The 72,089-nt window shown below is 40.8% G+C and overlaps 1 protein-coding gene across 1 annotated transcript; it reads left to right on the top strand.

Annotated features, from left to right (window-relative positions):
- Window positions 1–46,980: 46,980 nt before the first annotated feature.
- On the top strand, window positions 46,981–56,778 carry LOC127542638 (non-histone chromosomal protein HMG-14A-like). The gene is made up of 6 exons (XM_051968378.1): window positions 46,981–47,202; window positions 48,942–48,971; window positions 51,385–51,414; window positions 51,676–51,729; window positions 54,204–54,329; window positions 56,117–56,778. The coding sequence occupies exons 1-6, from the start codon at window positions 47,188–47,190 to the stop codon at window positions 56,162–56,164; spliced, it is 303 nt and encodes a 100-aa protein (XP_051824338.1). The 5' UTR covers window positions 46,981–47,187; the 3' UTR covers window positions 56,165–56,778.
- Window positions 56,779–72,089: the final 15,311 nt, after the last annotated feature.

Raw genomic sequence — 72,089 nt, 5'->3', positions numbered from 1 at the left:
TGTTTGATAAAGCCAAAGACCCCAGCTTTTGGGATCAGAACTCACTATTTGACAAAAACTGCTGGGAAAATTGGAAACGCGTATGGAAGAAACTAGGAATTGGATAACATCTAACACCTTATACCAAGATAAAGTCAAAATGGGTTCATGATTTAGACAAAGAGTGATACTATAAGCAGATTAGAAGAACAAAGGCTAATTTACCTCTCAGACCTATGAAGAAGGAAGGAATCTGTGGCCCAAGAAGAACTAGAGTACATTATGAAATGCAAAATGGATAATTTTGATTATATTAAGTTAAAAAGATTTTGTATAAACAAAACCAATACAGACAAGATTAGAAGGAAAGCAGAAAACTGGCTAAAATGTTTTATAAACAAGGCTTCTGATAAAAGCTTCATTTCTAAAATATGTAGAGAACTGACTCAGATTTATAAGACTCATCGACAAATGGTCAAGGAACACGAACAATTTTCAGACAAAGAAATTAAAACTATTTCTAGTCACATGAAAAAAATGTTCTGAATCACTATTGATCAGAGAAATGTAAATTAAAACAACTCTGAGATACCACTACACACCTGTCAGATTGGCTAAGATGACAGAAAAAAATAATGACAAATGTTGGAAGGGATGAGGGAAAACTGGGACACTGATACATTGTTGGTGAAGTTGTGAACAGACCAAACATTCTGGAGAGCGATTTGGAACTATGCTCAAAAAGTTATCAAACTGTGCATCCCCTTTGATCCAGCAGTGTTTCTACTGGGCCTGTATCCCAAAGAGATCTTGAAGGAGGGAAAGGTTCCCACATGTGCAAAAATGTTTGTGGCAGCTCTTTGTGTAGTGGCAAGAAACTGAAAACTGAGTGGATGCCCAACAATTGGAGAATGGCTGAATAAATTGTGGTGTATGAATGTTATGGAATATGATTGTTCTGTAAGAAACGACCAGCAGGATGATTTCAGAGCGGTCTGGAGAGATTGACATGAACTGATGCTGAGTGAAGTGAGTAGAACCAGGAGATCCTTGTACACGGCAACAACAAGACTATGGCATGATCAATTTTGATGTATGTGGCTTTTTTTTAACAATGAGGTGATTCAGGCCAATTTCTATACACTTGTGATGGAGAGAGCCGTCTGCATACAGAAAGAGGACTGCGGGGGTTGAGTATGGATCACAACATAGTATTTTCACCTTTTTTGTTGTTGTTTGCTTGCTTTTTGTTTTCTTTTTCATTTCTTCCTTCCTAATCTGATTTTTCTTGTGCAACATGTTGAATATGGAATATGTATAGAAGAACTGCACATGTTTAACCAATATTGGATTACTTGCTGTCTAGGGGAGGGGGAGGGGAAAAGAAGGAGAAAAAATTTGGAACACGAGGTTTTGTAAGGGTGAAGGTTGAACGCTATCTTTGTATATATTTTGAAAATAAAAAGCTATTGTTTTTTAAAAGAATAAAAGCAAATTTATTTAATTTTTATTTAATTTATTATTATAAGTATTATAATATTGCCTATAATATATTAATAAATTATAACTAATATAATAATATGGTAAAATTGATAATTATTACAATTATTATAAATTACAAAATAATTTATTTAATTATTAACAACTATTTTTAAAAGAATAAATGTCTAAATTATTTGTAATTTATATTATAATTATATATTATACATAAAATATAATATTAGTGTATTGTTTACCTTATATAATATAATAAATATATTACATTACAACATTATAATAAAAATTCTAAGGAAAAAAACCTATTATTTAAAAAAGAATAAATGGAAACTTATTTAATTATGTATATTGTTACGTGATTATTATAATAGTTATATTGTATTATATATAATAATGTAATTATTAAGTATAATCAAGATAACAACATAATAAATATGATAATTATTACAATTATTATAAACCATAAAATAATTTATTTGATTATTATTCATTTTTTTAAAAAATTAAGATGTCTAAATAAATTATTTATAATTTAGATTATGTTGTTAGTTGTATTATAATATATGTTATATATAAATTATAATATTAATATATTATGTATTATATAATAAACATATATCAGTATAATAAAAAATGTCTAAGGGGAAAAAACTATTATTTTGAAAAAACAATAAATGGGAATTTAATTCTTTATATTATTATTTTTATATTTATAATATTATATTACATATAATATAATTCAAACATATAATATCCTAATAGAGCATATAATTAATTATTAATATAAGAAATATAACACTGATTGTTATAGTAATTATTAATTATATGATAATTTATTTAATTATTAATAATTTTTTAAAAAAAAGATTAAATAAATGTCTATGGGGAAAAGATATCCTTGGACAAAAAAAGAACCAGTTTGGAAACAGTAAGGGTCACAAGAGCTAAGAAGATCTGGAATGTAATCAAAATGTGAAGCTTTGTCTTTTGAGTGATAAATTAAGTGACTGTGTCACAGAAATCCAAACCATGCCGAGATAGCTTATTTGAATGCTTTCCATCAAAAATGATTTAAAAGAAAAAGAAAAAGAAAAAGAAAAGTATCCATTGATGGTTGTGTTAGAGCCATTATAGCTCCAGGTAATTACCTAATGACCCTTCCTTGGTGGAGGCGATTCAGAATGTGAAATATTGAGTGAACCTCAACCAATTTGAAGCAGACTGGCTTCAGGGAATAAAAAAATTAAAAAAACAAGAGAACAAGTAATAAGCAGACTCAGGCAGCTTGTTTTTGTAGACCACCTGAAGCCCATACTGAGGATTTTCACAACTAAAATCCAAGAACCTCATCCTAGAAATGGCCAATCAACTTAGAAACCAAAGATCCAAGCTCACTTGACCAAGATTTGGCGCTTTCTCTTTCATGTAAGTCTCTGAAGGCCTTTCTGAAATCATCCTGCTGGTCATTTCTTACAGAACAATAATATTCCATAACATTTATATACCACAGTTTATTCAGCCATTCTCCCATTGATGGGCATCCACTCAGTTTCTAGTTTCTGGCCACTACAAACAGGGCTGCCACAAACAGTTTTACACATGTGGGTTTCTTTCCCTTCTTTAAGATCTCTTTGGGATATAAGCCCAGTAGTAACACTGCTGGATCAAAGGGTATGCACAGTTTGATAACTTTTTGAGCATAATCCCAGACTGGTCTCCAGAATGGCTGGATGTATTCACAATTCCACCAACCAATGCATCAGTGTCCCAGTTTTCCTGCATCCCTTCCAACATTCAGCATTATCTTTCCCTCTCCTTCTAGCCAATCTGACTGGTGTGTAGTGGTCTCTCAGAGTCTTAACTTGCATTTCTCTGATCAAGTCAGATGCTCTGACTTAGAGCATCTTTTCATATGGCTAGTGATACTTTCAAAGGGAGTGGAACATTTTTGTAATTTTTTCTTTGTTCTATTTTCTCAGTAAGATTGAGAATCATTGACATTAACTGGTTAACTGATAGCGAATTAAGATCAAATGATTAACTTGCAGTTGATAATGGGGACAACATACTGGACATGAGTTTATGAACAACAGAATGAGAAAAATCCCTCAATCCCTCAGGATTACCCCTGGACCCCTAAGGAGAGATATAAGAACTAGATATGCCAGTGTGACTGGGGAGTTAGGAAGGTGATTCGGAGCTCATGTGCTACACTTGTGTCCCGTTATTACGAACATTTGACTTATGGAGGCTGAGGCAAAAAGACAGGGTTGCTAGTTACGCTCTTCCCTATCCAAAACAGAGCCAAGAGACCATGCCCTGTGGTAATGCCGATCGCTTCCAGGACAAAAGAGTTAACATTGATTCCAGATGAATGCCCTAATGGAAAGAACTATAAGAGGCTTAGCTGAGACTCTGAGGTCTATTATTATCTAAACTTTGGAACAATCATTTGTACTTACTGGTATGTACTTTTGCCAGCCACTTCCTATCTCAGTGGCCACAAATATATTTTTTAATAAGGTATTTCATAAGTGTGTATGCTAGGAGACAATAGGTCTGCAATGATTGACATATGCATTGTACCACGATGACCACACTCTTGTTTACACTTATATCACTTACTACATTTTGTAAGTTAATAGATATAGCCACAATTCCTGATATTGGTGATTTCAGGGAAAACAGGACCATATATCTCTGATTACAGAATTGAAATTTGGGAAAGGTAGATGGCTATAAATACTATGAGAAGGGTGATTAAAAATGACCTTTTTAAAAAATAACAAACCTGTTTCATTTGGTTCAGTGAGAAGAAAGAGAGGCTCTTCTGGAAGAACTGTCATGATGGCTGTGAAAGAGAGCCCCAAGTTCAATTCAAATTTGTAGTAGTTGGTGATGGAGATACTAAGAAAATCACATTTTTAAAATACCACTTGATTGGCAGATTTAAGAAGTATGCAGCCACCTTAGTGTTGAAGTCCATCCCTGTGTGTTCCCTACTAGCACAATCTCTCTTAAATTCAACATATGGGATACAGTTGGCCAAAAGAATTTTGATGATCCAAGAGTTGGTTACTACATCAAGCTCAACATGCCATTATTATGTATGAGGTAACATTGAATTACTTACAAGAATGAGCCTAACTGGCAGAGACAAGGTATGAGCATGTGAAAATAACTCGAGTATTTGTGTCACACTACAGTGGATATTAAGGACAAGGGCAAAATCATCCAGATGAAATCTATCATCTTTCATAGGGGCTTCAGTCAAAAACAATCTCTACTTTGTGAAACCCTTCCTTTGACCTGCTAGAAAACTTCTTGGAGCCCCGAATTTGGAGCTTGTTGTTGCATCTGCTCTTATACCCTCCAGAGATTATCGGCACCATGCAAGCAGAACTTCAAAATTGCTCTGGTAACTGAGATCCCTCATGAAGATGGGAGCCTTTAAGGGGATGAAGCCGGAGTCTGGATTGAGTGTTACAGGTGACTCTCCTACGATGCTGGTGGCGCAGCAGGTTGATTACTTTATTCTAGGGCTGAACAGAGCATGTGCTTCATCTTTGGGATTCAGAACACAATGGGCCTCAGAATGGATGTGGCAGTTTTCAAAATATACACATAGGTATATTTTTAGGCAATCTATAGCATCCCTGTTTTGGACCCCAAATATGTCCCCTTGACCTTTAATTATAAGACTCTTACAGTGTCAAGACTGTAGAACTTATCAGTCCTTCATTATGAGTCTGAGATCTAGATTTCATGATTCATTATAAGTTTTAGTGCCAAATCTTGTTGGTTACATCATTATCGAGAAAGTGCCATTTCAAATATTTTTAAAAATACACAACAACTTATTAGTTCTCAATACTCTCACTGACAGGGATTCTTAATCTATGGTCAATGAATTACTTTTTTGATATTTGGATGACTGCATTACGATACAGTTGGTTTTCTTGCAGATCCTCAATGTTTTGTTTTATGCTTTTACAAACATCACTCTGAGAAGGGTTCCACTGGTTTCATCAGGACACGAAAGGGAGCAGAGACACAACAGAGAATTTTCACTCGCGGCTGAGTATCCTTGGCGCCTAGGAGGCGCAAGCAAGATCGGATTGTATCCTTTTGGGATGAGCCAACTCTGCTGTTTCTGTATGGAAGGAAGGTCAGGTTTGGAAAAGAGAGCACCAGATAACAGAGTTAGAAAAGCCAATTTCCTTCTGACAGGATGCTAAGTGATTCAGCACCAGGTGTGTTAGAGAGACTAGTTTATACCCTATCATTCTTTGGCTTCATCTGATAGAGTGAAAATGGAACACAGAAGAACTTTCCGTTTGGGACCCATGAGAGTAATATATCGCATTATTTATTAGCAGGTACAAATTGAGATCATATTATTAATGAACATAGATTTTGCTTCAGAGAACTTTGTGCTGAACACAAAAGGCCCAATAAGCCCCCACCCTTTTTTTTAATACAAGAAAGCATTTTTTTCAGACTTTGAAGTCTTCAAACTAATCTGAGTGAGAAATCTTATCAGTTCTTTATCAATTCCAAAACAATGCCCTGCCCTAAATCTTTTTTCCTCTCTTACCAAGGACCTTTGACATTGACACTGTTAGCATTGACATACTGAGTGAACATTCCAGGAGAAGTTATGCTCTCCCAGAGGATGGTAGTTGTCCTTGGGGCTCAAAGAGGAGGTCCCAAAGTGACATCACTATATCGGGGTCAAGGTCCAGTGTGTTCAAATGTGGTCGGTTGAGCAGACCAGTGTGAGCTCAGAAGGTTCTACCACAATTCAGACACAATTCTCTCCCAGATGATAAAATAAGAGTGGTAACAGGGCAAGGGCAAGCAGATAAAGCCTTTGATCTGCATAACAGCAACATCCTCTTGTTCATTGGTTACCTTCATTTGTCCTGATTATATCTTGATTATAAAGAATTATTTGTTATCTCCCCCAATTGGATGGTGAGTTCCATGAGTGCAGAGACTCTTTTCGCCTTTTGTTATATCCCCAGCACTTTAGCACAGTGCCTTGCATACAGTAAGTGCATAATAAATGCTTACTGCATGGACACACTGATCCATATCTTCACTGGAGTAGGGTTGAAATCAGACTACAAATAGGAACAAGTCTTTTATGAGTTCAGTTAACAGAAATATCTCTTGCATTACCTGAAGAATCCTTCAGGGCAGTAAATAGTTTTAAGAAAAGTATGTCTTATACACAAGTAGCCATTGCTTCTTGTAAGGAAGCCCACTTCTTCCTCAGCTGAATCACAACATTTGACCTCACTGGAATTTTGCCTTCTGTTTGAATATATCATAAATCCCAACTTCAAAAACAGCTTGTGTTACAGAGAAATTTTCAAAGGCACAGGGTGACAGACCATTCTTGGACTTCTCTATCCTTACAGATTGAAATGTTTTGAATTCATTTAATTCAAATGAATAAGCATTATTTCTTACAGGCTTGTATCAAAATGGATAATAACGATAAGCTAAAATTTATATAGTACATACTATGTACCAGTTACGATGCTATTATAATCCCCATTTTACAGATGAGAAAACTGAGGCAAACAGAGGTAAAGTGATTTGCCCAGGATCACACAGCTCATCCGTGTCTGAGATTGCATTTGAATTCAGGTCTTCCTAACTCCAGGGTGAGTGCTCTATCTATCTACTAGCAGTGCCACCTGGTTACCTCAGCTCAGAATTTTCTTCCTTATAACTCGTATGTACCATCTTATCCTGTATGATTCTTGTCCATGTGCTTCAGTAGAACCCCCACAGAAAGTCTACTCAATCTGCTAGAGGCTTTTCTCTGGGTTGTTTTTTTTTTAATTTTTTATTTTTGTGAGTACCAGGGGAGTACTCATGTTGTCCGACTATTATCTCTGACTTCTACCACATAACTGAGCCATTGCTTTTCTTGTCATATGAATATATCTTCAGTGTTCTTCCTCACACCACCTGTTGAATGTGTCATAATTACAGCTATGTTACATCTTACTTTACTTAGATTCAACTAAACCTAACACTCATTTATTAAACACCTCTGTATTCTTGCCAATATGGTAGATGCTAGGCATATAATGACAAAAATGAAATAATCCTAGCCTTCAAGAAATTTGCGTTGGCTTTTGTCTACCACGTAGATGTTTCCCAACCTCCTCTGAAAAATCATGAATTATATTGTAGATGCCTTGAAATGTTGAAAGGTTCAACATAATCACCACAGCATCATCTGCAAACCAAGGCCTCTAAAGGATTTGATCACTTATAAGAAAACCATTCACTGAGATCTTGAATAAAACATACTTCATGAGAGAGAGGACATCTTTGGTGAACATACATCTTCCTATTTTAAGATTCTTTTGATAGTAACAATTAGAAGGTCAATGAAAGTTATTCCCTTGCAAATCATACTCCACGTGAAAGACTAATACTGGCCACTTTCTATGAGCAAACGCTTAATTTTCAATGGGTTAGTATTTTATTTTTTCAAAGTAACATCTTTTTCATTCCAGGGACTAAAGACAATGATATGAATTTTACTCACATGTAATATAGTTAAGCCATTATTTCTATTTCTATTATAATTTATTTTTCTTTCTAGTTCTATTTTTCTTTCTATTATTATAGTGATACCTTAAGTATTTTTCTGAAAAGACAACAATTAAAAAATAAACATTTTTCAAGGTACTACCAGATCATTAGGTCTAGAGTCAGAAAGACCTGAGTTCAAATCCAGCCTCAGACACTTAGTAGCTGTGTGACTCTGGGTAAGACACTTAATTGGTGTCTGCTTCAATTTCCTTATCTGTAAATTGGGGATCACAACATCTATTTCCCAGAGTTGTTGTAAAGATCAAATGACTTAATATCTGTAAAGTGCTTTACAATCCTTACAATACTGCATAAATGCTAGCTATGACTGTTACTGTTATTATTTAAGCTCTCCCAGGTCCTTGGGACACAAAATTCCTAGTCTCAAGGATCTTGCATTCTCCTAAAAGAGCCAATAAATCTACACAGATGGTATAATATGCTGTACGATAAGGATAAAGGAAAGCACCAAACAAATGGAAACCTGGATGATCCAGGGGAACACTTTCAACTGTGAGGCTAAGGAGCCGCTACATGGAAAAGCTACATTTAGACCTGAAGGAAGAAGATCTCAGTAGGTACCAATGAGGAAGGAGTACATTCCAGGCATGGTGGACAACCTATGAAAATTTAGGGCAGTTGGAGATTGCTTATCAAAATGAGGGCCAGATAGTAGTCCAATCTGTCTGCGAAAAGTGAAAATTCACCTATAAGGTGAAATCAGATGAGAAAATCTGGGGTGAGATTATAAGGGACCTTAAATTGCAGGTTAAGGAAAGAGTTGCATTTTTATCCTATAGACCATTGAGAATTCCTTGTTGAGAAAGGGAGTGACATGAATAAATATAATTTTTGTCATGTAATGTAACAGAGCTCATTATAGAATCTGACTTTATATCATACAGTCACAACTCAGGGCACTTTCAAACACTTCAGCATGGGTTTAACTAGCTAACATGAGGACACACCAGAGGAAATCTCAGCTCTTGGCTCCTGTCCACCAACAACATACGTGTATCACTGGTTGAATTGTGCTATCTGATCCGGGGGAAATATGGAATTAACTGTCTCTTCATACCAACTTTCACCTCTGAAAGTTTGTAAAGTGTTAGAGCTCACCCAGGACAATGAACAAGTACCAGCATGGCCGATTTGAAAAGGGAAAGAAATCAATCAGTGAGTATTTATTAAGCACCTACCATGTGCCAGGAAGCATATAAGGTGTTGGGAATACAAAGACAAAAATAAAAGTCCCTGTGCCAAAGCAGCTTTCATTCAGCTGATGGGTGTTGGAAGAATATGTACACATAAAAGTAACTACAAAGCGACTCTTTCATCAATCCCCAATCCTCTCTCTTTCCACACATAGAGCAGCAGGCAAAATTCTCTAGGCTTAGTGGAAGTCCACATAACACAAAGACACAGAGGCAGGAGATGGCATATTGTCTTTGTGGAATGGCAAATTGGCCAATTTGTCAAAAGAGACTGCACAGAGCATGAAGAGGAATTAGGTGTAATGCAATTAGGCTGAAAATGGCTTATAAAAGTCCTAAAATGCCCAGTAGAGAAATTTACACCTGATCCTAAAGGCGTCAAGGAACAGCTGGAGTTTTCTGAGTAAAGATGAACATGTTCAGATCTGTGCTCTAGGAATATCATTTTGGTAGCTGAATAGAAGATGGATTGGAGGGGGAGAGCCAAAGTAGGGAATACCTGCTGCAATAGTCTAGGTGAGAAGAAGGATTCAGGGTACTTACTGGTGTTGAATTCATCATCAACCTCATCTCCAATTTCAACCTTTGTCTTCGTTGCTATCCTGTATCCCCATCCAGCTTTACTGCAAACCCTTAGAATGTTTGGGAGATAAAGGAAATAGCAGATCTAGAACACACACCACACACACCACACACACACACACACACACACACACACACACACACACACACACACACTCCTCACAGATTCCCTTATCCCAGGAGAAGGAGAAGTTTTAGGACATTTTATTAACTAACAAAATGGGAATGCAGAATGAGGCATATATTGTCTATGGTCAGGCCTGGCCAATGTGCAGATTTGCATATTTGTTACAAGAGCTTTATTTATCTTCTTTTTGTTTTTCTCAATCTGGGCAAAAGAGTGGGGGAGAGCTACCAAATATCAATATGTCAAATAACCAAATAGCAATATCCAAATAGCAATATGTCAAAAAAGAAGAAGAAAGGAAAGAAAAAAGCTTCTTGAAGTATTTTCAAATGCACAGAAACAAAGAGAAGGCAGTTCGGAAGGAAACATGAGAAGGACACTTTTGAAAGTAACTTTGAATTTATTATATACTTAAAAAGAAAACAAGTTGGATATGATATTCATGACTTCGTATGCAATCCTAATTATTGGCTCCACTTGGAATACGGAAGTGCATGTTTTATTTAATATTTCTAAGTTGAGAATTTTTAGAAATAAAAAATAAACAAGTTTTGGTTTTTTTTTAAGGTGATTGGCTTTGGAATTATGTAATATGTACATGTATTGGAATATGTATATGAATACATATATCTCTACACAAGGAATAGACCTAACTTGGCTTACTGCAGACCCAGTAGTAGGCTTCCAAGAAATAAACTTGAGTTTGCTGAAATATCCACTAATCTGTGAACTTTTTTTCCTTTTATGGCCCGATGATCTCACAGAATATGAGTTGGAAGAGATTTAGTAAAGGCACCGTCTTTTTAGGCAGCCGGATTTACCTTTAGACAGCTTTTTCTGAGATCAAGTCTGAGAGCAAGTAACTCATCACTCCACTGCCTCCATTCCACTGCTCCTGGTTCAGGCTTCTGAGGTCAGAGTTCAAGTAGAATTTGTAAATATGTGAAGACAGTTAACATGTCTCCTTAAGTTTTCTCTTCTTCAAGTTAACTAGACCCAATTCCTTCACTGAGTCTTCCTGACCTCCAGATCCTGTCCTATCCCCCAGACAATATCCAGCTTATCAATATCTTTCCTAAACTAATATCCAGATGTGAACCCAACAGTTAAGCTGTGGTCTGACTGAGGCAAAGGGCAGTGGAACCATCCCTTTCCTAGTCCCAGGAGCTACAAACTTAGACTTTGGAAACTTGACTGGAACAAATTAACCCAAACAGATAACATGTATTTTTCACCTTTATAAAATGTTACTTCAAATGCATTTCTTTTTTTTTTTATCCCACAAATAGCCTCACTTAAAAGGCCCCGCTGTCTCTGCCTGGTGAGAGCTTAATTCTCTGATAGTTACTGTCCATTTGTACCATTCCATTACCCGCTGAGTAATCTCCAAAGTACATTTTATCAACCACTTAATAGTTATTAAATGAGATTTACTGTTAAGTGTAAAGCGTTTTCCCAAACTTTTCTGTTCTCAAACTTCATCATTTCTCCTCTCTCTCAGAGGATGACCCCACCTCCTACTTTACTGGGATAATTTAAGGCCATCAACCTCCTGTTATCTTACTCAGAATTCTCAGCCATCCTCTCCTCTTTCATTCTAATCTCTTAAGGACACAAGTTCTTAGGAAGGCAGATTCTAACTTCATCCTGGATTCCATCCCCTAGAAGAAGTGTGGTATAGTAGCCAAAACTTCCCCTGCTTCCAGGCTTCTCTATTACTGTCAAGAGCACTGCCATCCTCCTACTTACCCAGGATGGGCCACCTTATCATCCTCAGTGATTCATTTATCCCCCATATTCGGTCTGTTGCCAATCCCGTGTCCATTCACAACATCTCTTTCTGTCCTCTGAATTGTCACTGGCCTGGTGTACACGCCCTCATCTCTTCATGTGTAGACTATGAAAAAAGCCTGCTGGTTGGTCTCCCTGCCTCAAGTCTCTCTCTGCTCAATGATTCAAGTGAACTTCCTAAAGTGTAGATCTAACCATTTCAAGCCCCTGCTAAACAAACTTCAGCATTACTTTGAGAATCAAAGAGAAAAGCTTTTGTTTAACAGCATTCAAAATTCTTCACAAACCGGTCATTTCCCACTTTTCCAAGTTCTTATATTTCACTCCCCACCACGAGCTCTTTGATCCCACTATACTGGCCTTCCTGGAGTTCTTCCATACAACACTCTATCTCTGGATTCCGTGCCTTGATCCCAGCACACCTTATACCATAATCCTAGGCATCTCCTCCCCTTCGGTGCCCAACTAGAGAAAGTGAGCTAAGTTCACTGCTTCCACTTCATCACCCAAGTCCACAAGTTTTTATTAAATACTACCAGTGTGCCAGGCACAGTTGTACAACAAAGACAAGCACATAGAAAGGAGGTAAAGTAACTTTCTCATCAGCATCAGATAGCTCATAAATGTATGAGGTTGAATTTGAACTCAGGTCTTCCAGGGCTGTATCCACTGCCCCATCTAGCTGCCTCTCAAGCCTTGGCTAGGATACAGCTCTCTCCTCTCTGCTGCCAAACGCTCACATTCCTGATCTGTAATTAGCTCAGTGCTTTTCTGTAAGCCTCGCAGGACATGTCTCTGATTGATTCAATCCAAGAAGTCTTGGTTCTTAGTAATTACTGAGTTGGGGGGGATGGAATCCCCTTCTTATAGTACATGTTTCACAGTTTCTATTTTCATCCCGTTCTCTCCTCTCCCTAGGCCTCGTCCATGATGCCCATATCGCTTATTTGGGTACCGCTTACTTGGACCGGACCGCTCCCCTCGCCCCAGCCCTGCCAATCTCCTTCATCCCTTGGTTCCATCTCACTCTCCTTTGTCTCCTACCTCTGTAGATGTGTGATATCCCTCCATTAGATCTGAGCTCCTTGAGGACGTTTCCCATCATCTTTCTCCAGAACCTAGCGTGGCAGCACTCGAGAAAGATTCCGTGGAACTGAATCCCAAATACAACATGTTTGTACAACCAAGGCACCATGCCAGTAAGAGTCGTGCTTGTTTTCCATTCCTATTTTCCACATTTAGAGACACTGTATTGTGGTCCAATGGGCCTAAAGTTAAGAAACATAGGTTCGAGTCCTAGCTTTCATTCTGTCTGTCACCAGGGGCTGGTCATCTTCTCTAAGCCTCAATTTCCTTATCTGCAAAGTGAGGATAATACTTTCACCACCTATCTTGCGGGCTTGTTGTGAGGAAAGGAGTACAGAAATGTGAGCTGCTATCATTATACTTGGGGCAGCCACGTGGCACTGCAGTGGATACAGCCTTAGACTTGGAATCAAGAAAACATGAATTCACATCTGACCATACCACATTTCTAAGATGCATGCTCCTGAGAAAATCACTTCACCCTGTCTGCCTCAGTTTCCTCATCTGAAAAATGGGCTGGAAAAGGAAATGGCCAACTACTCTAGTGTCCAAGAAAACTCCACGTAACTTCACAAAGAATCAGACAGACAGCTGAAATGACTTGACAACAATGCTCATTACACTTAATGAAAAGTATCGTTTGAGTAATAGGGTCAATGGAGCTCAGTGAAAAGACCCTTATTTTCCTAAAGCACCAATTTAGCAAACTGAGTACTTGACCAACTGGAGAGAATCACCGTAGTGACTTGTCTATGACACTGGCTGTGGCAATTGGGGTTAAGTGACTTGCCCAGGGTCACATAGCCAGGAAGTGTTAAGTGTCTGAGACCAGATTTGAACTCAAGTCCTCCTTAATTCAGGGCTGGTGCTCTATCCACTATGCCACTTAGCTGCCATCTCACGTATTTCTAATAGTAGATTTCACTAGAATTCAGATATTTGGCCTTTACCTAGTCAATGTATTGCTAATTGGTTGACAGCTCTCTAGGACACGGTAGACTGCAAGTCCAAGAAACCCAAATTTGTATACTGGCTTGTCTACTGATACAGCTGTGTGACCCTGGATGAGTCACTCAATGTCTCCAAGTCAAAGTTTTCTCATCTATAAAATGAGAATAATGGTATTTTCTCTGTCTATCTCCCATGGTTGTGGTACGAAGAGAATTTAGGAAACCTAAAAGAGATTAAGAGATAGGAGCTATTCTTGGGACTCTACTACTCAAGGGAACACAGCTTAAACTGTCCATATCTCTAGTCCTTCCTTCCACCTGTTGATTTTTCTATCAGGGAGCGAGTCTCATTAGACAATGGCAGGAATCGTCTTTAATTCTGGGACACCTTCCTGACAAGCTGGTTTTTAGCAATCTTCATATCTTTCCTCAATCTCTAATTTAAATGTGCCTCATTTGGCTAACAAATATTCAGCATTCAAATATACCAATAACTTTTATTTAGATTTCAAAGCTCAGAGGTAAATAACGTGTCAGGATTGAGCTTTCAGGCAAAGTAGAGATTTTCATTTTGCCGTTCACATATGAAAATCTATGCCTTTCAGACTGATCGGCTTTTTTTAATGAGGAAAATAAGGTTGATACGAATGATAGCCAAGAAAAATATTCATAGCAGCATTTTTTGGTAGCAGCAAAGAATTGTAAAAGTGGGGCCACACCGAGGGGAGAATTGCTGCCTACATTTTGTGTTGTAAATATAATAGAATATTATCATGCTGTAAGAAATGATGAATAGAAAGGATTTAAAGAAATTGGGAATATTTGTAGAAGCAGGAGGATAGTGATCAGACTTCTGAGACTGGACTCAATCAGATGTAGGTTCAAGTCACGCCCCTGATACTTATTGACCGTAATTATGGCGACTCACATGACCCCTCTTGAGCCTCAGTTTCCTTATTTGGAAAACAAGAGCGTTAGACTCTGTGGTCCCTTCCAGATCAAAATGCATCATGTGATGATGTGGAATGAAGTAAACAGAAGCATCAGAGCATGTGATCCGATGGTCCTGAAAATGCAGAAGAACACAGCCCAGGATGAGTCTAGGATTCAAAGCCATGCCATGACCAGTCTCGAGGTCAGAAGAATGATGATAGGTAAAGCGTGGAGAAGGGGGGTGGGGGTACGGAGCAAAATGAAGCACACACTGTCCAAAACAGCCAATGCCCTAACTCCATTCCTTTGTCCGAAAGAGGGTTCTGTTGGGTGTCTTGGTTGGTGAGAGGTCGATCGTTGGGAAGTGATTCTCTCTCTCTCTCTCTCTCTCTCTCTCTCTCTCTCTCTCTCTCTCACACACACACACACACACACACACACACACACACACACTATCATCAAGAAACCATTTCATAAATGAAAAGCACATGAGCTCAAAGTAGTATGCTTCCATATAAAGTCACTAACAACAAGGAACAAACTTCGAATCACAGGATTGGGGATAAAGAAAAGCCCTTGAGGAAACCCTCTAGCCCATGGCCACAGAGGACTAACCCTATCCACCATTCCCACAGCTGATGGAACAATCCCAAGCTCCCTGACGTCTCAGGCCATGATTCCTCAGGTCAGGGATCTCCTTGTGGCCCAACTGGTGGCTAGTGGTGATCTATGAGACAATGTGGCCAGTTTTTTAGTGTGCTGGCCCTGGAGTCAGGAAATCTCGAGTTCGGATCTCTATCTGTGTCTCAGATTTTTCATCTGTAAATTGGCAGATTTGGACTCAATGGCCTCCTAAGGTCCTTTCCTGCTCTAAATCTATGATTCTCTGACCCTAGGCCAGTCACTTTACCTCTATAAAATGGGGGGGGGGGTGTTATAAAAACTAGAGTGTCCCCCTCACGGAGCTATAGAGAGGCTCAAATGAGATAACCTACATAAGATGTTTTGCACATTTTAAAGTCTTCTATAATTGCCAGCTATTATTTCAGAGAGCCGAGCATCTATGCTATTTGTTAAGGTCTCAAGGGGTAAGAGCGGAGTGTGTTTGATTAGAACAGTCATTGTCAGAAGTCCTTTCATTCTAACATGGATCTGTTCTTGAGTTGTACTTTAAGCCTATTTCGGCTTCTATTCTTGAGTGAAGAGAAACGAGTTCAACACCATCCTTTCTATAATTGTCTTTCAGATGTTGAATCCTATTAAATCATTGTACGGGCCTGTCTAAGCCATCCAGATTCTTTTAACTATTCCCCATCGGTCTCAGTTTCCAACCCTTTCATCGCCCCCAACACTCTCTTCAGAATCTAGTTAGAAGTACTCAAGACAGGGAGTGGGAAAATGGCTTGTCAGCTGGATGCTGCTTGAACATCTTGCACCTGCTCTGGGTGACAATGAGAACAAGGCCTGTAATGAGCCAGATGTCACCACCTTGGAAGCCACGACCCTCGTGGGAGCCGACTTCTGACAGCATGCTGAGACCAGGGGTCCGGCTTCCCTCCAAAGAGCGATACTCTGTGGTATGGAAACTAACAAGATAACCAAAAGGACAGGAGAATGAAGAAACCAATGCAAGATGGTCTCCCAGAAAGATTACAGGCAAATCAGAAGAAATGAGTGAGGGAGAGAGGGGCTCAGATACAGTCCACAAACGCACCCGGGAAAAAAAAAACAGATCCCCCCAAAAGAGAAAGGAAACTCCCAAAAGAAGGAAGAAGAATGGGGTCAACATCAGCCACTGCCCCAGTGGGCATCCAATTGGATGGGCCTGCTCTCTTGGGAAGGAGAAACGGGGCACACTCAGCCTGCTGCTGCTCCAGTCTCCCACTAGCATGAGAGCTTACCCAGCCTGCTTTGAAAGGGGAATGTAACCTGGCTGGATAGCTGCAGAAACCACATGAAGTCTTTCAATAAGTAAGGAAACTACTATTTATTATAATCAAGTCCTCAGGTGGGCAGAGGGGAGATAGCTCCATATAGAAAATAGTGTAACTTTTTCTTAGAAAGAAAATTCTTAACTTGAGAGGATTTAAGCTGCTAGTATCTTTTGGTACAGCACCTGTGTGGCACTGCAGTGGATAATTCCTTAGGCCTGAAGTCAGGAAGACTCATGTTGAATTCAAAACCAGCCTCAGACACTTCCCAGCTGTGTGACCCTGGGCATATCACTTCACTCTGTTTGCCTCAGTTTCCTTATCTGTAAAATAAACTGGAGAAGGAAATGGCAAAGCATGCCAGAATCTCTGCCAAGAAAACTCACTCTCTCTCTCTCTCTCTCTCTCTCTCTCTCTCTCTCTCTCTCTCTCTCTCTGTTCTTTCTTTCTTTCTCTTTCTCTCTCCCTCTCGCTTTCTCTCTCTCTTTCTCTCTCTCTCTCATACATGTGCACACATACACACACACACATACACAGCTCTAAGAATCATCCACATAGGAATGATAACTGAATCTGTGGGAGTTGATGAGATCACCAAACAAAAGATATAAAAGAAGACTAGAAGAGGGCTTAGGTCAGAGTCCTAGAGAGTATGAAGGAGGTTCTAGCAAAGGAGTCTGGAAAGGTGGGGACAAGTTGGAGCAGAACCAGGAAAGACCAGTGTCATGAAACATAGAGAGGACAGAATGTCTGGGGAAAGGTTGTAATTGACAGCGTCAAAGGCTAGGAACTGAGGAAGAGGCAATTAGGTTTAGCATTCAAGAGACCATAACTTTAGAGGGGGCAGCTTCAGGTAGCTGAAGAGGCCAGAAGTCAGACCGGCAGATGGTTCAGAAGAGAGTGAAAAGAGAGGAAGTGGAGACCCCAGTTGTAGACTGCCTTCTCAAGAAGTTTAGTTACAAAAGAAGAGAGATGTGGGGTGATAGCTAGCAGGCCAGATCAAGTGAGAGTTTAAGGATGGGAAAGATATGGGCATGTTTGTAAGCAATAGAGAGGCCAGCAATAAATAAGAAGATATTGAAGATGAGTGAGAAAATGGAGATGACGCGTGACTTCCCTACTGGAGAACATAAAATGGGACGAGATCAGTCGTACACGTTTTTGCCTTGGCAGGGAGAAGAGACACCTTTCATGTGGGAGGTAAAGGTGGAGGCAGTAGGGAAAGACATCTGAGCGACATAACATGACGAGGAGAAGAAAAGGAGTTCTCAGGAAATGACCTGAATTGTTTTTCATAGGAGAAGGCAGAGACAGAGGTGCCATGTGAAGACTCCATTATTTTATTACTTACTCCGATGTTTGGGTTGATTGATTTGAGGTGTTTTTTTAATTGACATGTTGTGGGCGGGGAACAATCAGCAGTCTGTATTCTTGACAAAATCTTTAGAGAGACATTTATTAATGTATAGAATATTCTACATGTCCGACTGCTTTTTCTCAGTGTCCTTCACTGGTTCCTCACCCAGGTCGTGCCCCTTAATTGCAGGTGTTCCCCAAGTGATGAGGCGGGACTCCTGAATGGAGTTTTGTCACCCCAACTTGGGGCCTCTAGAAAATAGGACACAACAGTTTCTACCCCATACTCTTTCTCGGTATCCTATTCCTTTCTCTAGATAAGAGCTTTTTTAAGTTTTTCCACTCATGACCCCTTTTTGCCCAAGAAATTTTTACACGACCCTGGGCATATTGGTACATAAAATAGGTATACAAATCAAATGCTATCTGATAATAAATCATAATTTTACAACCTCCACATTTAGTTATGAGACCCCATATGGGGTTGCAAACCCACAGTTTCAGAAACTGGGTTCTAGGTCATCTCTCCGTGTGACCCACGGGTTAACCATCATACCTAGGACTCCCAGATCTATGTATCTAAACACCCCAATCTCTCTTCAGAGAGCACATCGAACATGTACAAAATGGAACTCATCATCTTTTCCCCCCTCCATTCTCCCCTTTTACAAATTCCACTATTTCTGCTGACAACATCACCATGCCTCTACTCTCCAAGGTTCATAATTTTGACATCAATTCTTCATGTTCCCTCACCCCACATATGCGATCTGTTGATAAACCTTATTGTTTCTTGTTGTGTCCTGCTTTCTAGAGCCCCCAAGTTGGGGTGACAAAACACCCCCCATACCGGGGTGATTAAAATATACCATCCTAGTGGAGAAGTGATAAAGTGGGACTCCTGAATGGAGTTTTGTCACCCCAACTTGGGCCTCTAGAAAATAGGACACAACAGTTTCTACCTCTCTAACATCTGTTCCGTCTCTCTTCTTCTCTCTTCTCACCCCGATACCACTTGGGTTCAGGCTCTCATCAGTTTTTGCCTAGATTATTAGAATAGCCTTCAAATCAATTTCCCAGCTTTGTTTCTCCCTGCTTCTGTCTATCCCCCATACTGCTGCCAAACTGATTTTCCTGAAGCACAGACCACATCGCTCTTCTCCTCAATAAACTCCAATGGCTTCCTATTGTCTCCAGAATCAAATACAATTTCTTATGTTTTAGCTTTTAAAGCTTTTCACAACCTTGACCCCAAACCATCTTTCCAGTCTCATTGTATATTAATCCTCCTCTCATATTCTGCAATTTGGTCGACCTGACCTGCTCTCTGTTTCTCACAAATAACACTCCATCTCCATCTCCATTTTCATCCCCATCCCCTTGTCTTTTCACCGGCTGCCCCCATACCTGGAATGCATTCTTTCATCACCTTTGCCCCATAGAATCTCTCTCTGCCTTTAATATATTCCTCAAGCACCACTTACCCATTATCCCTTTCTTGGTCAACTGCTAGGGCCTTCCTTTTCAAAATGCTTTGCAATTATCTACACTGTACTTATCTGTACCTATTTTCTTTACATCTGTTCTGCACATACTCATACACATCCTTATTGTCTTCTCTTTTAAGATACGAGCTGTTTGCAAGCAGACCATTTCATTCTTTGTACCTGTATTCCTAGGGCCTAGCCACTGTATCTCTCACACAGTAAATGCTTAATAAATATTTGTTCATTGATTTGTCGATTGAGATGATGGCCAGTTCAGTTCCCTCCACCGATCCTAGAACCCTTGGACTCAAGAGATGTGATCTGTTTGTCTTGTTTTCCAAAAGGACCAATGACATCATGGTGTGATGTCTTGACTTGCTCAAGAATTCAATTTAAGTGAGGCTGAGTTGCACAGGGAGTCCAGAGGAAAGACAAAAGTCAGGAGAACTAGCAAAGGCCTAGAAGGCATTGGATGGCCTTGGCATTTTCCATGCCAAGCTCCAAGGGCTACACGACCCCTGCTTCAGACCTTCTCAGCCATCGGAAAAAATTGGTCCTCGACTAACATTGTGCTGGGGGAATTCTTCATATGCTTAGGGTAGACACCCCCCCAACTCACCAACAGGTTTGAGACCTGTGATTACCCTAGACCTGGTTTTGCCCGGTTTTGACCAGGTTGTGATCATTATGCATGCTACAGCTTCTTGAAGTCACAGGTAAAAAGTTGGATGAACCAGGAATACCCCAAAGACGGGGGAACATCCCTAAAATGGGCTCGGCAAGCTCTTACACCAGAGGTTCTAGTCCTCCTGAAGATCTCATATACCCCAACTCAAGTAGTCATCAATTCACACTTTATAGCAACTACGGAACAAAGATAAAGAAATGTCACAACGATGAAAGAACAAAGGGGCATCTTTTCTTTATGGTTTTTAGATTAGAAGTCACTAGCTGTCGTTTCTCATTGGATTTCTTGATCGTTATTAGGTCCTGTAAAATTGGGTCAGATTTTTGTTGGAGGAGGTATATGGCAACTGGATAGACTGCTTTTGTTTAGGCAGTCTCTAGTTATTTGGTAGTCTGTAGTCATTATCCTGGCCAGAAATCTAAGATTATTTCTCTCTAAAACACTGTTAGAACCTGGAGGTGTTGGTCATTTTTTCTTAACTGGTAGTTTTAATGATATTTAATTCAAAAATTGGTCATCATAGCTCATTCAATACATTCTTCAACTATAGGCTTCAAGTGCTAATGAAGAGCAGGGTACCTCTATTCTCCCAGTTGCCCAGGCTCTAAATCTCAGTATCCTGAACTCCTCATCTGACATCACCACATATATCCTATCCATTACCAAAAATTGTTATTTCTACCTTTGCAATATCTCTTATACTTGTCTTCTTTCTACTCATAATGTTGCCACCCTGGCATTGGTCCTCATCCCTTGTATTCTCACGAGAGTAATTTAAATAATCAAATCTTATCCCACTGCAATCTATCCTCACCCAGCTGCTAAAATGATTTTCCTAAAGCCACTCCCCTCCTCAATAAGCTCTAGTGGCTCCACATTACCTCCAGAACAAAACATAAAATTCCCCATTTGCCATTTAGATTTCCTTCCAACCTGGCCCCCTTCCTACCTTTCCAGTTTTCTTAAAATTTTATTCCCCGCTCCTCCTCCTCATAATCAGTGAGCCATTCCTGTCATTTCTCACACATCCTCCTCCCGTCCCTGTACCTGCTAGGCTTTCCCTCTTCACGTGGCATCCCTGGCTTCCTTCAAGACCCAGCTCAAATCCCACTTTTTGTAGAAGCCATTTCCTGGTCTTCTCTACCATTCTCTACCACTAATACCTTTCCTCTGAGATTGTTTTTGATTTAATCGGTATGTTCCTTGTATCTACCTGATTATTTACATATTATTTCCCCCATTGAAATGTCACCTCCCAGAGGACAGGAACAGTGAGTTTTTTGGTATGTTTCTTTATATTTTTAGTGCTTAACCACTATCTGCCTCAATTTCCACATCTGTAAAATGGTGATGATAATAATACTTTCTTGTTGTGAGAATAATATGGGATAATATTTATAAAGTGTTTTGTAAATCTTACAGCATTATATAAATGCTAGCTGATATTATTTTTACTATTATTATTATCAAAGTTTCTGGAACATCGTAAGCATTTAATAAATACTTATTGGTTGATTGATTGCTTCAAGGGACTTCAAGGACTTTAGTATCGCATTAATCCTAGTGTAAGGGGAGTAAGTGTTATGTACAGACTCAATATAATTAACAAGATGGTTTATTAGAATGATTATCTTTATCACACCTTTATCGATTGGGTTAGAAAACTAACCAATCATCAGACATGTAAAAGAGATGTGAACAATTCCTAGTCACTGCCCCTGAATCCATCAACTAAAGGTAGAAAGATGCGAACAACCAAGTTAATTCACTTGAGATAAAAAGTGCTTGAAAGCTCCTGGATGAGATCAGATGGCAAGATGTATTGAAATGATTATACTCGCCTCTGAGACTATATGTATCGGAAAAGGACATTCCAGCAGGAACTTTCGGGCGATTTCTTTGAGAAGAAAGCTTGAGGAAAGGGGGGTGATGGAATGGTAACAATGTCCCCGGAAGAGCAGTGGCTGATGGCAGCATCCGCATGGGGAGCCAAGGATTAACTAAGGACAAACCAAGGATAGGCAGCCTCGACACTCTACAAAGATGCTACTTTTTGGTGCCCAAGAAAGAGCTATACACTGAAGGGGAACTTCTTGAGGCCTCCACCGAGGGAGAAAGGGCTTCTAACTGCACTTGTTCTCAAAGTTTGAGCTCACTTTCCCATGCACTCTTGCATATTTTATGGGAGAGCATGCCCTAGATTCTTGAGGGGAACAATTTTATATCAATTCTGTTTACTATACCACCTCGTAAATACCCCTTTCTAAAAGCAAATTAACTCGGAAAGGCTAATTGGAAATCGATGGGGAGCACACTAGTGGGGGCTCTGATGGAACACTACTAAAAGACCTCTCTAGGTTACTCCTAGAATGCCCTTTGGGCATCCCTGCTTGCCTATAGAAAGGAGAATTGAGAAAGTACACCCAGAGAGAATTTAATTGAATTTAATTTTTGAAACATGAGAATCTGGTACTATAGGTTTCCATATTTATATATAAATATATAACATGTATATTTATATATATATATATATATATATATACACACACATGTATGTATATATATATATATTATATATATAATCAAAATATATGTGTGTATATATGAGTGTTACATATATATATACCTAAATACACACAAATCTACATATATGTTGATAGATGGGTGTTACATATATATACCTAAATATACACAAATCTACAGATACGTAGATATATGAGTGTTCCATATATATATATACCTAAATACGCCATATCTACATATATGTAGGTATATGGGTGTTATTTATATATACCTAAATACACACACATCTACATATATGCATAAACATGTGTATTTCTCAAAATAAGGCAAAATCAGACCAAAGCCAGATGAAATAAAACCAAAACCCCAAACTTCATTATGTACAACAGTTTGAAATGACCTAAAGTTTTCCTGGATTGGCCTCAATTCCAAAGGTGACCTGAAGACAAGCTAAATAAATACAATTAAGAAGGACTGAGAACAAAGCTCTCTGTTTGGTCTCCCAGACCGTATTTAAATGATGTATACAACAAACTCTGGCGACTAATTAATTAATTAAATGCTGGGAAAATTTGCAGTCCAGAAAAACAATTACCAGGTGTTCCCAAGAGTCTTCCAGTGTTTTAGCAGAAATAACTACAGTATCTGCTTGTACAGCACCTGACCAACAACCCCAAAGCCGGCAAATCTTTTTCTTCCTTGAGCTTCAGATTTTCCCGGGGAAATGAAGAATCCTGAGTTGGCTTGCTTTTTCTTCCTTCCCTGGCCCAAGGCCTCAGGGATACTAATTCTAATACTAATCACTTCCAGCTTTCAAAACCCCATCATATATATTATCTCAGCTTAGGCTCACTCAAGAGGCAAGTGGAAATGGAAGTCCCACTGGCTTATTTGCATTGAGAAGCAGTGCTAGAGTTGCTGTGTTTGTGCTGGATTTGGAATCCAGAAGATAAGGGTTCCAGTTCTTTCTAACACTAACTGTATAACCCTGGACCAGTCATTTGGCATGTCTGAGCCTCCATTACCTCAAAGGGTTGTCTAGATTATAGTTATAAGGGACCTTTAAGGGCTATTGAGTAGAATTCCTTCGTTTAATAGATGAGGAATGTGAGGCACAGAGCAGTTACATGATTATTTGTTTTTGATCACGTAGTTAATAAGTGTCTGAAGTGGAATTTGAACTCAAGTCCATCCAGTGCCATAGCCACCACACCATTATGAGGATCAAATGACATGAAATACATAAAGCACTTTAACCCTTTAAAGAACTATATAAATGTGAGGTGTTATTTCAGAAATTGAGACTGTATTTGTAACCAAGAAAAAGCCAGTAAAACAGAGAAATTAAATTGACTTGGTTTTGTCTGTTATTTTGTTGTTACGTCATTTTTTGACTGTTTGTGACCTCATTTGGGGTTTTCTTGGCTAAGATACTGGAGTCATTTGCCATTTCCTCCTCCAATTCATTTTACAGATGAGGAAACAGGCAGAGTTAAGTGACTTGACCAAAGTCACCCGGCTAATCTGAGACCAGATTTGAACTCCAGAAGATGAGTCTTTCTGACTCCAGGCCCAGCACCACAGGCCCACTGTACCACCTAGCTGGTTCATCTACCACAATGCTAAAGAAAATGTATTTAAGTGACTTTTTTGTATCGAACAATAAAAGAAAAACACTTACTAAGCTTTTACAATCCGACCAAGCATTGTGCTAAGTGCTGGGGACACAAATACAAAAACAAGACACTGCCTGCCCTCAGGAGGCTGGCTTTCTAATGGTGCGAGACTACATTTACAGGGGAGCAGTGGCAAGGAAAGAGTTCTGGTCTATAGAGTTCAGGGATGGGCAGAGCATTGACACACTCTTTTCAAAGGCAGCAGTAGTGGTGATTTAATTACAGTTGTAGTGAGGCCGTAAAGTGGAAATGATGTCTTTTGTTTTTGCTGCCCATTTTCCAACATCTGCCTCACCAGTGCATGTCTGGCAAAACCAATCTAAACAGTCACTGGCTCTGCCATCACTCTTCCCACTTACCCATTATCCTTCGCCTCTCTACCCAGAAGAGGGAAACCTTTCTCATCTACTCTCGTGGACCAAGCTTATAATTAATTTGCTGGCAGTGCAGATCCTTGGATTTAGTAGGTGTTTAATAAATGCTTGCTGAACTAAATTATCCCGAGTCCGACTGAGTCTTAATGTTGGTTTTCTTTGCGTCACTATAATCACTGTAGACTTTTTGTCCGGTTCCCTTTCCTTTGGCCTTCGGGTACTTCTGTGCTTCTCTGGATTCTTTACATCCACTTTTTCTCAGTGCACAGTCATGTTTCACTTCATCTGGGTCAGTCAATAACCATTTATCAAGTGCCTACTACGCGCCAGGCACTGGGAACACACGTACCACAATTTGTCCAGCCCTTCCTAAATCAGCCGGCACTCACACTGTTTCCCCATTTTTGTCACTATGTCTAGTTTGGCATTTTGGAGGCCTTTCTTTGACTTTTTCAAGATCTGTACCCAAGAGCGGGATCGCCAGGCCAAAGGCTATGAATGATTTCCTGATTCTTCTATAATTCCAAATTGTTTCAAGGTGTCAGTCGGACCAATTGATTTGACTGACTGAAAAAAAAAAAAAACCAGTAACTGAATAAGCTACTTTGTCAACTAAGGTCATACCGACATGTTTAAACATAATCTTTAGTTTAAAAGCAGTATGGGGTTCAAAGGGAACCTAAAGGTGAACTGAAGTCTATAGGATGAGTGGAAGTGGGCTGTTGGGTATTTCTAATGATGACACCCATGGAAATGGGTCATGAGGGAGAGTAACATCAAGGATGCAAATGAATGACTGGGGTTAGGTGGGGAGAACATAGTGAGAAGACCGGTACTCACTGGTCTACACCACTGTTCATGAAATTGGGCAGGGAGGCAGTCAGGTGATCGGTAGATAGAGTGCTGGAGTTGAAACCAAAAAGATTCAGATCATACCTCAGACATTTCCAAACTGTGTGATCTGGAAAAAGTTACCTAATTTCTCTATGCCTCCATTTTCTCATTTCTGAAATGGGGGGTAATAATAATAGCCTCTACCTCACAGAGTATTTTGGTGAGGATTACATCAGGTACTGTGCATAAAAGGCTTCCCAACTATATAACGTTAGCTATTAGCTATTATTACCACCCTATAAAAGGGATTTATGGACATATTTAAAAATCATGTCTAACAGATGGGCTGCGATCTATACGGGTGAAGAGAATATCCATACCAGTGATGTCTCAGAGCTACTCAAATATGAAACTATAATTTAAGGCACAAGCTCTCTAGGTAAGGGCCTGGTGAAATTTATCTTTATAGTTCAATGAAACTTAGGACATTAATGACATGACAGCTACTGTCAGAAAAATTAATTATCCTTGAAATGTAGCAAGATACGAGGTAAGGATAAGGTAGCAGTAAGTAATCTAGACATTAGTTACTTTCACTTTCTAGTCGACATAACCTTGGTCTTAGTCAGTGATTTCCAGCCATACAAATTACTCAGACTGCATGTCTTTTCAGCATTATATGAGTACTAAATGCCCCTTACACTCTGCCTACTATCGTCTACGTACATCTTTGGGACGGCTGGGTGGTGCAGTGGATACAGCACTAGGCCTGGAGTCAGGGGGACTTGAGTTGAAACCTGGCTTCAGATACTCACTGGCTACGTGGCTCTGGACAGACCACTTAATTCTATTTGCCTCGGTTTCCTCGTCTGTAAAATGAGCCGGAGGAAAAAACGGCAAACCACTCCAGTATCTTTACTAAGAAAATCCCAACTGGAGTGAGGAAGAGCTCGAAATGACTGAACAATAAAACGTTTACACCCCATCAATGGTCTTTCCTGGGAAGTAAGCTGGACACACCACTCCATCTCGTGATTCCATAATTTATGGGCCAAAGGCAATTTGTTCTCACAGATACAGATTGAACCTGATCCTGATTGCAATCCTTTCCCCAGGGAATTTTCCCTCCTCATGTGGTATACTATCCACCATCTCACCTTCCTCACTGTCCCTTTTTTGACCCTTTCTTTCATTGTCCAAATACTTTTAGGTCCAGTAAACATTTAATAAGCATTGACTATATGCAGAGGCCCCTGCTAGGGCCTGGGGGAGATCGAAAGGAAGCCTGGTTCAGTCCCTTCCATCATGGAGCTTGTCATACTATAACAGGTGACTGATAGCATGGGAGAATTTGCTTTGCTCTTTTGGGGTGGTAATAGGGCGCATTTTGTTACTGGTCTATGGCCCAGCTTCTTAAAACCGTAGTTCCCAATCCCATATAGGGTCTCATAACTGAATGTGGGAGCCATGAAATTATGACTTCTTATCAGTAAGTGATTTGTATAACTATTTTATATACCTATATACCAAGGGTCACGTAAAAATTTCTTAGGCAAAAAGGGGTCACAAGTGGAAAAAGTTTCTAAAGACCTGGTCTGGGAAATTGCTGCATAAAGAAACTGTCTCTGCCTACACACAAAAGTCCTCACCTCCTCAGGAACTTAATCTTAGAGAACTGTCTAGGGCACTGAGAGGCTAAGTGAATTATCTGAGGTCACACGGCCAATACACGTTGAACCTAGATCTCCCTGACTCTGAGGCCAGCTTTCTATCCAATAGGTCACTCTGCCTCGCCTGGCCCTTTCGTCCCTCTAAATTATATTCTCCCCTGAGTCTGGAAAGAAAGTGACTGGAGAAAAAAGTTGGCAGGACTGTTTCTGGTGATCCTGGCACAGGAGAGTGGTTACTTCTGCCCATTCATCTGGGTGTTGAGGACCACCGTCATATACTATGGGGTGGCTGGTATGCTAGCTGGCCCTATGTTTCTTAGCTTCCCCTCCCATTCCAATTCAGATTGTCAAGAGGAAGACCGGAGGGACTAGGGATGACTGGGGAAACGCATGATCAGTGTCAGTCAGAAGACTCGGCGTCATGAGGAGAGCTCCAAAGCCCGACGGGACAGAAACGGTCCATCTGGAGCCTCACCAATCCATGATCCTGATAGTGAGTCCGACGCCACTGCCCCTCTTCCATCTCCAGCAGCAGTGGGTAGTTGTGCTTAGGGTTCCTCCGGGATGTACCCGGAAGGAGGAAAGAAAATGAAAGGGCAACTGGGAAAGGCAGAAGGTCTACATTTCCATGTGGGAGTGTTGGCGTAGTTTTGATTTCACTTAATTCTATATACCATAAACTATGTGTTCATCGCTTACAAAGTCCCTGAATACTCACCAGTGGGTGATTGAGTGGATACCAAATAGGGGGAGAACTAGATGCAGACAGCATATGCCCTAATTTCATATTTTAAAATTTCAACAATACTTCGTTGCATCTGCTAGACTAATTTGGGGGCCAGCAAGACGTTAATTGAAGTTGTTTGAAACCAGTACGATACAGGAGAGTGATGGATTGCGAATTAGTGGACCTGGATTCAAAACCCACCTCTGTTTGGGAACACCTTATCGTCTTGGGGAAATCACCAAATGAGGGGAAGACTAAAACGTGAGGGCTGGAGAAGATAAGTCGGCCTATAAAGGTCTGTTCCATCTCGAAATCCATGATTCGAAATCGGAGGCCCCCCTTTTGGAGGAATGGCTAGAGGGGTACCCACACGAAAAGCAGCTTAGGCATTAGCTCAGTGCCTTCTAGTGAGCAGGCTCCCAGGAGGTTATTTAGTATAATACAGTCCGCGAGCCAGACAACTAACAAGGAGCTACAAGTAGAATGCCTCCTGGTGGTTAAGTGTGATATTGTACCCAGGCTTGATCATTTAAGCAACACCCTGACTTTCTGTAGTATTAAGGATCTCGGGACCATCGATTTGGAGCTAGACAAGATCTGTTAGGTCAGTATCATAGATTTCCCTCTTCCTTTCGTGGCTGAAGGCCACTTACACCAGGGGCCTCCCTTTCCTCCCTTCCCATTCTTTTCTAAACCCCGTGGATTCTGGCTTTGAATCTCATCACTCAACTGAAATGGTCCCCTTGGAAGTTATCCAAGACCCCTTGATTTCTCCATCTAATGGCTTTTTCTCATTGCTCACCTTTCCTGATCTCTCCACAGCCTTTGATTCTGCTGATCACCTTCTTTTTCTCGGATCCCCTCTCTTCTCCTTTCTGTCATACCAGCAAATCTGCCTTGCTGGTTCTTCATCCATACCATCCATGCCCACTAAGGATGGGTGTCCCCAAGGCCCTCTGCTCTTTTTCAAATTCACTTTCTCATTAGATGATCTCACTGGCTCTCATGGTGATCATCTCTATGCTGATGGTCTCATATCCAGCTCTAATTTGTCTCCTGAGCTATAATCAGGAATCATCAACGTCTTACAGATCACCAACTGTATGTCCTCTAGGCACCTCAAACTCAGCGTGCCCAAAACAAAACTCACTGATCTTCCTTTCCCCTGAGCCAGATCTAATCCAAATTTCCCCGTTACTATGAAGAGCACTACCTCCAATACCATCCTGGCATGCTCCCAGTTGCCTAGGCTCATAACCCGAGGGTCATCCTCAACTTCTCACTGGAAATCATCCAACAAAGCTAACCTGTGGCCAAATCTGGTCATTCTCAGTCATAGATATTCCATGCTCTCTACTCACATAGTTACCGCCCTACTTCAGGCCCTTTTCACCTCTCACCTGGATTATGACAATAGTCTTCTTTCCTCAGATCTTTCCTCATACAAATCTACTCCCTGCTCAGGAGCTAAAGAGATTTTCTGTGACCATGTCACTCTCCTACTCAATAAACTCTAATGGCTCCTTCTGATCACCAAGATCAAACAGAAACCCTCTTTTTGGCATTTTAACCCCTTCATAGCATGACCCCTTCACACTTTCTAGCTTATACTATATTCCCCTCTATGCGCTGGGTGAACCAGCCACTCTGACCTACTGGCTCTTCCTCATATATAACACTCCATCTCTCATCTCCATTCCTTTATAACAGCTATCCTCCAAGATGGGAATGCTCTGCCTCCACCTTAATTTCTCAGAATTCCTTTAAGTCTCAACTCAAAGTTCGACTTATCCAGGAAGTCTTTCCTTATTCTCTCTACCCTTTACTGTAAGGGCCTTCTCTCGGAAATCATTTTCCATTTACCCTGGATACATTTGGGACGGGCATAATTCTTTGCATGTCACCTCCCGCGTGAGAATGAAAGCTCCTTGGGGACAGGGACTATGTTTTTCTTCCTTTCTCTGTGTCCTCGGGACACAGATTCTGGCAAAAAATAGGTGCTTAATAAATACTCTTTGATCAACTGATCTAGCATCACCCTTTCATTTTATGAAGGTACCCTTCAAACCATACGGTTAAAGGCATGTCAGGGGAAGGGGCCAATACCACGATAAAATACATGAGATTTGATTTAAAATGCGTCAGCAATATTATAATGCTAATCGATTGTCAAAGACTTAGCTACTCTGATCGAGACAATGATTCAAGAGAATTTCAAAGGACTTGTGATGAAAAATGCCATCCACTTCCAGAGAGAGAACCAATAAACTCTGAACACAAATTAAACCATAACTTTTTCTACTTTTTTTTTTGCTTTTTCTCCTGCAACATGGCTAATTTAGAAATGTGGCTTTTTCATGAATTCATCTGTATAATGGATATTGTATTTCCTGCCTTCTCAATGGGTGGGAAAGGGGCTGAAGGAAAAGGGAGAATTTGGAATTAAAGTACATGTTTGTTTAAAATTTTTAAAAATAAAATATACTTCATTTTTTTTTAAAATACATGTTATATAGAGCTGTAAAAAAAAAGTATGAAGTGAGGCCAGAAGTGAGGGAGTTATTGCAAACATATAACATGAGGGAAAGCTTCATGAAGGAAGTAGCATTTGGGTTGGATTTTAGGGGAATGATGGAAATTCAACAGGTGGAAAAGGGCAGGGAAAAGAAGACCATCCCAGGAACAGGGAATACGTTCAGCAAAGATAAGGAGGTGGATAAATTCAGGAAGTAGCACAGTTTGGCCGGGGCTTCGAGGGTACAGAAGAGAAAAACATGGAATAAGATCATAAGCACAGCATGTCAGAATTAGGATGGACCCACCCTCAGGGGGCATCTGCTCCACCCTGTACTTGAACAGGATCCCACTGAACCTGAGCCTGACCCATGATCATTCAGCCTTGGCCTGAAGATCTCCAGTAATGGGGAAGCTAACCCACCTACCAAAGCAACCCGTTCTGATTCTGAACGGCTCGTATGATCCGAAGATTGTGTCTGATGTCACCCAGAAATCTGAAAGGCAGAGTCACTAGATTGTGAGGGGCCTTTAGCTAGGGGGCAAAGGAGAGCCAATGGCAATGTCTGAGCAGTCACTCAACACACATTTAGTAGGAGTGACAGAAGCAGTTCCATTCATAAGGAATACTAGTTTGTTCACTAATAGGAAAGATGAACTGGAGGGGGGAGGCAGTGAAGGCCCAGTACAGGTAGCAGGATTCAAGAGGATCTGGGTTCAAGTCTTAGTTCTGCTGTTCATGTGACTTTACTAAATCCCTTTATCTCAGGTCTTGGTGAGGGCCTAAATCTATGATTCCATGTCCTGTCAATGCGCTGACCTCCTACTACCTCAGACATCTCAGAGGGATGGGTAATATGCGTGTTAAACTCACCATGTCCAAAATGGGGCTCAGAAGCTTTCTCCCTAATTGTCCCCCATTCCTCCCTTCCCTGTTATCATCCTCCCAGTTCCTCGGGCTTGAAACCTAGGAGTTAGCCTCAGTCTCTCTCACCAGCTCCTCCATATCTAAGCTATTGCCAATGCCTGATGATTACCCTTTAGGAACATCTCTCTGCCACTGCCACCACTCAAGGACGAGCTTTCAGCACCTCAGACCTGGACAGTTGCAACAGCCTGCCACTGGATCTACCTGTCTTAATTAAGTCTCTCCTCACTCCAATCCAGCCTCCAGTCAGCCACCGAAGTGACTTCTCTACAGTGCAGTTGTGATCATGTCGCTACATACATACACATGCATACACACATGCAGTGGTACAAGCTACACTGCCCAAGGTGGTAATACACACGCAATGCCTACACACATGCATGTAATACATCTATACATAAATGCAGTCATATGCTTGGGCACATGCGCACACACATACATGTACATAACACACATAGACACAACACACATGCACTGTACCCATGAATATCTATATGCACATGTATGCTTATATACATATGCACATACACATACATAGATACACACTCACTCACTAAACCCTCATGGCTCTTTATTGACTTCCAATACAAAATCTTCTTGACATTCAAAGGCTCTCTAACTTAGCACTTCCTACTTTCTTAGTCTTCCTTCACCTTATTCTCCAATCCATACCTTTGATCCAGTGACTCTGGGCTGCGTTGTTTCCTGACCAAGATTCGCCCCCTCTTGGATGGAAGCATGTTCTCTGGCAGTCCTTGGAGCTGGGAATGCTTTCCCTCCTCATCTCAAGCTCCTGGCTTCCTTTGAAGTTCCAACTCAAATACTCTCTTATCAAGGAAACCTTTCCCAACTCTCAGAATTCCAGGACTTTCCTTCTGTTCATTGTTCCTGTTTATTCTGTACACGCCTTGTTTGTATATATCTGTTTACTATTGTTTCTACCAGAGGGCTGTGAGTTCCTACAGGGCAGAAACCATCTTTTACCTCTTTTTGTTTCCCCAGCATTTGGCACAGTACTTGGCATTTTCTAGGTGTTTAATAAATGTTGATTGATTATTTCATTGGTTGCTTTCTTCTCATTGAATAAAAGGATCGTACATTCAGAGTTGGAAGAGACCTTGGAAACTCCTTATTTTACACAGGTTAAGGGACTTGCCCAGAGTCACACAGCTAGTTAGTGTCTCGGGGAGATTTGAACCTTGATTCCAAGTACCAACTCCTAGAGTTGGTGTAAATGTCATTTTCCTAAAACAAACAAAAAAAATGCTCAGTTCTTTTCTACTGAATTAGAAAGCAAATATTTAATAAAAAAAAAATTCTTCAAGGTGTATACTATGTGAAAAGCACTACACTGGGTTCTAGGAATATAAAGATGAAGTGAAACAGCATATCTGCCCTCAAGAAGCTCCCAGTCCAGTAGTGTGCATTCAGCTTGAATATTCTTTAGGTTGAAATAGTCAAGAACTGGAGCGGTTGACTTGACTCTTAACAACTTTTAAATGTTGTTACAGCAAATGCCTCGTGTAAAGATCAAATTAAAAAGCATATACACAAAAAGCAGTTCTTTCTGACTAAAGATGGAAATCTATACAAATATAATCCAAAATTTTCACTAATAAAATTGACTGTATCTCTGCTGGTGTTGACATAAACTAGGGGAGGAAGTCTATGTTTGCATGAGATAAGATAAGGTCAGAGTCAAAGAGTAGGGGAAAAGTCAGCCAGAGAAAATTTGATAATCGATTTTGAGCTAGAGATAGGAATTACAATGAAATATGCATTTAATAGCTATAATCTAATCATTTATGTTAAACAGAGTTCTACCTACCGAGTTTGGAACCTTCGAAACTCTTTACTGGTAAATGGTGACACCTACTGGCACGGTTAGAAATCTCCAAATGACGTGCAGCCAGATGAGGTCATTAACCAGTAGGTCCAGCTGAAGGTTAGACTCTAGGAAATAGAAGAAGAGAATGGAGACAATCATTGGGGTACTTCGAGGCCTAATCATCACTTTCCCCTTTAGACAACAAATGGGGTTACTCAGATGAAGGTTCTCAGTCTCCCCCCCACAAACACCACCAATTTTCAAGTAGTAGAAATATGTTTATATTTATTGGGGTTCTAGATAAAAGTATACAAGTTTGGCCAGACCAGCAAGAGAGATAGCTCCAGATTGAATAAGGGAGAATAAAAATAGAATAAATTTCTTTCAGAGACACTAACAAAACTGAATGGGCTTAGAGGAGGTGAGGGGACTCAAAACTATAGGACTGATTCATTGTTGGTGGAGCTATACAAAGATCAACCCATTCTAGAGTTCAATTTGAATGCTGCAAGAATGGCTAATCTGTTTCCTCTGCCCTTGAAATCCCAAGACAGGGTAGTTCCTTCTCCAAGGAAGTCAAAGATAGCCATAAAGGTTCAACATATACCAAAATATTCATAAGAGCACTCTTTGTGGTAGCAAAGAATTGGAAACAAAGTAGGGGCCTGCTGATTAGAGAATGGTTGAAAAAGCTAAATGAATGTAATAGAATGTTATGTGTGATGAATATGAAGAATTTAGAGAAAAGTCTGAAGATTTATTATATCACCTGATTCAAAGTAAATTCCACGAGAATAAAGCACATGGAAACTACAATAATGTAAATGAAAACATCTCTAAAAGGAAACTGAAGTCTGAGTAATAAAAAACACATGAAGACCCTAGAGAAGAGATAGCAAAACATACTTCCCTCCTCATGGCAGGTGAACGATGAACTACTGGACAGCATACCCATACGTTGTCTGAAACAGTCTTTGTATCAGATGCTTTGGCTTAATTGCTTTTCTTAGTGACAAGGGAAGCTTAAGTCCAGGTAAAAGGGTTGGGAAATGAATGTGATAGAAAGATAAAAGGCTCCAATAAAGCAAAAATTTTAAAAGGCACCTAAAAATGGCTAAGGGACCTTAAAGAAAAAAAGTAAAAGAAAACAGGGGAAAAGTGAGGTGGACATGATAGTTTTCTTCATATATACGAGGGTCATCTGGAAAAGGGATTAGATTTATTGGCATGAATCCAGAGGCTAATCACTCACTCAATAAACATTTATTGAGCATCTTCTAGGTACCAAGATAAGTTTTAAGGATACAAAGAGAGGCAAACACTATAGTCCCTACCCTCCAAGAGTTCACACTCTAATGGAAGAGACAAGATGCAAACAACCATCTACAAACAAACTAGATATAAAATAAATGAGAAATAACCAACAGAGGCAAGGCACTCGAATTAAGAAAGAATGGAAAAAGGCTTCTTCTAGAAGATGGAATTTTAGCTGAGATTTGAAGTAAGCCAGGGAAGCCAGGAGACAGAACTAGAACCTATGGTTGAAGATAGAGGGAAGGGAGATGGCTGTCCAGTACTTATAAGATAAAACTTTCCAACAATTAGAGATTTTTTAAAAGGATATCCAATGGACTGTTGGTAGAACTGTGAATTGATCCAGCAACTGTAGAAAGTAATTTGGATCTATGTCCTCAAAGTCACTAAATTATGACCAAATCACATGCCAGACTCCAAAGAAATCCAAGAAAAACCCACAGGTACATATATCTTTACAGTGGCTCTTTTTGTAGTGGCAAAGAAGTGGAAACCAAGGGGCTACCCTTCAGTTGGGGAATGACTCAGTAAATCATGGTGTGAATAGAATGGAATATTGTTGTATCATAAGAAATTATCAAAGGGACAGTTTCTGAGAAACCTGAGGAAACTTGTATGAACTGATAGAGTGGGAAATGAGTAGAACCAGGAGACTCATTTATACAATAACAACACTGTAAAGACAAATGACTTTGAAAGACTTAACAGTTACGATCTATACAATGACCAAATTGTGGTTGGTCTGACGCATGCTACTCAACTGCTGACAGAGAGATGACAGACATCAAGGTGCAGAATGAGACACACATTTCTGGACATGACCAACATGGGAATTTGTTTTGTTTGACCACGCATTTGTTGCAAGGGTTTTGATTTTTTTCCCCAGTGGGGAAAGGAGACATGAGGGAGAGAAAACCGTGTCTGTAAAGTGCGCCTGTCATTGAAAAGGCTCAAGTGAATGCTGCAAGATTGAAGCTCAGAGATGTCACAGAGGTGAGACCTGCTTGTGGTAAAGAGTCACACCAGATCACCTTTCTGAGATCTTTTCTGGGCGTGGGCTCCTAGCATTCCATCTCTTCACTACAAATGAGGCAACCTTATAGGTTTGGTATAAGAATATCTCAGGGCTTCTTCATACAGAAAATGGCCTTGACTAGATGGTCCCGAAGGGTCCTCCTTAACATTATACTGAAGATTTGGTTATCTGATGAGATTTTGTCTATGAGAAAATAACAATGTGATGCAAATGCAAAACTTTAAATGCAGTAAGCATTTATTAAGCAGAGAGCATCATACTAAGGCCCAGAGGAAGTGTGAGTTGAACATAATCATTATGATAGCTAACATTTATGTAGCATTTTTTAAATTTGCAAAATTCTTTATGAAGATTTTCTTAATTTATACTCTGGGAAGTATTTGCTGTTACCAACCCTTCTACAGATGAGGAAACTGAGACTGAGAGTGTGGTCCAAGGACTTGTTCAGAATTATACAGCCACTGTCTGAGGCCAAATTTGAACATGGGTCTTCCCAACTCCAAGTCCAGTGTTCTAGCTATTGAGTCACCTAGATAAGAACTAATTTGGCCCTCATGGTTCGTACATTCTAGGAGGGGCACTTGACATATACACAGAGACTTATCCTCTAATACTTTCAGAATGTGTGGCTTTACAGGTACAAGCATTGTTTACCCAGATGCAAATTACTCCTCCTCTGGCAATGCCATTGGCGTTGCCATCGGCATTGGCGTTGGCCTTGGTGGTCAAGCTTTATGAGTTCCCGTTTCTGAAAAAAAATCACCAGCTTGAGGTCAGCCCGGTGATAAGTCTCTGGAATTCCACTAGGCTGGTCTTTGCAACAGATACCTAAGCCACTGCTGGGAAGAGGAGAATAAGACCATCTGCATCCAGCAGGCCCTGTGCTGAACTCAGACCCAGGCCTGGCCACCAACAACGGCCCCTAGGGACCAACACATCCCACCCCAAAGCCTTGCCTCACTCCCCCAGCCACACAGATGAAGGAACAGACACAGATCTGGCCGTGTTCTTTCACCAATACCCCTTGGAGAGAGTGCGCTTCTCTCCTCATATTCTACCCACTATATTGCTTTATGGCTTCTTTTGTTTCTCTCCCTATTCTCATAATAATTGATCAGCTTCCATTTAAGAGAAAATGGTTCCCAGCTCCCTGTCTCATCCCTATAGTCCCATCAACCTGACCCCTTTCATGTCCTATATACGCATGTCTTCCCATGTGTCCTCTGGAGTTCTGGCTTCAAAGCAAACAAACACCTCCTCCACCTCCTCCATCTAGGACTTCTTTCTCTAATACTCTTTCCATCTATTAATCCATGATCTGGCTCCCTGCAGATAATGCTCTATCTCCAGCTACTCTGTACTTTCTCTCACGCCCCCATCACACTGGTCTGAAAAGGAAAGTCACAGCACCCCTTGCTCCCCATTATCATGCCTATATTTTCACTTAGAAACATTTTCCACAAGGATATAGTTTTCCTGTGCCATGCCAATTATGCCAGTTAACTTCAGCATACCAGTCCCCCGGGCATTTTCCTTCTTCCCCCAAGTAGTTGGGTACCATGTCCCTCTCCGTTCCAACTCATGCCTTTAAGCCAAGAGACTTTTAACAACCCCAGTGGCACTTGCTCAAATTCCCTAATGTCCCATTTCCTCAACCTCCCTGAGTTGCATGACCTACTCCCTCATATCCCTTCAACCACACATAGGGACAGATGGGCACACACTTGATTTTATCATTACCTATTAATGTTCTCCTTCCCTATTTAGAAATTCTTCATGCACTTACCTGACCATAATTTCTTATCCTTCCACTTTCTCCCAGACTTTCCTTCTTCTAAACCTCTTCTTCCCCTTGACTGAGATCTCCAGTCCCTGTGCTCAGTACTTTCTCAGACCCTTACCTCTGTTTGACTGCACTTTTCTCCTCAATATTCACCTCAACCCAATGGCTAGCCATTTCAATTCTATACAGTTTTCTTCTCTCAAATCCCTTGCCCCATTCTGTTGCCACGATTCACCTCTTTCCGAATTTCAGTCCCGGATTATCCCCACCATTCACTTCTTCAATTCACACTCACAAACAGTTGAACAAAGTCTGAGCAAGTCTCACTACTGTGCTGGCTAGATGTTGTTCTGTCATTCAAGTCATGTCCGATTCTCCGTGACCCATGTGGGGTTTTCTCAGCAAACATGCTGGAGCGCTTTGCCGTTTTCTTCTCCGGCTCATTTTACGGGTGAGGAAACTGAGGCAAGCAGGGTAAAGTGACTTGCCCAAGGTCACATAGCTAATAAGTGCCACAGCCTGAACTGAAACTCATGACTTTGACTCCAGGTTCTATTCACCACATCACCTAGCTGCTCACTAGATATAAACAATTTCTGTTCCTAACCCAACTGGGCCTTCACTTCAACAAGACTATCCTTTCATTCTTCTGTAACAAATTTTCTATCTCACTCCTTTCAGAAACTATTCCAAACTCTCTTATGTCATAAATCCCCCAGCACCTCCTCCATTTTTCTTTCTCATGAAGATCTTTTCTTCTCACTTTACTTAAAAAAAAAAAACAAAACACAAGGCCATTCAACATGTATTCCCCTCCCCTCATCTCTTCATGTCAAACCTCCTTATCATTATCTGCTATTGTCTCCCCACTTCTTAGTCTCCCTCAAGGACTCAATACACCCCAACTAAGGAATATTCCCCAAGGTTCCATCCTGAGCTAGTTTCCTTAAACACTCAATACCAAGGGCTCTTAGCTTTTTTATTGTCATTCAGTCATTCAGTCATGTCAGACTCTTTGCAATCCCATGGACCATAGCACACCAGGCCCTTCTATCTTCCACTACCTCTCGAAGTCTGTCCCAGCTCATATTCATTGGTTTTGTGACACTATCATCTCCTACCACCCCTTCTCCTTTTGCTTTCTGTCTTTCTCAAAATCAGGGTCTCTTCCATTGAGTCCCATCTTCTCATTATGTAGCCAAAGTATTAAAGCTTCAGACCTTCCAGTAAATAGTTTGAATTGTTTTCTTTAAGGATTGATTGATATGATCTCCTTGCAGTTCAAGGAACTCTTAATGTCTTCTCCAGCACCACAATTTGAAAGGGTCAATTCTGTAGTACTCAGGTCCCTCGCTCTCTTTCTCACAGCTGTACATTGTTACTGGAAAAACCATAGCTTTGACTATATGGATCTTTGTTGGCAAGGTGACGTCTCTACTTTTTAGTATGTTGTCCAGATTTGCTATAGATTTCCTTCCAAAGAAGCAAGCATCTTCATTTTATGGCCACAGTCATTGTCTGCAGTGATTCTTGAGCCCAAGAATATAAAATCTGACACTACTTCCATTTCTCTCCTTCTATTTGCCAGGAATTGATGGGACTAGTTGCCAAGATCTACATTTTTTAATGTTAAGTTTCAAGCCAGCTTGCACACTCACCTCTTTCACCCTTATTAAAAAAGCTTCTTAATTCTTTACTTTCTGCCATCAGAGTGGTATCAACTACATATCTGAGATTGTTGATATTTTTCCCAGCAACCTGATTTCCAGATTTTGAATCATCCATTCTCGCATTTCACAAGATATACTCTGTGTATAAGTTAAATAAATAAGGTGGCGTTATGCAATCTTGTACTAATTTTCCAATCTTGAACAAATCAATTGTTTCGTGTACAGTTCTGACTCTTAGTTATCTTTTTTTCATAAGAAAAAATATTCTAAATCACTGTTGATTACTGTTATTGGGAAGTCATTTTTCAGTCATGTCTGATTCTTTGTGACCCATTTGGAATTTTCTTGGCAAAGATACTGGAGTAGTTCGCCATTGCCTTCTCCAGATCATTTTATTTTTAATAGTATTTTATTTTTCCCAATTATATGTCAAAACAATTTTTAGCATTCATTTTTACAAGATTTTGTGTTCCAAAATTTTCCCTCTCTCCTCCCCTCTTCCTAAAATGCTAGGCAATTTGATTAATACACGTTAGCACGTAAAACATTTCCATACTAGTCACAGTGACAGATCAAAAGAAAAAAACCACAAAAGTGAATAAGTGAAAAAGCATGCTTCAGTCTGCATTCAGAGTACATCAGTTCTTCTTCTTCTTCTTCTTCTTCTTCTTCTTCTTCTTCTTCTTCTTCTTCTTCTGCTGCTGCTGCTGCTGCTGCTGCTGCTGCTGCTGCTGCGGCAACTGGGATTAAGTGGTTTGCTCAGGGTCACACAGCTAGGAAATGTTTGAGGCCATATTTGAAGTCAGGTCCTCCTGACTTCAGGGCTGGTGCTCTATCCATTGTGAAGTCCATCAGTTCTTTCTCTAGATCAGTTCTTTGTGAGTTCTTTGTACTTGTCTTAAATCAGCGTGTGGCTGAGAAGAGCTGAGTCATCCATAGTTGATCATCACACGATATTGTTGATACTGTGTACAATATTTTCTTGATTCTGCTCATTCCACTTTGCATCAGTTCATACAAATCATTCCAGGTTTTGTTGAAATCTGCCTGTCCATCATTTCTTATTGCACAATGGTATTCCACTATATGTTCAGTCATTCTCCAATTGATGGGTATCCCCTCAATTTCCAATATTCTGCCACTACAAAAATTTCTGCACATGTCGGGACTTTTCTTTTTTGTAATCTCTCTGGAATACAAATCTAGTTGTGGTATTGCTGGATCAAAGGGTATGCATGGGATTGATTGCCTTTTGGGCATAGCTACAAATTGCTCTCCAGAATAGTTAGATCAATTTACAATCCCACCAACAGTGCATCAATGTCCCAATTTTCCCACATCCTCCCCAATGTTTATCATTTTTCTTTTTTTTATCATATTAGCCAATCTGGTGGATGTGAGGAGGTATTTTAGAGTTATTTTAATTTGCATTTATCTAACCAAAAGTGATTTAGAGCACTTCTTCAAATGCCTATAAATAGCTTTGATTTCTTCATATGAAACCTGCCTGTCCATATCCTTTGACCATTGCTCAAATGGGGAATGACTTGTATTCTTATAAATTTGATTCTGTTTTTTATGTATTTGAAAAATGAAGTCTTTATTAGAGATACTTGCTATAAAGGTGGTTTCCCAGCTTTCCTCTTTTAATCTCGGTTGCACAATGGCTTTGTTGGTGCAAAAGCTTTTTAATTTAGTATAATCAAAATTATCTGTCTTACATTTCACAATACTTTCTATCTCTTGTTTGGTCATGAACCCGTGGCTCATTTAACTTCTCCTTTAAGAATTTGGATGCTTATTTAACATGTATTAGTCAACTTGCCATCTGGGGGAAGGGGTGGGGGGAAGGAGGGGAAAAGTTGGAACAAAAGGTTTTGCAATTGTCAGTACTGAAAAAAAAATATTACCCATGCATATATCTTGTAAATAAAAAGCTATAATAAAAAAAAAGAATTTGGATGCTTTACCATTTAGTGCATATATATTTAGTATTGCTATTACTTCATTTTCTATGGAACCTTTTAGCAAGATTTCATTTCCTTCCTTATCTCTTTTAATTAGATCTATTTTTGCTTTGCTTTGTCTGAAATCAAGATTGCTACCCCTGCCTTTTTTTTAACTTCAGCTGAAGCATAATAGATTCTGCTCCAGTTTCTCTGTTTCAAATGTGTTTTTTTGTAAACATATTGTAAGATTCTGGTTTTTGATCTGCTCTGCTATCCACTTCCTTCTTATGGGAGAATTCATCCCATTCACATTCACAGTAACTAGATGATGTAAATGAAGACAACTCAGAAGGGCCACAGGATTCATCAGACAAAGAGGACAATATTGTACCCAAATTGTTCAGGTTGAAACCCTCATTCTACAATAATGGAAAACCACAAAGTGGGGACTATGGGTGGGCAGAGGAATAACTCTAGATGGCTGTTCTTCACCAGTGTTTTCAGGGAATGTTCTTTAGGGTGGGATCGTGTCGTTTCTTGGGATATCTGTGCTATATCATTGAGAAAGACTTGTATCATATTTAACATGTATTGGACTACCTGCTGTCTAGGGGTGGGGGGAAGGAGGGGAAAATTTGAAACAGAAGGTTTTGCAAGGGTCAATGTTGAAAAAACGATACATGCATATGCTTTGTAAATAAAAAGATATAATTTTTTTAAAATTTAAAAGAAAAAAAAAGAAAGCATTGTATCCCCGTGTACTACATTTCACTGGTCTACTTTCATGAGACTTGCTGTACAAAAAAGAATACCTAGTTGCCATGAAAAATGGGGAAGAAAAGGGAAAACTCTGCTATTGATGGCAACAATTCACATCTCTATAGCACTTTAGGGTTTATAGAAAACTTTCTTCACTAAAAACCTTATAAGGTGGTTGGTTCAAATATTATTATTGCCATTTTACAAATGAGGACTCTTGGAGTCAGTAGAGCTAAGAGGAAAAGCTAGTAAGCAGCATACTTGAATCTGAACTCAAGTCTTCTGCCTTGCAATTCTGCATTCCTGCCACTGTACCATACACTGGCTCTCAAGTATTAGTGAATGGATGGATAAACAGATGGATGGATGGGTGACTAGATGGATGGATGAACAAATGAACAAAATGTTTCAAGGCTCCTCCTGCTCTTTACCGATTTTAGCCAATTCCAACTCTGAGCCCAATTTTACCCAGATGTTCTCTACTCCTTCCACTTAAAAAATAAATCCCCATATTGAATTACACGTATCTTGGTTCAAACAACATGGTCTTCTTCATCAAATGGGAGAAAAGTCAAAAAAGGACTGCTGAATACTAGTTTCAATACCTATACACAGATTTATCTCTTGGAATTTGTCCGTGTGTGTGTGTGTGTGTGTGTGTGTGTGTGTGTGTGTGTGTGTTTTAATGAAATAGAAGCTCTCAATGTAAAATTCAGAGCAGTAAAGTCCAATATCCTTGGGAGGTGGGGAAGGGAGAAGCTGATAGGAAGTAGGAGGCAAGAGAAGAGGTTTGGGTTGCAGTAAGAAGGTTTTACCCTAATCAGTTCTATCCCATAAGGTAGATACACAGGAAATCACTGAGCTGAAGAACAACAGTCACGTATCCAGGGGGCTTGATTAGACCCTATTTTAGTTGGATGGGATGATAATGAATATAGCACGAAGTTTTCTATTCTGTAGTGCTCATGGACATTTCTCTGAACTGATAAGAAATCCTATTTCTGAATCACTGGAGTGAAGCTGGAAGTCTTTTCAACACGATTAGCTTTTCCAATAGCTGATGCAAAACATGTAGGATGATAGACTATGGGCACCTATATCTCTCCTATAAGCTCCACAATTCCAACTGCCTACTGGGCATCTCCATTGGAGTGTCCCATAGGCATCTCCAATTCAACATACTTCAATGACAGACAGAACTCTAGCCTTCCAACCACTTCTCCCTCCTTACTTCCTTACTTCTCTTGAGATTACCACCATTTTGATAGTGACCCAGTTCTGCCATCTCAGAGTCCTCCCCCTCACTCATCCCCAAAGCCAAACTGTGGATGATTGGTGATTGATTCTACCTCTTCATCATCTTTTAGGTCTGTCCCTTTCTCTCTACTCACATCACAATCAACCTAATCCTCATCATCTCTCACCTGTACTATTGCAATAGCTTCCCTATTGTTCTCCATGAATTTAGTCTGTGCACTCTCCAATCAATTTTTCATATAGCTGCCAAATAGATATTTCTAAAATGTAGGTCTGGTGATGTCACTCACCAGAATTTTGTTGAATTTTTTTGTTCAGTTTGAATTAATAAACTTTGTTATTCTATCACTCTCATCTACAAAAATACACACACACACACACACACACACACACACACACACACACACATCCCGTCTCCCCGTCCAGTGAAATGAATGAATGGTGAAAAAGAAAAAAGAAAGTGGACAAAATAAAAACAGTATATTGACAGAGTCAAGCAGTAGATGCAATATTCTGTACCCATAGTCAGTCAATAAGCAATTGTTAAGTTCTTACTCTATGCCAGACACTGTGTTAATCGCTGAGGATATAAAAAAAATCAAATACATGATTCTTAACCTCAAGGAGCTCACCTTCTAATGGAGTGGCAACATACAAATAACTATGTACCTACAAGACAGAAACAGTGTCAACAGAAAGTAATCTCAGAAGAAAGGGATTAAATATGATAACAGGAAAAGCTTCTTCAAGTAGAAGAAACCATCTCCCACCTCAAAGAAAAGAGGAAAAGAGAAGACAAAGAGGTATATTTTCTTGTTGTTTTTTTTCTGGAACCAACTTTAAAGTCTTCATAATTACACAACATTCCATTTTGATTTGCTGTTCTTTCCATTCGTTGTAGTCAATATATATGCCGTTTTCTGTTTCACTCTGCATCAGCAAACATAAGTCCTCTTATACTTCTCTGAATTCTTCATATTCATCATCAGCTAGTTGTTTTATGAGTCAGTTATGAACAATTTATCCATTGAGAAATGGCTCTTTGATCTCCTCATTTTAAAGATGAGGAACTCAAGGCCTGAGACTTTCTGAAGAACTAAGTAGCATAAGCAGAATTTGAACTCAGGTCCTTTTGACTACATAATGCTTTCTGATAATCAAAGATCCTAGATCTAGACCTGGAAGGCACTTCATCAGGCATTTAATATGACATTTAACAGATGAGGTTGAGGAGGAAGATGATGTTATTATATTATCATGTACAGATGAAGAAACTGAAGCAGAGATCAAGCAACTTACCGCCTAAGGGGGAAGTCGAGGCTGAGCGGCGAGAGGGAAGGGGCCAGGCCCCGTGTCCATTCACTGCACCATCCACCTGGTGACACAGCTAGTAAATGTCTAAAGCTGGATTTGAATTCAGGTTTTCCTTACTTAAAGTTCAGCATCCCATGTGCTCTGTCACCCAGCTACCTCTATGTTTCCTAATTCTCCTTCCATTTCCATCCCCATGTTGTCTCAGGAAGCAGATTCAGAAGACGACTAAGCCCCAAACAAAGCAGATTAGATTTACAGAAGTTTGGTTCTTCCCCAGCCAAGAAAGTTAAGGCTTGCTCCCCGAAACCTCCTAAAGGAGAGCTAACGGGCTGTCCGAAGCAAGCTTCAGGAAGTTCCATACTATGGTCTATCCTGAAGTCATTCCAATGTAAGGATTGTCTTGAATCTCTCTGGAGAGGGGGGAGGGACTTGAGAAGCTAGTTAATAGAATATAGCTTCTTTGAAGGCAAGATCTGTTTCATTTTCCTCTCTGTGAGCAGATAATACCTGATTTAACATAAAAGACTGTTAGATTAGTTTAAACCCTTTCCTTTTACAGATGAAGAGAGATCCAGAGAATGACAGCAATATCTTAGCCCCAAGTCACACAACTAGTTAGGTACTACACAGAGTTGAGGCTCATAGACTCAGGACACGTCAAAGAACACGGAAGAGAGAAAATCATCGTTGGAAGAGATTTTAGGACAAAGACTGTCAAAGCTGAATATGGGACCTGAAAAGAGAATGTATGTCTAAGAGGCACAGGACCTTGGAAGGTGGAATGATAGAAACTGCTAGAAACTCAATGTCCCAGTGGGAAGGGTCCTTTGAAAATAGGATTTGAGAGCTGAAAGGGATCTTCAAGTGGAGAATACCAGGACTGGAAGGGAATTTAGACCATAGGATGATCTAGTTGGAAAGGACGTGAGAAGAATGTCAGAGCTCAACGGGATCTGAGGTGAAAGTATCACAGTTGGAAAGCAACAGAAAACAAAAGATGTTGGGACCAGAAGGCATCAGAAGAAAGAACACCAAAGACTAGAACTTGGAATGCTAGAACTAGCTAGAAGGAGCCTTTGATCATAGACCATCTGAATTGGAAGGGTCTTTAGAACATGAAATGTTGGAGTTGGAAGGGGCTGCAGGACAGAGAACGTCAGAAGCGGAAGGGTGTGAAAAAAAAAGGAGAACCTCAGAACCGGAGAAGATCTGAATCCAAAGAACTGGATTGGAGCTGCCAGGGACTACCAACAGAGAATGTCACGACTGGAAGTGACTGAGAATCTAGACTTATCTAGAAGAGAGGATCTGAGACCACATCATGAATGGCAGGGGTGGAAGAGAGCTAAGAACACACAAAGAGCGATCTAGAAGGGATTGGGGAAAACAGTACATCAGAACTCAAAAGAGTCCTCTGACGACAAAATGATGAAGCCGGAAGAGACTTTAGAAGAGAGAATGATCAGGAACCTTAGAAGGGAATGCTAAAGGCCGGAAGGGACTGGAGAACCAAGAATGCCAGAACTGGAAGGGACCTGAGGACAGAATGTCCAGGCGGGGTGGAGCCTTGGAAGGTAGAATTTTGGGGCTGGGAGACTGAGAAGCCCAGAATGATAGAGCTGGGAGGGCCCGAGGCCCAGAGAAGGCAGCTAGTGCTCGAATGGTCCTGAGATCAGAGAATGTCATGGCTGGAGGGGCCTGAGGACAAAGCTGAAAACAGAGACTGGCAGGGCTGGCAGGTTTCTGAGGACGGAGACTCCCGGGCTGGGTGGGGTTAGGGAGGTAGAACGTCCCACACAGAACATCAGGGCAGGGGGGTCTCCGAGGGGAGGAGGGCGGACATCAGAACAGACACGGTCTGCTTTCAACGGCCAGGGCCCAAGAAAGGGGAAGGCCACGGCCGAAGGGGCTGAAGATGCTAGCTCATGGCAAACCCTGCTTCGGCCTGGGCGCAGGTGGAGGTGCGGGCACGCTGGCCCAAGGTCAGGGACGCAGAGAGGGACACAAGTCGATCACAGCCGCGGCCCCTCGAGCTGCCTACTCCGGGGCTTGGGGGAAGCGCGAAGCCGCGGGCCCGGCTGCTGCGCGGGGCTGGGGCGCGGGCGGGGAAGGGGTCCCTCCCTCGGGAGTCAGACCCGTAAACCAATGCACCGACTTTCCCAGGTAACCCTCCTCCCAGGCGGGTCCCCTTCCCGCCCCCTTCCCCGAAGCGGCCATGTTCGGGGACTCCAATCCCGCCTAAGGGGGAAATCGAGGCTGAGCGGCGAGAGGGAAGGGGCGAGGCCCCGTGTCCATTCACTGCACCGTCCACCTGGTGGGCGCCGCCACCTCTGCCCGGATGCCAAGGCCAACGGGGGAGCCGTGGGGGCGGTTCCCACTTGTCTAGAACGGCCTCGGGGCATCAGTCCATCCCTCTCCCACTCCCTCCCGCCAAGCGTATCCCTCCAGCACTTTACGCCGACTCAGTCCCCAGGCTCCGAGCGAGTGGCCAGCGCGCCCCGCGTAGGAGAGCAGCCCGCACGTATCCAGGCCCCGCCCCCCGGCCGGCCTACTTACAGCATTGGCCGGCCCGCTTGTCATTCCCACAGTGGCTCCCATTCATGCAGTTTGGTTGCGTCTTGGTGTATTTGAGTGTTTGCAATAAAAAGGGCTTTTAATTTTTGGAGGTGCAGGTCCAGCTGCAATTAGTTCACTGGAAAGTCTACCGCCCTGCAAGCAGCCAGCCGCGGCCAGCTTTAGCTCCTCGTTTCTCCCTTGCGATCGCAAGCCACTCATCCGGAGGCGCAACTATGCCCAAAAGAAAGGTAAGTGCAAGGGAAGAGTGGAAAGGGTTATCAGCCACCCGCCTGGCCATTTGATCCCGGGCAGCCAGCGAGCTTTCTGGCTTCGGAGGCTGTCGGGGAGCTTTGGTGCATGTGCCGAACTGGAGGACGCAGAGGAAGAGAAGGCAAAGAGAGATCGGGACTGGGCTTCGCGGCTCGGGCTGGGGCTGGAGCCGGGCTCGGGGGGCGCCCGTGGGTCAGCCTCGCGTTTCACTTCGGACGGCTTGCTGTGCCGGGCTCCGGGCAGCGGGAACGGGGGCTCCATGCTGGCTACCTTACAGCCGTAGCGCCGCTGCCTCCTCCCCTGCGCACCCCCATTGGCGAGCCGGGGCTCCCAGCAGCCGCCCTGCCGGGCACCAGCCCCCTCCCTCTGCTTCGGGCTTTTCTTGGGCAGCCAGCCGGGTCCTCCCGAAGGGAAATTTTGAGAGCAATCGCTGCGTCTTTCTCTAGTATTTGCCTTTGTTCTCCCCTTTTTTTTTCCCCCCCTCCCTCCTCCACTTCTGGTCGTGCCAGATGGCTGTGCAGTGGTAATTCTGGGCCATTAGGCGGCGCAGATTTTGCAACTGTCCTTGAACAGGGAGAGATTCACAGCCATAATTAGGAACTTCGGAGGGAGCCGAGCCATCTCCGAGTCTCCTGGGAAGTTCAGGTGCTCTCAGAGACCACCTTAAAGGAGCCGAGGGCACGGAGACCAGGGCAGCATCGGGAAAAGCCATTGCGACGGTTCGGGGGAGCCCGTTCTGCCAGATCACTTAGTTTCTTGCCAACTCTCCCTCCTAAACTCTTGCAAAGGTAATTCCTCGGCTCGAAGCCGAGAGAAGACCGGAGATCTGTGTCCGGCGCGCCCGGCGCGTCTCGGGCTGGCGTCTGGGTGCCTCGGGAATGAGGGCATAGAATAGTGTGGAATCGCCCCCTCCCCGAACTCTTTTGCTCTCTGGACCACAGCCTAGATCCCTCGGGGTTCCTGAAGCTGTGGATGTAGATAGGGGTTGAGTGGCGGGGAGGGGGGGGAGGAGGCGGGGGGCAGGTAATCCTGCATTTCGAACCCGGCCAGCCCCAGCTGCCTGCAGCGGAATACCTTGGGGTTCACTTGATGGGAGCATCCCAGAGCCGAAACTGACAACAACCTGGTTGTTGCAGGTAATCTGGCGGGAAGTTTTTAAATTGCCCGACGTCTGGCTTGGTGACGCACTGACGTTGAACCGAGGGTCTTTTTTTTTCCCGAGGCTTTGTGGGACGTGTAGTTTTTTTTTGGCGGAGGACTCGGAGGTGAAGGTAGGGCTTGGGGAGCGGACCCCTCAGGCTCAGTTGCAGATGTGCCTTGGGCGAGGGGGAAGGAAGGGGCTTCCGGCAGAAAAAGCGCAGAACGCTACACTTTCCTCCCACCCACCCCCACTCCTCCCTCGGCGCGTGTTTTGGCTTGAACGTTCCCGAACTTCAGGTAAGTGTGTGAGGAGAGCTGTGTCGGAAGAAAGATTTGAAGAAATGTCTTCTTTTAACTGAGGAGCAAAGAGACGAGATTTCTGTGTCCAGAAAAAGTTGTAGAGCTGGTTCGGTAGTCATACTGCACGCCGATTGTGCTGCATCTAGCACTGCTGCAGAGGGAGTCTAGTCCTGGGGTTGGACCCCAAGGACCAACCGTCAGGGCCCTTTTCTTAGCTTCCAGTGAGACTGGGCAGAGAATATCTTCTGATTCTCTCTCTCTCTCTCTCTCTTTACAGGCAGCCGTTGAAGGGCAGGCAAAAGAGGAGGTGAGTTTGTTTTGTTCTGACACTTTAAGAAAAAGCTTGATTCATCCACGCAAGTGGGTACAACAACAAACATTTGTGAAGTGCATTAAGCACCGGACAGCAGAGGAGATCCGCAGCTTATTAGCCCCGGGTCGCAGGAGCTCCCAGTCTAGGAGGGCAAGATTCTACCCACATAAATGTAACACACAAATACACATGTTACTGTGCTGCATTCTCATCCAGGTTGTCTAACGGTCCAGAATTGCCATTGCGCAATAATTTGGCATACTGGGAAGAGGAGAGGAGAAAAAGGAAAAAAAACAGAGGTGACAGAAAGAAAAGTGAGATCTTAAGAGAGATGAAAAGTGATGGGGACAAGGTAGATGAGTCACTCACAGGAGGGCAGTTGTGTTGACAATTAACAAGTGGAATAGGTTGTATGGTAGCTTTTGAGCTGGGCTTTAAAGAATGGGTAGGAATTCGACAGAGGAAGAGGAGGAAAGAGGACACAGCAAGGATGTAGATGACTAGCAGAGATAAAGAGCCTGAGAGGTCCGGAAGTGTTTAGGAAGGCAGGGGAAGCCAGGTAGAAAATTGTCCAGTTTGGCTAAAGTGTCCATTATGAAGAAGGGAGGGATAAGCCATAAGGCTGGAAAGGTAGAGTTGAAAATAGAGTGTAGAGAGCATTGGATTCTAGCCAGAGGTATTTAACCGGCTGTCGGCATAAGCGACTGACATGGGCCAAATGTCCACCAATTGCTCTTAATGTAGCATAACTGACTAATAGGAGCTGTCTATCAGTTATCCTTCTAACGGCCAGTAGCTACACAATATCAAGAAAGCTTGAGAAAGGGTCCCTCCTGGAATGCTGGGTGGACTTCAAGTGGTGAATTTCTGAGACTCCGGAGACGAGGAACACAGCAAGGATGGAAAGGCATCTTCCCTGTATGTGGGAGAACCCATATCTCCCAAATTAGAGAACTGTTACAGTGTAACAATGAGATTTCTCAGAAAAAAAAAATATACCTGGCATTAAAGGCTCCAAATTACATGGCACTCGGGAACTTCACTGAGCTGCCGTATTAAGATCTGAAAAGAACATGTTCTTTATGTCGAGGGGGGCTGTTTGTTACTAATGATGGTGCTAATATAAACCAGCAATTATGAGGTAATTAGTATCATTTCTAGATTATCGAAGTGTCAAGCCAAATTGAACTCATTTCTGGTGCTGAATGGGGTACACGCAGTGGAGATTTCAGTCTCTCGTGCTATCCTTGCAAACGGGATCATGATAACGTGGCTAGGAGACAGAATTAGGGAGATTCAGAATTGGACCTTAAGAATACCGTTAGTGAATTAATGTCAGCTCAGAGGGAGGGCTCAAGAAGTGTCCAAAAGGCTCCCACTTAGCCTCGGGTCAGTTAACATTTTAATCAGGATCTTGAATAAAATCAAAAAGGCATGCCTGTCAATTTGGCAAATGATACAAAGCTTTAAGAATAGCTGACACCCAGGATTCAAAAAAATCTCCACAGGCCAGAATCTGGGGCTCTTTGAATAGAGAGAAAGGTAAATTCTTACCCAAGTTGAAAAAAAAAACCCCACTTTCTAAATAAATACAAGACAGGGAAGACATGGCTCAACAGTATTTTGGTCGGAAAACTGGTTTAAAGAATTCATAGATCTGAAGTGCAGCCTGAGTCACCAGTTATAGTGACCAGGAAACCTGATGCCATTTTAGGCTGGATTAGCAGAACTGTAACAGTCTCACTGAACTCTGTCCTGGCAAGACCACATCTTAAGTATGGTGCTCACTCGTAGGTCCTGGTTTTAAAAAGGATGCCGATAGATTGGAGAGCAGCCGGAAGCTTGTTGCTCATGGTTAGTTAACAGGAAAATACCATATAAAAACTGATGAAAGGAACTGGGATTGTTTAGTTTAGAGAAGGAAGTATCTTCAAATTTTTGAAGGGCTATCCGGGCAAATGAATCCACCTTGATCCACCTCATTGGTCCCAAAGGGCAGATGTAGATGTAGTGGGGGAAGGTTGCAAAGAGGCAAATTTGACCTCCTTTGAAGAAAAACTAGTAATTAGAGCTGGTCAAAACAGAATAGACTGCTTTGGAAAAGGAGTTCCTGTTCACTTGCAGCGACCAGCAGAATCCTAAATGTCCACTTGATGGAGGCATATCATGGGGTAGAGATAGGAATCGTGCTAGTTGTCAAGTATCATTCGGGTCAGAGACCGCATGATTCTCAGGCCACAGACGGTGGTGGGGAATCTCAATTGTAACCGCCACCCCTGACCCCCTTCTCTCCCGAGGCAATCCATTTCACTAGCAGCAAGCTCCAATTTGTCAGATTTCACATCAGTATGAATAACTCTCGCTCGATGTCGGCTTTCCTTTAATTGAAATACTTTTTGTTTTATAGCCGAAGAGACGGTCACCTAGATTATCTGCCGTGAGTATTGCCTGTTCTCTCTGGTGCTAATAACCTCTTTTGTGCCATGCAATTCTAAACAGACCAAATAAATGAGACTATCCTGTTTAGTGGTGGGCTTTCTGGGGAAATGATAAGAAAACAGGATCCTTCTATATTCCAGTTGGTGGAACATTTGGATTCCCTTGTTTATGAGTCATCCTTTTACAGTGACAGATTTGTTTCTACATTTCTCTGACCTCTGTTTTCTGTGTATGTATGTATATGTGTGTGCCTGTGCAGAAGCCTGCTCCTCCTAAATCTGAGCCCAAAACCAAAAAGGCAGCAGCCCCAAAGGTAAGCACTAAATTCTGAATCTCCAAAGAGAAAGATGCTTTTCTTTCAAAATACAGTATCAGAAAAACATGGGCATTTTGGCTTGCTTTTGTGAAAATGTACTTTCTTCTTCTACACCGTGCTCAAGTATAAGCCCCTTGGACAAAAGCAGTTCCTTCCTCCATATTTCCTTTTATGTTCACTGTGTTTTGGCACTTTAAAATAACGCGTTGACCTTTTCGAGAAGACAGATACAAATGGAAGCTGGAAAGGACCTATTAAGTGATCATGTTTGTGCCTTTGGCAGTGTACTGGAACACTGAGGCCATACCAAGGAGGAAAAAAGAAGGGGACGATCCAAAACACCAGTGGATATTCTACATGGGTACTAGGGTGACGTGGCTAATTCCAGTGTAGAAATAGCTTACAGGGTCAGGCTGGATTCTTGCCTTTCTCACAAGGATATGTTGAGAATCAGTAGAGCCATACCTAGAAGGTACTCTGAGATCCTTGTTTAAAAGCTGTTGTTTTTAATTTCTAAGAGGAAATGTGGCTGAGATATCTGGCATATTAGGCTACTTCCCAGGAACAAGTTTGGGAAACCAGTACTCCACTGGTTGATAAATATCCATCACAGGCTAAAGTATCACTGTTACCATTTTACCAATTGAGTTAAAGTCTCACACACCGAGTTCCCAGGTACTGACTCTATATGAGATCAAAACACCAGGTAGTTTGATCAGTTCTTTGAAACAACTGGTTAATTAGTTGTTAGGAAAAAATCAAATCATCTGGTTTTCTTGATTGAAAATTTCCCTTTTGAACCAGTTGTTTTGGTATCATGAAAAAATATCGCAGACTAGCCTTAGAAGAGTAGAAGCTCTCTATTCTAAGCTCTTACATTTTGGATTATGAGGTTGGAAAAATATGGTTTCGGTCACCTTTTTGTTTTTGATAATGCTCATATGCCTAGTAAGAGCTTTTCCACAACTTCAGCATTCCTTGGTATGTGTTCTAATTTCACCAAGGATGGCACAAAGCCTGATGTGGTCCTGCTCCCAAGGCTACTCATTTCTCATTAAGACTATTCATTTTTAATATCGCCCCACCTATGTTCCTCAAGCTCAAAAGAGCTCTGGGACTTTAGAGGCTCATAGTTCCTTTTTTTCAGTTTTCTCTAAGTTTCCAAAGAGACTGAGAAGTTGTGCAATTTTGCTGAAAATTGATCATTATTGCATTCCATTCAACATATGTATTAAGTATCCACTATGTGTTAGGCATCAGAATAAGGAGATAAATAAGACAGGGTCCTCAAGGAGAAATAAAGTGATACACAATAATAGCAGAACATGGTACGTTACGGTTAAGTGTCCTAGTCCAGGTAGCAAAAAAAAAAAAAATTCAGTGGCAATGTTCATAGAAAAGAGAGCTTGCTGTGGTTATGGGGGGGATGGAGATAGGAAGAGAATTTCAGGTGAAGGGAATAACCTGAGTAAAGGCATAGAGACAAGGTAAGTATGGGACATGTTTAGATAATAGTGAATAGCACAGATTGGCTGTAACATCTGTACTTGGGGGAAGTAGCAAGAAGTAAGGCTAGAAAGGCAGCTTGGGACCAAACCGTGGCAAGCTTTTAATGCCATGCTACTGAATTGGACTTTATTCAGTAAGCAGTGGGAACTAAATGAAGGCTTTTGAGCAAAAGAGTAATCTAATCACAGATATACTTTAGGAAAATTTAACTGGCAAGAGTGTGAAGAAAGGAAAATAATTAGGTAATTACCGTTAGGGTGTAGGCAAGAGGCAAGGAGAGCTTAAACTAACAGGGTAGCAGGGAAAGGGGAAGAAAGTGACAGGTACAAGAGGGATTTGGAGGTAGAATTTATAGGACTTGGTCAACTGGTTAAATGTTGGGAATGGGCAAGTAAAATAAAGGGAAGAGTCAAAGATGATGCTTGATATTCAGGAAAATGTTAGGCTTTTGACAGAAACAGGGAAGTCAGAAGAAAGGCAAGATAGTTTGAAGAGGAAGTTGGGATACAGTCAATCTGGGATAGATTGAGTTTGAGGCAAAAATATCTTGCAGGCAGTTCCCAATAGCTAGAAAGAATGACTGAGGATGATAACTCAGGGAGAGAGTACAGAAAGAAAGAATAACATTTTGGGGTATGGCCAATGTGAGAATTTGCTTTTTTTGACTATGCCTATTTATTACAAGGGTTATAGTTTTTCTTTTTCGTTCATTGTTAAGTTGAGGACGGGGTGGGGGGGGTGAATGGGAGGGAGAGAAAATAAATGGTTGTTAAAAATAAGAAAATTAATTTGAAAGAAGGAATGAAAGAGGGCCCAGAACTGACCCTTAGATAATATCTATATTTTGGAAGCAAAAGGATAAAAAACAAAGAGCCAACAAAGCAACTGTTTCTGGTTAGAGTGTACCATTAAAAGGGAGTTCGAATTGTGTATTAAATATTTGTCCCTGTGTTACTGGACAGAAAATGAACGTAGCAAATGATAAAAAGGACATCAAAGGCAAGAAAGGGGTGGCCAAAGTCGAAACCAAGCAGGAGGAAGTGAAAGAAGAAAACCACTCTGAAAATGGAGAGTCCCAAATTAACGAGGTATCTTTTAATGTTATTTTAGAATAAATATAAATGTAACATAGAAAGTTTAATGATAATTTACTTTTTTTTTAAATCATAAAATCTGAGTTGAAGGAATCTTGGAGAGCATTTCTTCTAACCTTGACTCCCAATCTACTATTCCACCACTCTTCTTATGTCTTTTATAGTTTCATCTCAGAGAGTCAATATGAGTGTCTATTCTATTGTTTATTCTTATTGGGGGAGGGGCCATTTGAGTTGAAAAATGGGAATTTAGATGGTGATGGGAAGAAAAAGTTAGACTTGCTGTAACCCGAAGCAAGTGACATATGGTATTTATTCTGCCACTGTGTGACCTCAGGCAAGTGACTTGCTCGATCTGAACTGTAGTTTCTTCATCTATAAATTGGGGCTGTTGGCCTAAATTATCACCATTTGTCACTCGCAACCTTAAAAAACCTCATATTGCACATTGAACAATAGCTACTGCTAATGTTTTTTTTCTGTTTGATTTGTTTTGTTTTGTTGGATTCTTCCAAATGTGCTTGTCAATTTTCTATGCATATCAAATACATTGCTGAATACAGAAATTATTCTTAAAGTATGCTGACTACTATTTTAATAAGATTGGAATTTGTAAATGACCCTTTTATACAGAATCCCACTTATATTTCATGTGTATTTCCTTATCTTTGTAACTAAAAAGGATCATGGAAATGAATTTTCTTGTCCTTTTTTTTTAAATCTAGACTTGTGATTTCTTTGGTGGGGGGAATTGCCTAGTGGGAAAACTCCATCCATCAATTCTGACTGGCAGCTGCTCCATAACTTACAATCTTAAAGAGTTGAACAGCATGTCTGAGAGGTTAAGTGTATGTTTCAGAGACAATTCTTGAAATCAGGTCTTCCTGATTCCCAAGCTAGCCCTCTGTCTATCATATCATGTTTTTTGTGAATATTTACAAACACACACACACACACACACACACACACACACATACACACTCACTTAGAGGAGTAGTGATTTCATTTCTCTGGGTATTCCCTACATCAACACAGATTTTAAGCCCCAATGACTTAATATGGTAATAATTCACATTTGTATAGTGTTTTAAGATTTACAGCAACAATCCTTTAAGGTAGATGCTATTATTAATATCCTCATTTTACAGATAAGTCAGTTAATCTTCTAAAAGGTTAAATGGCTTATCTGATATCTCACAGCTAATAAGTAACTGAATTGGGATATAAATTCAGTGTTCCTGAGGTGTGTGTAGTATATCTTTTTACTCAGAACAGATCCTGGGTCTTTCAGATGATTATAAGAGTTTTAGGCCAGCCCGCTCATTCTGCTAAGGCCAACCTGGTGACTCTTTGCACTTTGGCCATTCTTTGTGTATTGTCACTGAGAGCCTAGTGGGAGCCTTTCCAACTTGATAGGAAGTCCAAGAATTTATTTTCTAAGCCCAGGGTCTGAATCCTCCCTATGGTTTTATTGTCATTCAAATTCCACATTTTGTCTGAGGCTGGTGATTATGCATGTGATCTTTCCTATAGAGCTGTGTCCTGCAAATTACCAAGCCAAAAACACCTGTTAGTGAGATAAGAAAGGTTATTCACAAATGTAAAAACCATTCTTAGCTAGCATTCTTAGCTCTTAGTAAACAGGTAGTTTGCTGACCCTTGCTATGGAGAAATGAATCTTGTATCTTCCAACAGACGAGCTATGGATTGGATGGAAATATTTGGGGGAAATGGTATGAAACTTTCAAATAAACTCTTTTTCTTTGTCCCACTACAATTAGGTGCCAGCTGTGGAAGAAACCGAGGAGAAAGCAACCAAGTCTGAGTAATGCGTAACACTGCCCTATATTTCCATGAGTCTGGTATCTGTACCTCCATCCTGTATTGTTAACACAGAGGAATATTTTTATCAACTATTTTCTAAATGCAGGTTTTTTTTAGCATGAAGTTAATTCTGGAACGTCTCCATCTTGGTCGGTTGGATATGATGTCACCAACAAGATATCACTGTCTCTGCATTTTGTGATTGTAATAGTTTGATCTATGGAAAGAATAAGTGGTGGTAGCTTCTGACTTTTGTCACTGTGTCCCTTCTTTGTGTAAGCTATCCTTTCCGTCCTTTGGATTTTTCTTTGCCCCTGGTACGTGTTTGATTCAGTGAAATGGGGAGGTCCCAAATGGAAAGTTCTTGCATCGGCCAGTCCGGGGTGTCTGTGGGTTGATTTTATAAAGAAGGTGAGCTATTTTCGTGAAATTCTAAGAGTTGGAAATATCTTTCCCAAATATAACTTTAATATTAGTTTTTGAAAGAAAGTAAGATGTAATCATGTTTTTAAACAAAATATAAATGTTTATTTCAGAAGGGCAGGTTGATTGTATGTGTAGCCACTATTAGAAATTTTGCTGGATTTATCTTAATAAAATAAAAAGACTCCTCAAAATATATCTGTGATTCATTGTATTCATTCCAAAAGTCCAATTGGCAGAATATTACATTTCGTACTGCATTCCATATGAATTCTAGGCAGATCGTGACCCATCCATATCTTTCTTCATGTGTAACTTTTGTCCACCTCTTACTCAGAAGAGGATCTGCCCGGTACACTTAATGCTCTATGTGTTTCACCAGTTCGTGGACACTACTGTAATATTTGAATTGTCCAACAGGGGCTCTTAAAAAACAACTGGCCCACCTCCTTTTCTCGTTATACACGGTTTTATGAGTCTGTGAGGATTTATCCTTAAAACAGATTTTTTAAAAAGGTCATTTAAAGAAATTAGAGTTGGCTCATTTAGTTCATGTGGCATCCTTCTAAGATCTATCATTTTGTTTGGTGTGGGCCCTCTATATCATGATGTTTGTTGTGACTCCCTTCTAATTTTTAATAGATGATCTTTGAGAATTATAGAAGCTGAAAAATTCACAGTCCATGGCCAGCCTACTGATGAGCCTTCCTAACCTCACGCTGGTTCCTATGTGACAAACATGTAATTCCTGGTGAGGTTTAGAAGATTCAGCAGGCAGGGGATGCAATCTGCTGGCATCGCCTTACAGAAGCAGGGATCACCTCCAAGTCTCCATATGAAATTCAAGTAGATCTTTAGCTCGCCCAGGAGTTCTTCACTTTTTTTGCATCCTCTGATATGGGAGAGATATCTCCTCTCTGAGTTCATATGGTATGTCCAAGGCTATGTTTACAACCACACAGGAATGATGGAAGTAGAAACCTAGGTTTTAGTATCAGGCTCAAGCATAAATTCGGTCCTAAGGGAAAATGTGAACCCAAAATTAGGACTCTTACAAGCCCCTTATAGACAAAATTAGATCAGAGTGACAGAGAAAAGAATTTTTTTTCATATTACAATATTGTCCATTTCTTAGGCCATAAAAGTTAAAGCGAAGATAGCTCCATAATATCGTACTTTCTTCAATATCACAAAAGCTGAACAAAGTGAGAGTCATAACCTCACGCGTCATACATCTTCTAAGGAAAAAAAACTTCATCAAACAAACTGTATAGGGAAACTAAGTCAGGTTACAGATTAAACTACATTTGGAGGGTTCACAGACAGGCTGATTGAGGAGATGGGGTTTACATGTCAAGGAGTCAGGGACAGTTGAGATTCTTCCTCTGGCTTCTTATCCAAGGAATGTTTAAGGCTCTAAGAGGATTTCCACATCCTATGGGAAAGCTTTTGGTCAGGTGATATTCAAACAGATTTTAAGTTACAAAATTTGCAGGAGTGATAGCTTTGAGTTCCAAATAATAAAGGGAAATCAAGTGTTCTTAACACTTAGATGGGCCCCCCGGGAAGTCAATCTGGTGAAGCCTAGGGACTGTTCAGAATTATACTTTTAAATGCATAAAAACATAGTTTTACAAATGAACCCAAATATAATAAAGTATGATTCTCAAAAAGAAATTTGTTTAAGTCTGTCTTCTAAGTTAAGAACCCCTGAGTTAGAGAATGGACAAAAGAAGTAGGGGGAGCCCAATTCCAAACGACATTAACCTTTTACTTCAAAGAAAGCTTGCATTTGTACTTCTTTTAGTGGTTACTGAGTGCAGGGTACTTTACAAAGTGAACAGTTCTTGCCCTCAAGTGCTTTCCATTATACTAGGGGAATAGGATAGGCATAAAAAATTAGTTACAAATTACATTGAGGAGGGAGGAGACAGGAAAAACTGGAGGTGATCTGAAAAGTTTTCAAGGAGGCAGTGGCATATAAACCTTGAAAGAAGGCCAGGGTTTGGAAAGGCTAAGATATTCGAAGGAATTATGGACTCGGGAGGACAGCTTGCACAAGGGAATGAAGGTAGGAAGCAGGGCATCGAGTATGGAAATGGCCAGGAGTTCATTTTTGGCAAAAAGCAGAGCTTCCTGAGGAATATAAAATAAAGCTGGACGGCATACTGTGGCCCGAATGGAGTAGAGGACTGGAAGCACCAGCCTAAGGAACTCGGGGTTTTTGTTTGTTTGCTTGTTTTTTAATCTTTTGGGCCAGGGGGAATCACCAAAGAGTTTTAAGCAGGGGAATGATCTGGTTGGATCTGTACTTTAGCCAGATCTCTTGGCAACTGTGTAAAAGAGATTGGGAGATTTAGGAAACAGGGAGACTTCTTAGTCCAAGCAAAAGATGGAAAGATGCTAGATATCTGGGAAGGTAACGCTTGTGCAAGTAGAGAAGAGTTGTTCAGAGCTACTAGAAGTATTTAGCTACTAAAAAACATTCACTGAAAAAAAGAAACAAAAACAAAAATGTTGTCTCTTGAATCTCTAAGGAAATTTCACTTCTTTGCTATGAGTACTTATCAGTTTGGAGTACTATGGAAATAATGAGGTTCTGGGTCACTAGGTGGGGTTGGCAGAGAGAGCCTAAAGTACTGATAAAATTACTCCCTGAGACAAGCAGGGAAGGGCACTGATGGGGATCAGCTCAGCTTTATAGTCCTCCCCTCTGTGGAGGTCCTGGGTAGCCCCACCTTGCTATGCCCGCTCAGCAATCCGAGTCATGTCAAACCCTTGAGGTTAAATTTCCCTCTAAATCTGTCCATGGCTCACGCCATCTTTGCTGCCTCCCTTTTAGGGTTAAAGACCACCATGGCATTCTACCTCGTGATGTCTTTCCCCTCCTCCAGTCCCTGTACCCCGTAGCGTCTCTCTCTCTCCTCCAACTGTGTCTCACAGTGTCTTTCTCCTATACAGTATAACTCCCTCTATCAGGGTGCTAAATCCCTCTATGGTTTTAGCCTGCCAGCTGAGGGCACACTCCAACCTTATGGGGTGCTTCCTTTCTCCTGGTTAATTGTGAGTTCCACTGGAGAACTTGTCTCTTCCATTGTTATTTGTTAAAACCCCTTTCCTTGCTAACTATACGAGCCCCCCCCATCTATTGTACTTCTTCATTTTGCCAAAGAGAACGGCCACCGTGAATTCTCCACGTGACTGAACCCCAACATTTGGTGTCTACGTCAATCTCAACATTTGATGCTGAACCCCAAATGCATCATTTGGAACCAGCAACTGCTCTCCTAAATCACCTCAGAAATAGGTAATATGGTGTAGGGAAGAGATAGTACATTTGGAGTTGGGAAGCCTCGTTCACCTTCGTAGCTCTACCACTCTCTAGGACCATGGGCAAGTCACTTCCCCGTTCTTCTGGGCCTCAGTTTACCTTTTTGCAAAATGAGGGAATCGGCCTAGATGATCCCTAAGGTTCCCTCAAGCTCAAAGCGTTCTGTAAGTCCACAGATCTGCAGTACGACAATTGACTCGCAAGTTTATTTTTAGAGTTGTTTTTCTGTTGACTGTGTTTTTAAAAGGTTTACCCTATTAAGTGTGATTCTCTTATGAAGCTTTGAATCCCTTTTTTCCCCTGTAGGAACACTTCTTTGAAATTATACTCCAAGTGGCAAAATAGCCAATGTACCAAAAATTATGCGCATTTCTAGAGGTATACATCTGTGGTTCAGAAGAGGCCCACCTGTAACACGGCCCCTAATGCCGGCATTGTTTTAGCCTTTTCTATATGCACAGTGTTCAGGGATGATAATTATTACTCTTCACAATGGCCCCAGGATTTAGCTTGGTATGGAGAAAGGCAGGTGGCATACATCAAGTGAGCACTGGAGCCTGACCCCGAGCACACAAGCTGCTAGTTTCCAGGCTACTGCAGAGCCAGAGAGATGAAACAGATATGTCCTGACATGGCTTTTTAAATTAGATTTTAATAATCCTTAGGTCAAACAGTAATGTCGGTGTTGTGAAAGAACGGGTCTCTTGAAGATAATATTGCAATTCAAAACTACAAAATGGAAAAAACAAAACTGTTCAAGCAACTTGGTCTACTCATAAAAGAAAGCATATAAGACCATTGGGGCAAGATGGGAATAGTCACTGAGGACTCTCATGCTGAAATTCACCATAAATTAGATCAACAAAATTAGTCATGAATAAAAGAAAATAAGCAAAAATAACAAAGAAAAAGAAATGCGTACACAAATGGAAACTAAGAAATTCTGAATAATGAATGAGTGAAAGAATAAATCATAGAAATGATGATTATGTTTTTTAAAAAAATGATGACAATGAGTAACATACTCAGACCTATCTCATGCAGCTAAAACAGTCATGAGCTAAATGTATGTCTCTGAATATTCAGATTTCCAAAACTGAAAAAGATCAATCAACTGGGAGTGCAATGAAAACTACAAAACAAAAACAGCGGCGACCCTAAAACGCAAGCAAAAGAAGAAATCTTGAAAATCAAAGGAGATGGAGCAAACCTTATAAACAAAATGACTCTGGAATTGATGCACAGAACTAGGAGCTGCTCTTTTGGGAAAATGCTAATAAAAATAGCAAGTCATTAACTAATCTGATCGTGGAAAAAGAGGGCAAAATGCAACTGCCAAAATAAAAAGGAGCAAGGCAGATTCACAAATTACAAAAATAAAAGAATTCTCAGCAAAACTGAGAATTCCGAGAAAATTAACAAGTGGCACCAAAACATAAAATATTCAGATGAGCAAAATAAGAAATAGAGATTTGAAGCAATCCGAGCGAAACCTAAATAAATTCTCAGTGATTCAAATGTGGAATGTTAAAATTTGTTTTTACATGTAATTGGGGAAAAAATAAAATATTCAAAACTGACACATACTAAGTGCTATATAAATGCTAGTCTGAGTGAAATGAGCAGAACCAGGAGATCATTATATACCTCAACAACGATACTGTTTGAGGATGTATTCTGATGGAAGTGGATCTCTTCAATAAAGAGAGCCTTAATTGATCAAAGATGGACAGAAGCAGCTACACCCAGAGAAAGAACATGGGAAATGAATATAAACTGCTTGCATTTTTGTTTTTCTTCCCGGGTTATTTATACCTTCTGAATCCAATTCTCCCTGTGCAACAAGAAAACTGTTCGGTTCTGCACACATATATTGTATCTAGGATATACTGCAACCCATTCAACATGTAAAGGACTGCTTGCCATCAGGGGGAAGGGGTGGAGAGAGGGAGGGGAAAAATCGGAACAGAAGTGAATGCAAGGGATAATGCTGTAACAAATTACCCTGGCATGCGTTCTATCAATAAAAAGTTATTTAAAAAAAACATTACTAATCACTAAAAATATATGTGTGTGTGTGTGTGTGTGTGTATATATATATATATATATATATATATATATATATATATATATATATATATATATATATATATATAAATGCTAGTCCTTGGTGGAGGTGGCACTGAATGCCTTAAAACAGGGAGATTTGGGTGTATCTATTAATGATTAATAAGTAGGTACATGTGTTTCCCATCAGAGCCTAGATCTGGGAGAAAACTCAGAAATCATCTGGTTAGACCTCTTCAGAGGAAGAAATCAGGATCCAAGGAGATTTTAAAGGGACTTGTTCAAAGTCACACCAGGGATAATTAGCAGACCCAGGATTCACATCCAAGTCGTTGGCCTCCACTGTACTAGATCATGAGTGAGGACATCTATCCTACACATTAGTATTGAACTCATTCATTTGGAGAATAAACCTAGCTAGGCTCAAAGACAATCTTTATCTAGAATAATAATTACTAGTGCATTTTATGTCTCTGCTTCGGTAATTTATTATGATTGCATATTAAGGGATTTTTTCATCTCTTCCCAAATTTTGTGTTCCATGGGAGCATTAATATTGATCGATCAAGGGTTAAGCAACAAATTATAGGCTATCAACCAGCCTACTCTAAATGTCTCCTCCCATGCCTCGTTGTAATGAGGGATGACCCAAGGCACTTGATGGCCCATGCCAAGATAGCACAAGTCCTGGCAGGCCCTTCCTAATTGGAAAGACTTCCAATATGAGTCTGGAAATGGAAGGCATGTCATGGGAGAACCAGCCAAGTTCATTTCAGAGATTCATTCCCGAGTTGGCCACAAGCAAATAAAGTTTTTGGCTGCAGCAACTCCAAAAGTTGCATTGACTTGTAAAGGGGTCGTGATTCGCATCAATACCAAGGAAATAAGGATGTATTAGTAATCACATTTATTTTTTCCTTTGCTTGCTAATCCAACACTCAGAGGATCCCAGGTTTGGAAAGAACCTTGGAGGTTATATTGTGGGATTCTAAGGCAGTGGTTCTCAAAGACTGGTCCAGAGATTCTTGGGATGGGAGAGGGGTGTCTCTGAAACCCTTTCAGAGGTTCTACAAATTCAAAATTAGTTTTTATTTTGAAGATGGTAAATATCTACAAATGTAATCCAGAAGAACAAAAACTCTTTGAACAGATCCTTAATAATTTTGATAGTATAGTAACACAGAGAATAAAAGTTTGAGAACTACTGCTCTATGAGACAGGCAAGAAGTAGTCATTAAGCTTTTGCTCAAAGACCTCCAGTGACAAGGAAACACACTGCTGCTTCCACAGAGTCTACTTTTGGATGGTTCTAATCATTAAGAAAATTTTACTGCTATCAAGCCTCAATTTACTTCTCTGTAACTCTGTAGCTCTGCTCTGGATGAGGGGCAGGGTATGTGTGTGAGAGTGGCAATCAGAAGGAGACCAATCCTTCTTCATATCACAGTTATTGAAGTGACAAGGATTGCCTCCACATGCTCCCAAAAAGCTTTTCTTGTTTGGGCTAAACATTCCCAGTTTCTTCAAGTGATCTTCATGTGGTGTGAACTTAAGGGTCTCCACTACTCTCATGGCTCTCCCTGGATCATCTCTAACTTAGCAACAGCTTTCCTAAAATATGGATCTCAGAAGTGAACACAGTACTCCAGATGGACTCTGCTCAGGTCAGAACAACAGAACCATGTTTTCCCTAATCAATGCCATTCAATTCAAATCGATTGATTTCAGCCAATTCAACAAGAATTCATTAAGTACCTATTATATGTTAGGCACTGTGCCAAGACACCAAAAAGAATGCCTCTTAATGCCATATAAAATTTCATGAACTTTCAGGGCTAACATGGCACTGCTGACTCATTGATCCCCCTAGATATTTTTAAGATGATTGGTTATTTAGTTACAACTCCTCCTTTTCCCTTCACTTTGTCCTAAATATCTTACTTTTAAAGTCTGAATAACTGGGAACTGCAATAAAACATTTGGGATACCGTGTATGTGTGTGTGTGTGTGTGTGTGTGTGTGTGTGTGTGTGTGTGTGTATCCAAATTGTCCCATACTGTGAGAGTCTGTAATTTCTGTGATTAAGCAATTATACTATTAATTACAAAAGGTGACTATTGTTTCATTAGCAGGAGATCCCAAATCGATGAAATCATAAATCTGAACTAGACAAACAGAAAGCTCTATTGATAAAACTAATTCTAATCATATGAAAAGGTGCTCTAAATCACTATTAATCAGAGAAATGCAAATTAAGACAATGTTGAGAAACGACTACATACCTGTCAAATTGGCCAAGATGACAGGAAAAGATAATGATGAATGTTGGAGGGGATGTGGGAAAACTGGGACACTGATACATTGTTGGTGGAATTGTGAACAGATCCAGCCATTCTAGAGAGCGATTTGGAACTATGCTCAAAAAGTTATCAAACTATGCATACCCTTTGTTCCAGCAGTGTTACTACTGGGCTTATATCCCAAAGAGATACTGAAGGAGGGAAAGGGACCCACATGTGCAAAAATGTTTGTGGCAGCCTTCTTTGTAGTGGCCAGAAACTGGAAACTGAGTAGATGCCCATCAATTGGAGAATGGCTCAATAAATTATGGTATATGAACGTTATGGAATATTATTGTTCGATAAGAAATGACCAGCAGCATGATTTCAGAAAGGCCTGGAGAGACTTACACGAACTAATGCTAAGTGAAATGAGCAGGGCCAGGAGATCATTACATACTTCAACAACAATACTATATGATGATCCATTCTGATGGAAGTGGCCCTCCTCAACAATGAGATGAGTGAGGCCAGTTCCACCGATCTTGTGATGAAGAGAGCCATCTATACCCAGAGAGAGGCCTGTGGGGACTGAGTGTGGGTCACACCATAGCATTCTCACTTTTTGCTCTTGTTCACTTGCATTTTGTTTTCTTACTCATTTACTTTCTTTTTTGATCTCATTTCTCTTGTACAGCAAGAGAATTGTATAAATGTTTCTACATATTGGATTTAATATATATTTTAACATCTTTAACATATATTGGATTGCCTGTCATCTAGAGGAAGGGGTGGGGAGGGGAAGAAGGAGAAAATCTGAAACACAAGGCTCTGCAAGGGTCAATGTTGTCAATTATCCGTGCACATGTTTTGAAAATTAAAAGCTTTATAAAAAAAGAAAAAGAAAGATCTATTGATCCTCTATCAATATATAAATGTCTATAGATAGATATCAAGTATATAGCACAGAGATTGGAAGGATAGACTAGTGGCTAGAGGGTTAAATATAAAGTCAAAAAAACCCAGATTCAAGTTCCAACTCTTACACTTGCTGGTTGTATAACTCTGAGCAAGTCATTTCTTTTGTCAACTCCCTAAGCAGTTCCCTAGGCAACTCTCTAACATATATGTACGTGTGTACAAATGGCAAGATGGGGTGGATATTTAAGATTAAAAATAATTCAAGGGAAAGAAGGGCCTTAGTCCACTGGACAGATCTTCTTGGTGTTCTTTCTAGGCTTAAAGAGTATCCATATTAAAGAGCTCATGCATTACTCCAGAAACCAAAGTGAATCCTAACATAACATTTTTTATTGTTGTTATTGTTTAGTTGTTTCATTCACGACTGACTCTTTGTGACCCTATTTGGGGATTTCTTAGCAGAGATACAGAAGTGGTTTGCCTTTTTCTTCTCCATCTCATTTTACAAATGAGGAAACTGAGGCAAACAGGTGAAGTGACTTGTCCAGGGTCACACAGTTTGGAAGTGTCTGAAGCTAGATTTGCACTCAGGTCTTCCTGACTTCAGACCTAGCACTATATCCATTGTGCCACATAACATTTACTAAACTATAAATCCAGAAAAATTAAGTGGTTATTAGTGCTAAATGTTACTTGACAAAAATCTGCCTTTAATCCCTAAAAGTTAGTTTGGCTCTCCATGGGGGTATACATCTGTCTGTGCAGACTCTACACAGGGCTATAAGGGTAAGTCCACTAAGGATTGGGGAGAGATTGAATTTCAATCACAAATTTTATAACAGGCTTTTTTAGGGAAAAAAAAAAAAGAGGGCACAAGCCAGAGCAGCAATGTTCCAATCTTAGTGTAAGACAAAAAATAATGATGATGACAACTCATGTTAATAGAGCACGGATGCTTTATATTTAAAAAAAAAAGTTTTCACGTACCAATCGTATGAAGGAAGCAGTGCTAGTATTTTTGTCCGGTTTTACAGTGAAGAAACTGAGGCTCACAAAGGAGAAGTGCCTTAGTTAGGTTATGATGCAAGTAAATGGAAAAATAAGGCTTTGAAACTCTTATTCTAAGACCAGGGTGGGGGTTTCCATTAAATCATGCTGTCTTTTCAAAAATTAGTCAATCTTCTTAGAGCGGCTTGGGGGACTCTGTCCAAAGGCTGAATGACCACAAACTGAAACCCACAAGACATGAATGTCTAAGGTCCCTTCCAACATTATAATGCCAGGGTACCGTATCTGAAAACTCAGTCCTTTTTTCTAGAAATGCACAAAATTCAGCAAGACAGGATAAGCCATTTGCCAAAGGTCTTACTCTGAGAGGTTGTGATTCCACGGTTAAACATTTAGCCTTGATGACTGTAAACAGAAGTACAGTTCATTAATTTGTTATTTGTTCTTTACTTTGGGTATCAGCCAATATTCATATCAAACAAGGTACGGGAAGCAGCTCAGGATAGTAGGCTTACATGCTGAGCTGGGAGTCTAGAAAGACAGAGTTTTAAAATCCTCTTCTCATGCTTCCTAGCTATGTGACAAGTTACTTAATAGTTCTGAGCCTCAGTTTCCTTATCTGTAAAACAGAGAAAAATCATACCTACAGCACCTACCTCCCAGGATTATTGTTAAAATGAAATGAGATATCCTGTGTCAGCTTTTATTATTATTATTATTACTATGTATCAGTATTATCCCTCGAATATAGAACACAGGTGGAGTGGGGGAGGGGGGTTTCCTTTGGTCTGTGAGGTGGATTGGAAAGATGCTGAGATCACTCCCAGATCTCAAATTCTGTGAGTCTGTGAGTCAAAGATTCAAGATTTACTGGTATATCAATGTGAGCACAGAGATGGCCATTTGCCATGACTGTTGCCATTTGCCTTTTGAGTTTTTTGAAGGCAGTGATTAATTTTTTTTTGCCTTTCTTTGTATCCCCACTTCTTAGTAAAGTGCCTGGCATAGACTAAGTATTTAATAAATGTTTATTGACTGACTGCCAGACTGAATGGGCCCAGATTCTTTATTTTTCATAAGAGAATACCCTGGGGAGTCTGACTGCTTGCCCTAATCCCAATCCCATGAGTCTCCACATTGTGAGGGAATATTTCACCTAAGAGTTGTTTGAAATTTAGTCATCTTTGAAATATATTTGAATATGAAAAACAGGAGAAGCTATTTTTTCTTGGAGATATCACGGTACAGTAGAAAGAGCATGGCCTCTGGAGCCAGAGGATCTGGGGTCAAATGTTGCCTCATGCTCTCTACCATAGTGGTCTCGATCAAATTCACTTCATCTGTCTAGATTTCAAATTCTTGATCTGCAGGTTGGGGGTGTGTGCATGAAGAGAATGGAAGTAAATGGATCATTTTCTTCACACACACACATATACCTCACACACAAGGAAGAAAAAAAGGTGAAAATACTATGCTTTGAGCCACCCTCAGTCCCCACAGCCCTCTCTCTGGGTGCAGACGGCTCTCTCCATCTCAAGTCTATTGGAAGTGGCCTGAATCACCTCATCGGTGAAAAAAGAGCCCCGTCCGTCAGAGTCGATCGTCACGTGATATTGTTGTTGCCGTGGACAATGTTCGCTTGGTTCTGCCCACTTCGCTCAGCATCAGTTCATGGAAGTTTTTCTGTTGCCTCCGTTTCATCAACTGCAAAATGGGAATAATAATAGCAACTACCTCCCAGCTTTGTTGCAAGGATCAAATGAGATGATGTTTCTACAGTGCTTGGTAGATGACAGACGTTCAATAAATGCTTGTTCCCTCTCTCCTCTTGAATACCAGACAAAGGCGTTTCAATTTCGCAGACAGTAGGGAGCCACTAAAGATTTGTACAACTGTGAAAGACAGAACTAAATCCAGGCATAAGGAATAATAAAGACAGCTGACACTAGATAGGGCTTTAAGGTTTACAAAGTTCTTTACATACATTATCTCATTTAAAAGATAATTCTGGCAGCTGTTCCAAGGATGGAATAGAATAAAATGCCTCAATCAACAAAACAAGAAATGGAGATTTTAATCCAATCTCAGAAAAAGAAATCAAGCAAGCACAGACTTAGGAGAAAGACCCCTGGGCCCAGACTCAGGGAGCCCTGGGTTCAAATCCAGATCGTGTAGCCCTGGGTAAATAACTTATCATTCCTCTGCTTCAATATTCTTATCTATAAAAGGAGGAGCTAGACTTTAGGTGTCTTCTGTGTCTATTTCCATGGTCCCATAAAGGAAATGAAACTCCAGTGAAAACATGGTCAGTAACTAAATGAATTTTCTGAAAGTACTGCTGGAGGATTCTAAAGAATAGACGTTTTCTAAATCTAGAATGCAAAGGTTGAGTTTAAGGGTCTTCTGGGTCCCTCTGAGCTATTTGTAAAGTTGAAAGGTGGACGTCCATTCAACCCCATCCCAAATTTACCCTGGAATGGTATTTCTGGGGGAGGACCTTTTTGCAGAGTTGGGGGAGGGTGGGTGGAAGAAAGGCAGCAGCCAGCTAAATTGATCTCTAAACCATTAACTCTAGATTTCTGGACTCTGTGTGTGTGTGTGTGTGTGTGTGTGTGTGTGTGTGTGTGTGTATGAAAAAGGCTCTTGGGTCGTTTTTCAGAAAAAGACTGATATCCCTAGGTTAGGTGATAGTATAATTAGACAGATCTGAGACTGGTCAAAAGATCGATTTGTCTCTAATGGGGTACCCCAAAGTTCAGCCCTTTGCTATTTAACATTGTTCTCAATGATTTGGATAAAGACATAAATAAACTCAAGTTATATTTACAGATGACACATAGTTGACACATCAGACAACAGATTCAGGATCCCAAAAGAGTGATAGGCTAAAATAGTGGACTAAATTTAACGAAATGAAAGAATTTGATAGAGATAAATTCAAGTGTTACACTTGGGTTAAAAAACCCAACTTTCTCGGGACCAGATAGGTTTGTCTGAAAAGTATCAAAGCATCTAGGAGTATCTGTCCCTGACTTCAAACTCAGTATGAGCCAGCAGTGTGATCCAGCTATCCAAAAAACTAATATATGATCTTGGGCGAGAAAGGAATATTATCTCCAGGAATAAGGAGATAATAGTCTCACTGTCCCTTGCCTCGGGCAGGTGAGATAGCAAGTACTATGGTCAATTCTGAGCACTTCAGTTTAGGAAGGATATCGATCAACTGGAGAAGGTCTAAGAAGACCGTCAGGATGGTAAAGGGGCACAAGTCCAGGCCAAACAAGGACAAGTTGAAGGATTTAGGGCTCATTAGCCTAGGGGAGAGAAGACTTGGATGTTGAGGGCCATAGGATGTCTGCCTTCAAGGTTTCTGAAAGGTTACCATGTGGAAAAGGATTCCATTGGTTCAGCTTCATCACAGAGGGAAGAACCCAGAGCAATAATAGATAAACATCCCAAAGAAACCACCTTAGGCTGGAGGTGAGGGAAAGTCTCCTAAGAGGAATGGGCAGATTTGGGAAATTACAGACTCTTTCTCACTGGGGAAGTGCAAGAAGAGGTTGGATGACCATTTGTCAGCAATATCAGAGTGGGATCCTTTTTCAAATATGAGTTGGATTAATTGGTCACTGGGGTCCTTTCCAAGTAAGTCTGAAATTTTCTACCTCTGATCCCCAGAGGTCTGATTCATAACATGGCGGCTGGAATTTTTGTAAACAAGGACAACAGAACAGCAGCTCTGCTACATTGGGCAGTAGAGAAACCAACTAAGTAGCAACAGCTGCCTTCAGTGATCCAAATATTCGCATCAGTGTTTCAAAAGTAAGTAGGTTTCAATCTATGGCTATTTTAAAACGGCTTATTCCTTCTCCCTAATGTATAATCACCAAGGTCAGCCAGGGCTTGCATACAGAAGAGCAAACCTGTAATGTCATCAGGCTCCCACCCACTCAGAGCAGTAAGGCCATCTGGAAGCGTGCAGCTGGTAGTCCCTTCATCTGAATCTCCCAGCAATGCTGAGAATTTATTCAGCCCAGGTTACAGCTGGCCAGCTGCAAGATCCAGATTTTGCTTCCTTACACCTCTTTCTTAAGCACTTAGCCAATCTCTCTTCCTCACCCTGTACTCAGCACACCATGATATACTTGGGAGGCTACTTGGGAAATGATTGTTGAATCAAAATGAATTAATAACCCTTGATGAATAGTTATGCAGCTCACAGATGTGGGGGGGGGGAAGGATAAGGCTTTCTGCTGAGTAATTCTTTGGGGAAAGTTTCATAAGAGTATTGCCACCTACAAGACACAAGGGAATCTACTCCTGGCTTTGTTACTAGTTACTAGCTGAGTGACCGAGTTAAGCCATTTATTTGACGGTTTCAGTTTCTTCTTCTGGACTGCTTGTTTGCTCAAAGATCCTTGACACTTTGTAAGACAATGAGAAAAATTCCCTCCCATTCTACAGATGAAGAAACTGAGACGGCAAAAAGCCATAAAAGGAAGCTTTTATTACAGAACAGGAGCAATGTATTAAAACCCAAAACACGTGTTTTGGCTGCTTCGGGGCTTTTCCTAGACACCCTTGAACAGAGAGGCCTGCTAAAACCTCTCAAATAACACTCCCTCTCAAGTAGGGAACTTAATAGTTTGCTACAGTGTCTCTAGGTGGTGGCCACATCTTTACAACTTTAATTAACATTTCAGCTGAGCTGCTGCATTGTGGATGGGGGGGGAGGAAGAGTTGAGGAAACTTATTTCTAGGCCATTAGAACAGAGCGAAGGTATTAATAGATACACCTCAGACCATTTTGTGGATATAGGGCTAAGACAAGTAATCATAGTGTATACCTAGTGTTTAAAATGTATATCAACCCACAGGAAATCTCAGTAATTGCCCATTCAACTATGTCCTCATTCAGGGAAGAAAGCAAAGTATGTTGCTTTTAAGTAGAAATTTTTTCAGGTGGTGTTCTCTGCCCTCTACATCGCTCCCAGCCGCAAGACGTGAAGATTGAGTCTAAAGAAAGTAGGACTGGACAGGCTGGCAAATGTCATTTCAGCCATCCGTAAGTATTTAATAAACATCTGCTGTGTACCAGGCAGAGTGCTGGCCATTGTGCCAGATGTTGGAAATACAAGGAAAAAGAATAAAACAAGACCTATCTCGAGGAGCTTACAATCTAATGAGAGACTACTACATATGTGTGTATGTGTTTACACACACACACACACAGAGCAGAGGAGCAAAACAAATAAATATAACATTATGCATGGTGGTGAACACAAGTTATCTTGAGAGGGAGAACACTCATAGGTGGGGGATCAGGAAAGTCCCAAGCAAAAGATGGTGTCTGAGTTGCTTCTCAGAGGTAAAAACGGACTCTGTGAGGTAGGGAGAGAATGAATTCCAGGCAGGAGATGGAGCGCTGTTGTACGGAAGGAACAGAGTAGCCAATGTGGCTGGATCCCAGAATTTGGTAGGGAGAGGGATATCCAATGAGACTGGAAAGGTAGGTTGAGGCCAGAACGTGTAGGGCTTTCAAAGTTAAACTGAGGAGTTTATTATATCCTAGAGGCCACAGGAAGCCAACAGAGCTGGTTAAGCAGGGGACTCATGTGGTCAGATCTGTGCTTAAGGAAAATCAGTTTGGTAGCTATATATAGAATAGACTGGAGCCGGGAGAGGCTCGAGGGGGTGAGACCAATTAGGAGCCGACATCAATAATCTAAGGGAGATGAGATGAGAGCCTCAACTAAGGTGATAGCCATGGGAGTGGAGAGAAGAGATTCGATGCCAGAAACGTTTTGATGATAGCAACAGCAAGACTGGGCAGCTGAATGTATTGTGAAGTGAGGGCAAGGAAGGAGTCCAAAGTAACATCATGCTGAGATTAGGAACCTG

This window comes from Antechinus flavipes, chromosome X (genome assembly GCF_016432865.1).
Source record: "Antechinus flavipes isolate AdamAnt ecotype Samford, QLD, Australia chromosome X, AdamAnt_v2, whole genome shotgun sequence".
Classification (NCBI taxonomy): domain Eukaryota; kingdom Metazoa; phylum Chordata; class Mammalia; order Dasyuromorphia; family Dasyuridae; genus Antechinus; species Antechinus flavipes.
The sequence above is the reverse complement of the archived record's forward strand: the minus strand, read 5'-3'. Positions and strand labels throughout refer to the sequence as shown.

Coding starts and splice junctions, on each gene's coding strand:
- LOC127542638 (XM_051968378.1), top strand. Junction 51,730..54,203: donor AAAAGGCAGCAGCCCCAAAG/GTAAGCACTAAA, acceptor GTTACTGGACAG/AAAATGAACGTAGCAAATGA. Junction 54,330..56,116: donor GAGAGTCCCAAATTAACGAG/GTATCTTTTAAT, acceptor CACTACAATTAG/GTGCCAGCTGTGGAAGAAAC.